Here is a 72,089-nt window from a genome sequence, read left to right on the forward strand (position 1 = left end):
AAAAGCTCAACTTATTGTGTGGTTGGGGCAACTTATGTTCATCAAGGACACAGAAGTTGCCCATCTTTTTCTTTCTCACTCATATAGTTTCCATAGATGCAGGCAAGTTATGTTCCCCTGGCACACATAAGTTGCCCAACCTTTTGAGCTTTAAAATTGTTCAAGCAAACAGGGATGTAGGCAACTTATGTTCCCCAAGTACACGAAAGTTGCCTCATCCTTTCGTAAGCATGTTCAACTAGTCAAGTGAGCGGGGGAGGTGGTTGGGAGGCAACTTATGTTCCCCTAGCCACACATATGTTTGCCTGCCACACACATAGTCTAGTGGGGAGGCAACTTGCGTTCTCCAGTCACACAAAAGTTGCCCAGCATTCATAAGCATTTCTAAGTAGCCAGCAAAGCCTGCTTGCTTTAAAACAAGGTTTTTATGCCACACACATCTCCCTAGTAATATTGTTGTACTGTAGTAAATGCAAGCATTTTTGCTACTCCTTGAAACCCTAAATCAGAAGAAAAAAAAGGAAACACATTTTTCAATGTGACACACACCTGTAGTCAAATTGCAATTGTGAAGATTTGTTAGGAATAGCTTCTCTTCTGGAGGGATCCCTTGGTGTGATCGAAGGTACTTTGTGAGTGATGGCTTGTCAATCACTGCATGATTGTGTTCAGCAATGAAGAAAATGACTTCCCACCGACCATCCTTTAGCTTCACAACCATCCTTGCCTTGCACCCTGTCTGCACTATTGTATCTCGTTTTCATTTCTTTCTTCTCTTCTTCTTTGCACACTGATCATCAATGAAGACTATATTATCATGTGCATCATGGTCATCTGCATATTCACAAATATCTGGAATCTCATCTAGGGTAGGGGCAACTTCTGCACCTCCATCGTCCACTTTTGGTTTCCTAAACTTGTTGCAAACAAACTGTTGCTTTTCCAGCTGGCTAGTAAAAGAAGATTTCCTCGAGGTGTTCATCTTGATTGAAAACCCAAGGCGGAGAGCATATGCATTGTAGTGTTCTTGGGCACCCTCAAGAGTATCGAACCTCATGCCTATGAAGGGTTCTTTCGGCTGGGACCAAGCTTCATCATCATTATCTATTCCCAAACCTTCTTGTGCAATAGTTGCCCCTATTTCACTAACTGTAGTCGTGTCATTAAAAGTGTCACTTTCTGCATGGATGGCTTCGTCAGGCTGGGCAGCAGCATGTTGGGCAATTGTGGGATTAGGAGATTCAGCTACAACTTCGTTATATTCTCCACCAGTTTGTACGGCAGCAGGTTGCATGCAGTACATGGGGTCTTGAACTCCCACGCCAACTGTTCTAGGCACTTCACGGTTTGTATCATCAGGCAACTCATTCAGGTCAATCACTTTCAAACCTGAAAAAGCAAGCAAAATATAGTGTTTTAAAGGCAAGTAACAGTAATTTTCAAGGCAAGTCTAGCTGCAAAAGCGTAACAAAAATACATGAGCAAATGATTGACTTTTTTCAGGTTACAAGAGTGAGACCATATCACATTTTTTTAATCTGAACTACATATTTTTTGCTTTTTTGTGTTTTTGTGACGCCCGGATAGTCACGCTACAGGAATCCTTCGCTAATGTTGCCACGTCACCATTATTACTGTTGCTAATCTCTCGTTAATTCAAAAACCGATTCAAATTCAAATTCAAAATCAAGTAAACAATAAAAGTTTTCAAATTTTAAAACTAAAATGTTCGGAGTGAACAAAATAATGCACAGGTAATTATTGTGGAGAAACCACAATTTTATAATATGTTAAAGGCTCTAGAGTAATTAAAATAGCAGTTGTGACAATTAATTAAATGCCTTTTATAATTAATAATAATGCAAACTATTTTTATTAGGTGTCAAACTTTTTGGGGCAGTAGAATAAATTATAACATTAATTTAGGAGTTGTATTTATATTTTATAAAACAGAAGTTAAAAGAATAAAATAGAAAAGAAAACAGAAAACAAAGCTAAAAAAACATAAAAATAGAAACACCCCCCCCCCACGCTGGGCCGAGCGGCCCAGCTGGCCTCCGCACCGGCCGGCCCACCAGGCCCAGCCGGCCCTCCTCTCTGGCCTACAAGGCCACCTCCCCGAACCCTAACCCCCACCCGATCCCCACTCTCCCCCACTCGCACCACTCGCTCTCTTCCCCTCCCCCCGATCCAGTTCTGGATCGGGATCGGGACAAACCCCCCCCCCCCCACCGACGCTCGAACCCCCCCGGATCCCGACCACCACCGCTCGTCCTCACCCCCCCCCCTCCTCGCCGGACGCCGTGGACGCGCGCCGTCCCGCCGCTGCCCGTCGCCAGACCTCGCCGTCCCCGTCTTCCACCTCGCCGGAACCTCGTCACCGCCGCCCGGAGGATCACCTCGCCGGAACCCCCCCCCCCCCGCTGGATCTGGATCGGCACCCGAGCCGATCCCCGGTGCCCGCGCTCGCCGTCGTTCACCGTCACCACGCCGGACCCCGTCGCCCGCCTCCTCGGCTACCACCTCGTCGTCCCGCTTCTCCGCCAACCACCTCGAGCCACTGCCTCCCCGTCCGGCTCACTGTGAGCCCGCGCCCTCCTCTTTCCTCTGTGCTCCGGCCTCCCCTCCCCTAGCTCGTTCGCCACTGTCACCGGCGCCCGTCGCCGCGCTCGACCTACAGTGGTCGCGCTCCCGCGCGCGCCCTCCCCATCGCCGTGCACGCCCGCGCCGTCTCCGGTCGCGCCCGATGCGCGCTCACCATGCCCCCGACCGCGCACAGGTCCCCGACGCCGGCCTGCGCGTGGCCCTGCCCGTCGACGCCCGCGGCGGGCCACCACCGCTGCCTGCCGGCCGAGTACCACCGGCGCCGTCACCTCTGTGCGTGCGTGCACAGCCGCGGCACGAGCCGGCTGTGTCACCGCCACATGGGACCGGCCCTAATTAGCTTAGGGGCTAATCCCCTTTAAAACAAAACCCCCTGGAGTATGACTACTGGGCCCCACCCTGTAAAATAAAATAAATATTAACAAAAAAATTAATAAACTTAATTAATTAATTAATTAACTAAATTAATTAAGTTAATTAATCCTAGTTAATTAACCTAATTAACTAATTAGTTTAATTAAACAGTAATTAGATTAGCTAAACATTAATTAGACTAAACAGTCAATGACGAACGGGACCCACCTGTCAGGTTGACCAAGTCAACCCTGTTGACTGCTGACGTCAGCATGACATCATGCTGACGTCATAAATTCATTTTCGAATTAAATAATTAATTAGTTAAATTTCAGAAATTAATAAAATCTTTAGAAAATTATATCTTTTAATCCGTAACTCGGATTAAAATATTTTCAACATGAAAGTTGATCAGAACGATGAGACGATTCCGGATACGCAGTCCGCTCGTCCGCCACACACCCCTAACCTATCGAACTCGCAACTTTTCCCCTCCGGTTCATCTGTCCGAAAACGCAAAACACCGGGAATACTTTTCCGGATGTTTTCCCCCCTTCACCGGTATCACCTACTACCGCGTTAGGGCACACCGAACACCGCGTATTGCCTTGTTATATTTTGTGATGCTTTGTTTGCTCTGTATTCATTATTTCTTCCCCCTCTTCTCTCCGGTAGACTACGAGACCGACGCTGTTGCTGACCAGTTCGACTACGGAGTTGACGACCCCTCTCTCTTGCCAGAGCAACCAGGCAAGCCCCCCCCCTTGATCACCAGATATCGCCTATTCTCCTCTATACTGCTTGCATTAGAGTAGTGTAGCATGTTACTGCTTTCCGTTAATCCTATTCTGATGCATAGCCTGACATTGTCGCTACATCTGTTGATACCTTACCTGCAATCCTAAATGCTTAGTATAGGATGCTAGTTTATCATCATTGGCCCTACATTCTTGTCAGTCTGCCTTGCTATACTATCGGGCCGTGATCACTTGGGAGGTGATCACGGGTATATACTATACATACATACATACTATACAGATGGTGACTAAAGTCGGGTCAGCTCATTGAGTACCCGCAAGTGATTCTGACGAGGGGGCTGAAAGGACAGGTGGCTCCATCCCGGTAGAGGTGGGCCTGGGTTCCCGACGGCCCTCGACTGTTACTTTGTGGCGGAGCGACAGGGCAGGTTGAGACCACCTAGGAGACAGGTGGGCCTGGCCCTGTTCGGCGTTCGCGGATACTTAACACGCTTAACGAGATCTTGGTATTTGATCTGAGTCGGCTACGAGCCTATACGCACTAACCATCTACGTGGGAGTAGTTATGGGTATCCCGACGTCGTGGTATCAGCCGAAGCACTTCAGACGTCAGCGACGGAGCGGCGCGCGCCGAATTGGACTGGAACGCCTACTAGGCTAGGTCTGCTTTCGGCCGCCCTCGCAACGTGCAGGTGTGCTATGGGCGATGGGCCCAGACCCCTGTGCGCTTAGGTTTAGACCGGCGTGCTGGCCTCTCTGTTGTGCCTAGGTGGGGCTGCGACGTGTTGATCTTCCGCGGCCGGGCATGACCCAGGAAAGTGTGTCCGGCCAAATGGGATCGAGCGTGTTGGGTATGTGGTGCACCCCTGCAGGGAAGTTAATCTATTCGAATAGCCGTGATCTTCGGTAACAGGACGACTTGGAGTTGTACCTTGACCTTATGACAACTAGAACCGGATACTTAATAAAACACACCCTTCCAAGTTCCACAGACAACCCGGTGATCGCTTTTCCGCAGGGCGACGAGGAGAGGATCGCCGGGTAGGATTATGCTATGCGATGCGACTGGAGATGCTACCTGGATATGCTACTTGGAGATGCTACTTGGAGGACTTCAATCTACTCTCTTCTACATGCTGCAAGACGGAGGCTGCCAGAAGCGTAGTCTTCGACAGGATTAGCTATCCCCCTCTTATTCTGGCATTCTGCAGTTCAGTCCACTGATATGGCCTCCTTACACATATACCCATGCATATGTAGTGTAGTTCCTTGCTTGCGAGTACTTTGGATGAGTACTCACGGTTGCTTTCTCCCCCCTTTTTCTCCCTTTCCTTTCTTTCTGGTTGTCGCAACCAGATGTTGGAGTCCAGGAGCCAGACGCCACCGTCGACGACGACCCCTACTACACCGGAGGTGCCTACTACTACGTGCAGCCCGCTAACGATGACCAGGAGTAGTTAGGAGGATCCCAGGCAGGAGGCCTGCGCCTCTTTCGATCTGTATCCCAGTTTGTGCTAGCCTTCTTAAGGCAAACTTGTTTAACTTATGTCTGTACTCAGATATTGTTGCTTCCGCTGACTTGTCTATGATCGAGCACTTGTATTCGAGCCCTCGAGGCCCCTGGCTTGTATTATGATGCTTGTATGACTTATTTTTGTTTTAGAGTTGTGTTGTGATATCTTCCCGTGAGTCCCTGATCTTGATCGTACACATTTGCGTGCATGATTAGTGTACGATTGAATCGGGGGCGTCACAAGTTGGTATCAGAGCCGACTGCCTGTAGGAATCCCCCTTCCACACTCCTTGGCCGAAGTCGAGTCTAGACATTGCAAAACTTTTACTAACATGGCTGTGTGCCCTTACGGGCCCACGTCGCCATTGGGTGGTACTAGGATCTTTTACTCCTCGACCTTTACTCTGGGACTCTGAATCTCTCTCTATTCGGGTTAAATGAAGTTTACTAAATCTAACATTAGGATCTCGTTATCACTTTCACCCGGAGAGCCCCTTATTACTAATGATCGTCTGCTGCACCAGAAGACCCTGAAGATACTCTCCGCTGTTAACCCGAGAACTTGTGTTCATCGCGTTTGCAATTCACCTTCCACCGCAAACCCTTATGGATAACTACTTGCATTTGTTATTCTTACATTCATCCCCAGTTGGTCTTGTTATTACAAGATAACCTGAAAACTCGTCGTTGTTTCGATAATCCTTTGAGCTTACTGCCTTGTTGTTCTTTGTCACCTGAATACCCCTACGGTTAATTATTGCAATTATCGAGTATCCGCTCACCCCCAGTTGTTCATGAGTTTCACAAAAGTCTTCGAAATATTATTCGATCTTCTGAAAATCCTTTGGAGCCTTTGGCTCTTGAAATTCTTGCTTGCTCGCATTATGGTTAATCCCATAAGTCTCGTAGTCTTATTGACATTCCTTGTCATTATCATTTTGGGTCTATTGACTCAATATGTTTGCGAATACACGCAATCATCATTGATCCTTATAAATTACTTTTTCGGTTGAGCTGCCATTCTTTTAACTGGAATTGGTTCTCGACCAATCGAATTGTCTTTGATTGTACCCTAAGGCTATTCAACTTATCCACCCCTAATCAGAGCATTGCTTCTGATCCCTTGATTTGGGAATCATAATTCCTTTGCATTTGACAATTGAGTTAGTCAATTGTTTCTATAATCCGGTGCACTTGCATTCCTTCTTCCTTTGATAGAGTATCGATACCCACACCAGCTCCGTTGTGGACCATCGGTTCCTTTGTTGGATTTTATGTCCTTCATAATTAATCACCTTGTGAGCTCTTTCCCCTGATACATAATGCCTTTGGTACATTGTATCCTCTGCTTGACCAACAATGCTCTACTTTCGAGCTTGTATTAATTACCCCGAAGTTTGTGGTATATGTTCGTAAGATGCCCGGATGGGTTGAACCTATGCCTTCCTTAATATGTGTGAACTCGGAAGATTTCACGAGTCATACTCATCTGGTATTTCACCAGGTAAAATTTCAACGCTATAACTTCATCGAAAGCGAGAAGTGAATGAAAGGGTATGCATTGGAGAAGTGGGAGTCGACCTTGAACTTTGTGTTCATGCCCATGGACGCGATGTATATCCTATCCTGGAAGCTTCTTGTAATAATAGCTACTTCCTTGATATAATATCCTTTGGTTTCGTTGAATTGATCCTTTGCAATCATGGTCCCGACCATATGTTCTTCCTTGATCCAATTCCCGGGCAAGTTTAAGCACTTGTCTTCTGTGGATCAATACCCCAGTCCAACCCTTACTTTGATCTACCGTCGAGTATTACCCCCCTGGTATCTCGAGATTATCACAAAACTTCATAACTTCTTATGAGTTCTCCATCGAGTGCTACCTTCCCACTGATTCCAATTTTTCACGGGCTCTGAGTTATTAAGCACTCATAGACACCGGTAACTGAACCGAGTCCGCACTATGATTCAACAACTCTTTAGTAAACTTCTATAAGTACGAGTTTGTACCCGATCACGCCATTCCTAGCCTGTTTGGCTATATCATTGTCGTGATGATTTTAATTGTGCTACCCGGTCCTTCTTCTCGGAGCACAATTTTCGACGATGAACTAACCTTACGTCGATCCTCATCGTCATACCATTTCGCCTTGAACAACAAGCTTGGTTTCGAGTTGTGTCGTACCCTTGGTTCCAATAACCTTTCACTTCATCATTACTTTGACTTGATGTCGTCGCCGATCGATTACATCTTCATGAACTCTCGCGACAAAGGTATCGTGATCATCAACATTCTGAGCTCATCCAGGATATCAATTGAATTCATGATGAGAAATACCATCCTTGCCCTCGATGAATTGTATTATCATCGACCACTTTATTGCCTTCCCACCAACACAAGCTTGTTCATGCTTGGTGTTATACCTTGAGTTCCTTGCTATCCAGCAATTGTTCTTCTTTACCTTGGAGTATTACCATCCTTTATGTCAAGAATGTTCTGAGAATTGTTCCACCTCTTGAGAATTCTTGACATAGAAATACTTCTCACCATCACCATTCTCTCTTGGTCCCCGTGTTAATTCCAACAAGTGAAGGGTGTTGTTTGGGTTCTTTCCTTCTAGCAACCCTATTTTTTTTGTTAATGGTTGAAAGTTCATTCTTAGGCTATTGATTATTGAATCACCATTCTGACATTGGTCGTGCAACCCAACCCACATTTCGGGCGCACCTTTCAACCAATGTTAATTGCGTATGTTTACCTCGAGCATACTTCCTTATATCATTTGATCTGACAAATGTTATCTCCTTGTTCACTTAATGGTGGAAATCCATCTTTTGGGAATCTCGGTGAATTGCCGTTGAGTTCACCAGACACCTCCTTGTCCTCTCCTTGGTTTAATGGTGAACTATTGCTTCAGGAACCCGCTCCCATAGTTCATTTCCTGAGAAGCTTGCAATGCCATTTCAACGATTTGTGTTGCGCCTTTTCTTCTCGGACATCCTGAGTCTCAGGTATCCTGACACCAATCGGATCTGAATCTCGGTCAGATATGATGGTTGGGACAACTTTCCAAGAGTTATGACGTTGATCCTTTGATGACCCGGTAACATGATGTCATGCCTAGCACCCCCCCCCCCCGGCTGGAGGACCTATCATTATAGATTCCTTTTCAGCAAGGTTATCCATTCATCCATGAGGAAATTGTAAGACTTATTCTACAAGTTATTCTTGATGGATCCTTCGTGTTTCCAAAGTCTGATCTTCACCTGAAGACCATGTCACTGCTATCTCGAAGCATGTCAATGGTACTCCGATTTTCAACAGGCACGTTTGAAGCACGATGCTATATTTTAATTATCAATTATCCTAACACCGTTGTATGAGTAATATCATGAGATTCCTCCCCCCTTACCTAAATGGTTTTCTACTTTATATCCTGTCATGGATATCTTGCTCTGCTTGTCCTGGGGAAGGATATACCCTCGAAATATGTGTTTAAACATATTTTCCTTTCCATTGTTCTGTTTAATCTGATGATCATATTTTCCTTCCATTGGTTTGTTTAAACCTTTTCTATGATCTATATGATATAAGCAGTAATAATCCACTGCTTGTGCAAACACCTCGATGTACAACTCTGTCGGTAAGACCTTGTTACTATTGTTGATGACATTCCGGTAACCACCGATGGACGGGAACCTTGCCTATTGGTCCGCCTCGTTTCAACGAGCAGGAAAATGGTTCTCTTCGTCCCTCGCCCTTGGTACCAACGTTGTTGCCGACATAGCTGACATGGTACTCCCTGACATGCCTTGCTATCATAACCGTGCAAGATGTCACCGCTCTTTTAACGTTTAACCCACATGGTGGGCCCATAACCCACAGTTCCACAGGATCAAAACCTGACTCTCCTGTACAGCCCTGTTACTAATGGTTATTTCCCACGCTTGGCTTCATATTTAATTCACGGGCCACCTTCCTAATGCTCTATTCTGGTATCAGACGCAATACTTACTCTCGTTGCTCTGAAACCCTTTCTCACTCCGGTTCAGACTTCGAGAAACTATCTATCTGCTTGAAACTTCTTATTGTACCTTCCAACTTTACTCTCGATGTGTTTTGTTTTGTTCAACTCGAGAGGTACTCATATGCTCATTCATGGGTTAATCCCAGATTATTACCCTTATAGCATTCTGTCGTTGCTGATCTGCCTCGATACCTATTCTTAAATACGATGAAGATCCCGAAGAAAGGATGCCGACTTCATCCTGATGACCTGAAGCAGAGGAATGAAGACATCAGTGTAATGGATTGATCTCTTCAAGAAGAGCAACCAAAGACGAGAAGATTCGTTAGGATTTCGTAACCAGACCTTTCCCCCTAGTCCCCCTCTTAAATCTCGGGACGAGATTTCTTGTAGTGGAGGAGAATTGTGACGCCCGGATAGTCACGCTACAGTAATCCTTCGCTAATGATGCCACGTCACCATTATTACTGTTGCTAATCTCTCGTTAATTCAAAAACCGATTCAAATTCAAATTCAAAATCAAGTAAACAATAAAAGTTTTCAAATTTTAAAACTAAAATGTTCGGAGTGAACAAAATAATGCACAGGTAATTATTGTGGAGAAACCACAATTTTATAATATGTTAAAGGCTCTAGAGTAATTAAAACAGCAGCTGTGACAATTAATTAAATGCCTTTTATAATTAATAATAATGCAAACTATTTTTATTAGGTGTCAAACTTTTTGGGGCAGTAGAATAAATTATAACATTAATTTAGGAGTTGTATTTATATTTTATAAAACAGAAGTTAAAAGAATAAAATAGAAAAGAAAACAGAAAACAAAGCTAAAAAAAACATAAAAATAGAAACACCCCCCCCCACGCTGGGCCGAGCGGCCCAGCTGGCCTCCGCACCGGCCGGCCCACCAGGCCCAGCCGGCCCTCCTCTCTGGCCTACAAGGCCACCTCCCCGAACCCTAACCCCCACCCGATCCCCACTCTCCCCCACTCGCACCACTCGCTCTCTCCCCCTCCCCCCGATCCAGTTCTGGATCGGGATCGGGACAAACCCCCCCCCCACCGACGCTCGAACCCCCCCGGATCCCGACCACCACCGCTCGTCCTCACCCCCCCCTCCTCGCCGGACGCCGTGGACGCGCGCCGTCCCGCCGCTGCCCGTCGCCAGACCTCGCCGTCCCCGTCTTCCACCTCGCCGGAACCTCGTCACCGCCGCCCGGAGGATCACCTCGCCGGAACCCCCCCCCCCCGCTGGATCTGGATCGGCACCCGAGCCGATCCCCGGTGCCCGCGCTCGCCGTCGTTCACCGTCACCACGCCGGACCCCGTCGCCCGCCTCCTCGGCTACCACCTCGTCGTCCCGCTTCTCGCCAACCACCTCGAGCCACTGCCTCCCCGTCCGGCTCACTGTGAGCCCCGCGCCCTCCTCTTTCCTCTGTGCTCCGGCCTCCCCTCCCCTAGCTCGTTCGCCACTGTCACCGGCGCCCGTCGCCGCGCTCGACCTACAGTGGTCGCGCTCCCGCGCGCGCCCTCCCCATCGCCGTGCACGCCCGCGCCGTCTCCGGTCGCGCCCGATGCGCGCTCACCATGCCCCCGACCGCGCACAGGTCCCCGACGCCGGCCTGCGCGTGGCCCTGCCCGTCGACGCCCGCGGCGGGCCACCACCGCTGCCTGCCGGCCGAGTACCGCCGGCGCCGTCACCTCTGTGCGTGCGTGCACAGCCGCGGCACGAGCCGGCTGTGTCACCGCCACATGGGACCGGCCCTAATTAGCTTAGGGGCTAATCCCCTTTAAAACAAAACCCCCTGGAGTATGACTACTGGGCCCCACCCTGTAAAATAAAATAAATATTAACAAAAAAATAATAAACTTAATTAATTAATTAATTAACTAAATTAATTAAGTTAATTAATCCTAGTTAATTAACCTAATTAACTAATTAGTTTAATTAAACAGTAATTAGATTAGCTAAACATTAATTAGACTAAACAGTCAATGACGAACGGGACCCACCTGTCAGGTTGACCACGTCAACCCTGTTGACTGCTGACGTCAGCATGACATCATGCTGACGTCATAAATTCATTTTCGAATTAAATAATTAATTAGTTAAATTTCAGAAATTAATAAAATCTTTAGAAAATTATATCTTTTAATCCGTAACTCGGATTAAAATATTTTCAACATGAAAGTTGATCAGAACGACGAGACGATTCCGGATACGCAGTCCGCTCGTCCGCCACACACCCCTAACCTATCGAACTCGCAACTTTTCCCCTCCGGTTCATCTGTCCGAAAACGCAAAACACCGGGAATACTTTTCCGGATGTTTTCCCCCCTTCACCGGTATCACCTACTACCGCGTTAGGGCACACCGAACACCGCGTATTGCCTTGTTATATTTTTTGATGCTTTGTTTGCTCTGTATTCATTATTTCTTCCCCCTCTTCTCTCCGGTAGACTACGAGACCGACGCTGCTGCTGACCAGTTCGACTACGGAGTTGACGACCCCTCTCTCTTGCCAGAGCAACCAGGCAAGCCCCCCCCCCTTGATCACCAGATATCGCCTATTCTCCTCTATACTGCTTGCATTAGAGTAGTGTAGCATGTTACTGCTTTCCGTTAATCCTATTCTGATGCATAGCCTGACATTGTCGCTACATCTGTTGATACCTTACCTGCAATCCTAAATGCTTAGTATAGGATGCTAGTTTATCATCATTGGCCCTACATTCTTGTCAGTCTGCCTTGCTATACTATCGGGCCGTGATCACTTGGGAGGTGATCACGGGTATATACTATACATACATACATACTATACAGATGGTGACTAAAGTCGGGTCAGCTCATTGAGTACCCGCAAGTGATTCTGACGAGGGGGCTGAAAGGACAGGTGGCTCCATCCCGGTAGAGGTGGGCCTGGGTTCCCGACGGCCCTCGACTGTTACTTTGTGGCGGAGCGACAGGGCAGGTTGAGACCACCTAGGAGACAGGTGGGCCTGGCCCTGTTCGGCGTTCGCGGATACTTAACACGCTTAACGAGATCTTGGTATTTGATCTGAGTCGGCTACGAGCCTATACGCACTAACCATCTACGTGGGAGTAGTTATGGGTATCCCGACGTCGTGGTATCAGCCGAAGCACTTCAGACGTCAGCGACGGAGCGGCGCGCGCCGGATTGGACTGGAACGCCTACTAGGGCTAGGTCTGCTTTCGGCCGCCCTCGCAACGTGCAGGTGTGCTATGGGCGATGGGCCCAGACCCCTGTGCGCTTAGGTTTAGACCGGCGTGCTGGCCTCTCTGTTGTGCCTAGGTGGGGCTGCGACGTGTTGATCTTCCGAGGCCGGGCATGACCCAGGAAAGTGTGTCCGGCCAAATGGGATCGAGCGTGTTGGGTTATGTGGTGCACCCCTGCAGGGAAGTTAATCTATTCGAATAGCCGTGATCTTCGGTAACAGGACGACTTGGAGTTGTACCTTGACCTTATGACAACTAGAACCGGATACTTAATAAAACACACCCTTCCAAGTTCCACAGACAACCCGGTGATCGCTTTTCCGCAGGGCGACGAGGAGAGGATCGCCGGGTAGGATTATGCTATGCGATGCGACTGGAGATGCGCTTGGAGATGCTACTTGGATATGCTACTTGGAGATGCTACTTGGAGGACTTCAATCTACTCTCTTCTACATGCTGCAAGACGGAGGCTGCCAGAAGCGTAGTCTTCGACAGGATTAGCTATCCCCCTCTTATTCTGGCATTCTGCAGTTCAGTCCACTGATATGGCCTCCTTACACATATACCCATGCATATGTAGTGTAGTTCCTTGCTTGCGAGTACTTTGGATGAGTACTCACGGTTGCTTTCTCCCCCCTTTTTCCCCTTTCCTTTCTTTCTGGTTGTCGCAACCAGATGTTGGAGTCCAGGAGCCAGACGCCACCGTCGACGACGACCCCTACTACACCGGAGGTGCCTACTACTACGTGCAGCCCGCTGATGACGACCAGGAGTAGTTAGGAGGATCCCAGGCAGGAGGCCTGCGCCTCTTTCGATCTGTATCCCAGTTTGTGCTAGCCTTCTTAAGGCAAACTTGTTTAACTTATGTCTGTACTCAGATATTGTTGCTTCCGCTGACTCGTCTATGATCGAGCACTTGTATTCGAGCCCTCGAGGCCCCTGGCTTGTATTATGATGCTTGTATGACTTATTTTAGTTTTAGAGTTGTGTTGTGATATCTTCCCGTGAGTCCCTGATCTTGATCGTACACATTTGCGTGCATGATTAGTGTACGATTGAATCGGGGGCATCACAGTTTTGCAGGAACATAAAGACTAAGGACGTGGCAGAGAAGTTGTAGCAGAACGGCGCAGAACATGAAGACTAAAAACGGTAGCAGAATTATGTCTCACTTTTACATAGGAGTTGCATTTTTTGTTTCTAGACTTTGATTCGTGTGTTCTAGACCTGATTAGGGAGGTTGTCCTTGAAGTGCTTTTTTGTCACTTCATAAAACTTTCTATCCCACTTCTATAATGGTTGTTACACTATATGCTTTTTTTTTCTTTCTGGAAACCATAGTTTTGTTATCAATGTTACAAAAAACAGCAGGTAAAGGAAGAAAGACGAATTCCAAGAAAAAGCAACTTACTAGGTATTTTTCTACTCCCTCCGTCCGAAAATACTTGTCATCAAAATGAACAAAAAGGGATGCATCTAGAACTAAAATACATCTAGATACATCCCCTTTTATTCATTTTGATGACAAGTATTTCCGGACGGAGGGAGTACTATCTCTCTCCCCTACATCTTTATTTTTTTGCAGTAGTGAACATGTTCTTCTTTTACATTTCAATTCAAAATGTACTCATTTTTACAGAACAATTTGCCTGTTTTTCATTCATGAAAATTAAGATGGTTGATAATTCATGGGGAAATAGGAGGGGGTGACTGGGTATGTTATTTTTGCCTGCAAAACTAAACCTGCTTACAAATCTATTCAGAGTTGCCCCCCCCCCCCCTATGTATGAAACTTGCCCAAGACTTGAAAATGTCAAAGTCTTGTTAGCTAAACACATTATCTGCTCGAAATTAACATTGTTTTTGCCTAGATTTGCAAACATCAATTTGCTGGTTTAGAAACTAGTGTAAATGCATACATCCCAACAAATCTTGTGTTGTTACGGGGGAAACCGAAGTTGCTTGCAGATATAATTTAACTTGCCAACCATGTGGATGCAACTTGTCTACAACCATGTGGGTGCAACTTGTCTACAATTGCCACCCATGTGGGGTGGAACAGAATCTGCTTCCATATCTGACTTGTTAACCCTGTGGATGGAAATTGTCTACAATTCTACGCATCCTCCTCTACTTTTTCCCTACGTTTTATCCTTTTTTTGCTGCAGCAATGAGGGAGGCCATGAGGGAAAGGACGAAGATGGACATACCAGCAGATGTAGGAGAGGGGCAGGGCTAACGGGGGAGGGGGTGGGGGGCAAGAGTTTTCTAGTAGGTGTTGTTGGATTTTTGGGGCTAGGTCAAACTTCAGCTATAGCCATGGAGTTGTGGATCCAGCAACAATGGCGTCCTTGGGGGCAAACGAGGGGGAGGAAGAAAGAGAAGCAGGGAGAAGGGTCCAGATGCATAGGGTAGGTATGATGCTACCTGAGGTTAGCGTAGGGTGGACGCTGGTTTGGGCAGCGGCGTCCAGCTGCGTTTCTGATTCGGTCCTTGATTTGGTGGGGACTGAATCTTTTCCGTTGCGGGGCGCACGCGGGGGGTTTCCTTTTACGTATGACAACTGACAGGGGGGTTTCCTTTTAAGGGTGTGTGCCCCCATCAACAATCTAGCCAACGGGTGCCAGCGAGTCGCGTCCATGCTTTAAACAGTAAAAGTAGACATCCAAACAGGCCAAATTGGCCTCCCCACAGCATGCATGGCCCACATGCAACCTACCAAACATGCCATTGGGTAATCTAATATAACTACTGTCATTTACAATAATATGAGTGACCACAAATTTCTATAGCTACAGAGACAAGTTATATTTGATCAAATGGCATTTTTTTATCTCTTTGAACAGATAAGTGACAGGCTATATTTCATCATCTCCTTGGGTAGCAAGAACTGTCAAAAATTCAGAAGAATGGCAAGCTAAAAATGTCATGCCGAAGTTTTGCTGCCCCTCACAATTGGTTGTTCACCTTCAAACTCTGATATCACGATGAGTGAATCCGTCATTTCAAGAGAAAGTGGCTGCAACTTGTTCGTAGGATTTATATGCTGCCATGGTTAAACAATAGATGAATTATGGTTGCCAATATTCCCAAAGTGAAAACTGAAAAGAGCGCCAGTCAACAAAAAGTAGATCTAAAGAAGCAAGATAGCTTCTGAATAGTGAAGTTAGAAAGAACCTTATGTTAGGATCTTATGTACTTAGAGAACACCATTTCCACATTATCTAACAAATAAAAAGAGAGTATTAACCTGCTTCTGGTCCTTAAAATAACCAATGGCAACTTCACGACGCAAAACTGCCCTTTCAGACAGCTCAGTGAATGATATTTTCTCTCCTTCCTTCATGTACAGTCCTACTTCCTACAGTGAGCACATGCAGCAGGACAGATGATTTACTGACCAGAAGCAGAGAATGCACAGGGATACTAATTACGATCATATTACCTTAATATAAATCTCATCTCCCTCAGCATCCAGAATATCCTTCCATACTTCATTCAGCTCACTACATTCCGCAACTACATTTCATTTTTATCATGAGATAGAGCCCTTTTTAGGAAAATAAAGAGACAACTACTCCCTCCGTCCCTAAATATAAGTCTTTGTAGAGATTTCACTATGGACCACATACGGAGCAAAATGAGTGAATCTATATTCTAAAATGCATCTAGATACATCCGTATGTGGTCCATAGTGAAATCTCTCCAAAGACTTATATTTAGGAACGGAGGGAGTAGTAAGTACACAACCAACCTTGTGCCGTCACAAGACTCATAACTTCCTCTGCTCCAATAAATGAAAGGGAGGGTCTTATTCTAGTTATCTGCATAAAATGCAGAGGTAGGAACTTATTTCCAAAATTTAAACACATTTGATGAACTGAGCAGTTGAGATATAATAAGATTCTTACTTGCTTTCCCAGCCCCGTGTCTACAATTTCTGATACAAGATGTTGAACCTATAGGACGCATTAAAGTAAGAATTTGTAAATTCGAGCAAATTGGCATTTCTTTTAGCATGGGAGTATTTATCAGATAACATGACTAACTGAACAAGGCCAGATTAAGTTTATGTCCAGGGGGCACGAAACAAAATAGCCTTGGAGAACGGTCTATTTTGTTGAGCCACTAGCAACGCAAAAGAGTAGTGATTTGTTGATTCAGGGTCAAGTTTTAGTCTTTCCAGACAGTTCACATTATCAATATGTTACATGCCCCACAAGAAATGCATAGCAGCGCTTTGATGAGAAACACGGATGTTCAGTTTCACATTTCTTAACATTGTTTGTAGTGAGAACTGACCTTAATGTCATTTTTGTGGCAAATATTTTCAGCAAGGAGAAGGGTATATGCCAATTGCTTATCAGCCTGTACAGTATCTGCAAAGCCACATACACAGATGAAACTTCTCCATATATAACAGGGAAATAGTACAGTAATTCAAAGGTGCATTAGAGAGCACGTGCTCCTGGACGCAGAAAACCTATTTTCCAAATGTCAAACGTTTCTGAAAACAATTACACATGTAGAAGTTTGAGCCCTTATTGTGCATGCAAATTTTCTGCAAAAGAATATCAGTTTTGCACCCGGTGTAAGGAAACAAGTTTAGTGTTGTACCTTTTTAGAGCTGAATTTGTTATTTTCAAAGCGCAAAAAGGTTCCTTTTCCATACAAATATACACGCATACGAATGACTCCCGATATATGTAACTTTTTTTTTGTAGAATTGCATGCACCAGCCAATTTTTTCATCCAAAGGTCCGAACCGAGAGAGATGGGAGATACGTGGGCAGTGAAAGCCGGGGCAGACCAGAATTATTTATAGCATTAATTGAGTTTTGAACCCTAAACCTCTTGGTTGGAAGTTGTACGCAACCGACCATTTCACACGTGGAACTGATGTAAGCCGCAATGGTTCTTATTAATAGGGTTTTGGCAGGGTCTTCAGATCGAGACCTGTTGGCTCTAACACCATATAGATTTGCATGCACCAGCCAATTCACTTAAAAGTCCAAATTGACGGAGAAGAGTAGGTACTTCAACACTTCCCACATGTCTAGGCTATGTCAGGTCTTAGACATGGAATTGATGTAGGCCACAAATATTTTTGTTAGACAGGTCTTAAATTCAGGACCTCTTGGCTCTAATACCTCGTATTGAATTGCATGCACCTCTCAGTTCACCCAAGAGTCCGAACTAATAGAGAAGGGCAGACATAGTTCAGAACCTGGCTACTGCATTTTTAAATAAACAATTGCAGCCCACTTTAGAGGGGCAGGGGGACTATAAGTACATTGCGCACTTTTCCCGTCAACTTGAGTTTTTTGGGTGAGCTGGCTGTGCATTCAATACTATATTTTGATGCAAAAAAATCGAATTTACTGTTCATCCCAGCTGCAGGTGCAGGTGCAGTTTGTAGTCATTTACTGATGCAAGAAATAGCATATTTCTGTTGTTGGCATGTTACTTGTACCTCCAATGAGCCAGTCTCTATCGGATATCACCACGACTGAAAGAGGAACATTTTTGTCACACTTGGCAGATTTCCTAATGTTAATAATCGCTTCCTTTAAAGTATCATAGTTCATAGGACATCCCACCTGTACGAAACATTATCACATAAAAATTAGGAAATAATAAGAGTAGGGCTAAGATCAAGTCCATGGACCATTCTGTCCGTGAGCTTCAAAGGTTACTGCATAAAAGAGAGAGAGGACCTTATGAGTAACTTTAATATTTTTAAGTTGGCTCTGCATAAGGGGGTTGACAACACTCGTCCGCTCTGTAATAGGGGTTTCTGACAATATTTCCTGCACATTAAGTGAATTTGTTATACAAGTTCCACCGTAAGCACTAGTATTAAAACTGAGAGCAGTATATTTATTTCTTGTACCCTCTGAGTCTACACATACCAATACACTACCAGGTCCAAGGTAATTATCATATTCTCGAATCATATCAGTAACTTTTGGCCTCCAACCAACAATAAGTATGCATTCCCTTGGTCCCAGTGTACATTCGCTGCTCTGCATAAAGCTAATTTGATGAACCCAGTAATTTGACAAGGGGAAATTTTCACCAATACATCATCACACTGAATTACCTTAGAGAATGATTTTGACGGCCGCTCTACAATGTTCTTTAGCCGCGTTTCCTTCAGCTCAGTAACCACACTAGAAGATCTTTGACCCTCTTTTGGTTCTGAGTAACTAACTGAACTATCTGTTCGTTCAGATATATTTAAAACTGAATACTGTGATTTTCTCCTCCCGCAGACAGGAGAAATAAGAAGCAACTGTGAAGGAACGAAATGAAGAGTGCATCAGGGAATCAACTAGGAAATTATAGGCCAAGCCTCTTGTCAAGACTGATGGTACAAATGCAAAATAATGTAACATCGACCCATCATAATGTTTCCTATAAATAATATAGTTCATGCTGCATTTTCCTTGTCTCCCAAAAATAATACTTCATGGAAAAGGTCCAAAGATATCTGTAACATGTTCATAACATCGCATATGCTTATATCAGTGTTAAGTAAGAACTAAAAGGATATGTAACATAAAGCAAGGGTGCAACAAAATATGGTAATGAACATATTTAACAGAAAATTGTAATAATTTTTTGAAGTGGCAAAATTTGAGTAGTTACTTTGACAAATGGCTTAGGAAAACCAGTTATGAAAAAAACTAACAACAGATTTTTCTTGTGGAATCTTAGACCTGGAGAAAAGGCTTTGATTGGTAGCCCCTAATATAGAAAACAAAAGCCAGAAAATACATACTTTATCTGTTTCTTTCAATACTTCATCATCACCTGGGTGGAAGTGAATCCCACCAGACCGAAAAATACCACAAACGACTGCCTGATGATGAGCATAAAGGGGAATCACAACAAAGAAGTGATGCAGACTGCTGAGTTTAGGCATTCACTTATTTGAAACAACATTACATCTTGGACTTTACGTCTCACGTCCTTAAACTTCATGCCTCCTACTTCAGGAATGCTGAAAATGTTGAAAACATTCTCTGCAGGATAAAACAAAACAAGTCACAAGACCAAGTAGGATAATGGTCCTATCATTTAGGCTAAAAACAAGGCTGATACAGGTAAACAATTAATGCAAGGCAAAAGCATGCATACGAACCAATAATGAGTTTTAGTCAGAAATGTGTACAGGTAGACTGCAACGAGTATGGATAGGGTAGGAATAGAGTTTGAGTCGGACTCATGTATCCTAGGCAAGTAGCATAAGGATGGGAGGGGGCACACATTGTAAATAAAATCATGAGAGGCTGTTCGGCGAGGGTGTCAGTCAGATCAGATTGCCGGATTTGCCAAGAGTGGATGACGACTTGGTGGCCAAGTCTGCAAGAGGAGGTGGTCAGACCAGTGGCTGGGACCGGTCTGACCAACCATCAATCCAGAACACTGGTGGAGGTCACGCATATGGGGGAGTGTCGATGATTAATTCACCGTTCATCTTACGATTGTGCTAGAGGTCATGAAAGACAAACGATAAGAGCCCAGAGTTAGCGTCCACCTTATCGTGTCCGATAGTTTAGCTCTATTCACCTATTACAAGCTGGACCTGTATTGCTATGGGCAAAACAGGCCAGAGTATACACATGATACATATGCAAATATACCCCCTATAGAAAGGAGGAACCACACAAATCTATGGTGGGTCTACAGCACTCAGTTTGGAAAGAAAATAGCTGTGTTGAGCTCGATTTTGTGCCTTCGTGAATAAATGTGCTATTTGAAGCTTGGAGGGCATGAACTGGTGAGTCCTTCTAAGCACATGTGATATAAGTCCAGAATTTGTTGAAAGATAGCAAAAGGCTGAAGCTTTTTTTTTTAGAAAAGGAGGTTAAACCCCCGGGCTCTGCATCAATCGATGCATGCAGCCATCTTTATTAATTACTCCACAAACGTCTGACAAGAACATACATCAATCCACCCGAAGCCACCACTCACACCTACAAACTCGATAATGTGGAGTGCTGTCACTCCCCATATCTAAAACCGGTGTCGTCGCCGATCCATCCACATAACGTATCGAGACCAACATCCGGTGCAGCCTACCTAAAGCACACACCACATGCACACGTTTTAGGAGCCGCCATCATCATTGGACCACTAACCTATCTTCAGGAGAGAGATCCGCATCATCCTTGCCAGTCCGGACATCCGTTGACGCCACCACGGCGCCTAACGGCGCCACCGCCCTGCGCTCATCTGTCCAAACGCGAAGACTCTAGAAGAACGGTCGTGCGTAGCACCTGCCAATCGGGCATGACTCAGCATAGCACCTGTCGGTCCGGTATGACTTGACAGCTCCACCGAAGCTCCACGCAAGACGAAGCCACTCCACCTCATGCCTCTGTCTTCTAGCGCTGCTCCACAAACGATGCTCCCAAGAGAGAAACGGCACCGTAGTACCGCTACCGTCTGATCTGGAAGACCAGATCCTAGGATTTCCCCCGAAGCAGCACGAGTGGGTCGACAACAGTTACACAACGATGCCTTCATCAAGGTAGCGGTGCAAAGCGCCGCCATCGCCTGCCAACGGCTCGGTTTTCACCAGCAACTATGTCTTCCTGACTCGTAGCCGGGACTAGATGACGAATCTCGAGATCCGACCACCCAGCCGCTGGCCGACCACCTTTGACAGAAGAGATGACCACCACCGTTGGCTGCACCGGCCAGAACAGATCTGACCGGAGGTGTCGCCGACGCAACCACCAGACCCTCCACGTTGTCGCCGCCGATCCAAAGGTAGATGGCGCCGCCGCCGCCGCCCGAACAGAGCTAGTCGCCGCCTCCGACACCGCCGCGTTGTAGCCATCGATCGGATCGGGCGTGCTTCCATACGAATCGGGGCCCCGCACAACCCCAGAGATGCGGGAGAGAGGTGATGTCCTCCGCCACCGCCGTCGGCCCCCGGGCTTAGGCCGGCGGCGTCCCTCGGCGGCGGCGGAGGGAGGAGAGGAGGGAGTGCGGGCTGGCGGTGGCTAGGTTTTTGGGTGCCGCCCGAGTCGCCCTAGCGGCGGACTACGCGGAGGCCCTTCGTTGGGTTCGTACGACAGTTGTAGCACTAGCAAAAGGTTGAAGCTGGTCTTGAGTCATTTAAATTTCGTTTGCTAGGAGATAGGAGTGTCAATTGTCAATGTTCCGGATCCGACAGTGCTATAGGAGGTGTATGATGGATAACTAATTTGTTCGAAGTGTAAAAGTGCATCTAATCCCCTTGGTGGATTTTGGTAATTAATGTTAACATATCTGAAGGAACTAATGTTTTAACTAGCTTATCTTAGTAAAGTTCCATTCGGTTGCAACAAAGGAGATGAAAGGTAACCCCACCAAATTTGCATGAAGACAAGTTTTGGCCAAGCCAAGGACTTAGTTTTTACATTTTAGTGATCCAAGATCACATTGAGTCATAGGTATGCCAATACTATCAAAAGGGGAATGTGGTGCCTAAGCTGAGTCTCTTGCCATATGTGCTTAAAGATCAAAGTCTAAAGTCCTCAAAAGACTTACATTTCTCCACTATATGTACCTAAGTTTCATTCCTTCAGAGCCTCTGAGCCACTATCCAGATATAGCCATTCTAAAACCCTAGTTGACCACTTGGAACCACCAAGATAGTTGACCACTTCTCTGTATCCTCTTCAAAATCTCTAAATGACCCTGCTTGGAAATTCTGAATGTGTTCTAGAGAGAGTGCCACATGCAAGGTAGTCCACTCGGAGCCATTTGAAAGTTTCCACGTTTAGCATTATTCAGAACTTCTGACCTGATCACTCCGCTTCCTTTGAGCTGTGTTAAAAGTGCATGACAGTGCGATTTCTGGTCCCTCCTATTTATACGCCCACCTATCCCATCAGTTCACTCGAAGCAAACTCCACCCCCATCATATTTTCTGAGAGAACACCACCTTCTTGTGTTGAGTTCAGAGCCTTTTACTCCATTCAACAAGCCAAGTCTTTGATCTCTAATCCCGTCCTTGTTTTCCACTCCTACCTCTCCAATCTAAAAGCCATATCTTGAGAGAGTTTGAGCGTGGAGGAGATTATCTTTTGTAGCACAAGAGCAAGGGATTCATCACCAACCTCAATCTTGTTATTTCTGGAGGGTCTGCACCTCCTAGACCGGCTAGGTGCTTGGTGTAAAATGTAATGTTTGGGAAACTGCACGACACCCAATACGGGTGTGGCAATCCCATATATATAAGGGTACACAAAGTGTACAAATACAATATACAGGGTATACACAGAAGCTACATATAGACGTTATCTAACACCCTCCCTCAATCTTAACTGTGACCTGAAGTACAAAGCAAGTTAAGATTGCGCCTACAACCTTCAAACTGAGGTTGTGGAAGTGGTTTCGTGAAGATGTCAGCAAGTTGATCTTTGGAGGAGATGAACTTCATATGAAGACGCTTCTGTTCAACACGTTTCTCGCAAAGTGATAGTCAACTTCGATGTGCTTGGTGCGAGCATGGATGGATTAGATGAAAGATAGGTTGCACCAATATTATCACACCAAAGAACCGGTGGCTGCTCTTGAGAGACTCCCAACTCTCTCAAGAGAGACTATACCCAAATGAGCTCAGCGGTCGCATTGGCAACCGCCTTATACTCTGCTTCAGTGCTACTCCGAGAGACTGTGGCCTGCTTGCGCACACTCCAGGCGATCAAGTTGTGACCAAAGAAGACAGCATAGCCCCCCGTTGATCACCGGTCATCCAGGCTCCCAGCCCAATCAGCATCAGAGAAAGCCGAGAGAGCACTCGAGGAGGTAGACCGAAGATGCAAACCATAGGAGACAGTATGAGAGAGATAACGCAGTATGCGCTTCATAGCTGACCAATGTGAAGTCCGAGGAGCATGAAGATACTGGCACACACGGTTTACCGCATACGAGATGTCCGGCCGTGTGATAGTCAAGTATTGCAACCCACCAACAATATTGCGGTACTCTGTAGCATCATCTAAAGGAAGCAAGGCACCATCCAAGGCTGATAACCAATCGGTCGCAGACATAGGAGTGGTAGCATGCTTGCATTGCAACATACCTGCACGTCGCAGCAAGTCCAAGGAATATTTATACTGAGTGAGAGTCAGGCCAGCAGGAGACCATGAAACCTCTAGACCAAGGAAGTAATGGAGAGCACCCAGATCCTTGACAGCAAAATGACCACTCAAAGCAGACAGCAGACGATCAGCAACAGTCACTGAGGAGCTGATAAGAATAATGTCATCAACATAAACCAGCAGGTACATAGTAACCTCAGGACGATGGAACATGCAACAGTGGATGGAGCAAACCCAAGACGTTGAAGAACCGAGCCAAGTCGGGCATACCATGCACGGGGAGCCTGCTTGAGTCAATAAAGCTGACGCAGAGACCACCCTTTGGCAACAGCCAAGGACAGAAGCCGATGAATGGTGGTAGGTTTGACAACTGGACTGAAGGTATCCTCATAATCAAGACCATATCGTTGTTTAAAACCTTTAGCCACCAGCCGTGCTTTGTATCGCTCAATAGATCCATCAGCATGCTTCTTTACCTTAAACACCCACTTGGAGTCAATGATGTTGACACCAGACACAAGAGGAACCAAGTGCCAAGTGTTATTCCTCTATAGTGCCTGAAACTCCTGCTCCATGGCACTGCGCCAATGAGGAATCCGAAGAGCCGCCTGAAAATGCCGAGGCTCAGCAGTGGGGTCAACATCTGTCTATGCCATACACGCCGCAATCCATGCAACTGTGCCGTCAGTACGCTCCTTCGGCCGAAAAATACCACTCTGACTGCGCGTACAAGCACGCAGAACAGTGGTAGGCGGCGGAGGTGGCGGCGGAGACGGGGTCGGCGAAGATGACGAAGCTGATGCAGACTGCTCCCCGGATGCAGAACCAGTCACACCAGGTGACAGGCCCGGCGAGGACGCCCGCTCGGCCGACACGAGCGGGGACACCGGCGCAGGCGAGGACGCCGGCGCAGGCGTAGCGTGGGCGAGGATGTCGGCTCGGCCGGCGCGTTGGGAAGCCCTGTAGTGCCTAGCTCGGCCAGCCCCGTCAGCAGGCCAGGTGACGGAGTGACGTCGCGAGCGGGCTCAGCGGACATCCGAGAGGACGCGGGCAGCTGCTCATCCAGAAGCTCGAGGCGTGCTCCGCGCCCAGTACCTGCACCATGGTTAGGTAGCAACAAGGGGGTATATGCAGCATTAACAAATTGATCAGCCAAAGGTAAAGCAGATTTCTCAGGTGCAATGAGAGTGGTGGAGGTGACCGGAAGTGCGGAAAAAGGAAAAACATTCTCATCAAACACCATATTACGTGAGATATAGACGCGGTTCGAGGGAACATGAAGACACTTGTACCCTTTACGAAGAGAACTACAACCGAGAAACACGCACTGTTTAGACCGAAACTCCAACTTGTGTTGGTTATACGGACGAAGATGTGGCCAACATGCACACCCAAAGACCTTGAGAAACGTATAATCAGGAACTTCATTCAGCAAGAGCTCAAGTGGTGTTTTCATCCGACGGAGTCGTGTAGGGAGTCTGTTAATGAGAAATCATGCGGTGGAAAACACATCACTCCAAAACTGGAAAGGAACGGAGGCATGGGCAAGCAAAGCAAGACTAGTCTCAACTATATGACGATGCTTACGCTCAGCTACACCGTTTTGCTGATGTGTAGAGGACATGACACATGATGTGTAATTCCAAACTTATTAAAGAATGCATTGAGGTTGTGGTACTCACCCCCCCCCCCCAATCGGATTGCACATGGATGATTTTATGACTGAGCAGACGCTCAACATGCACTTGGAATTGCAAGAAAACATTAAACACATCAGACTTACATTTAAGAAGATAAAGCCAAGTGAACCGACTGTAAGCATCAATGAAACTGACATAGTAATTATGACCACTAACAAAGGTTTGGGCAATGGCCCCATACATCCGAAAACACAAGTTCAAGTGGTTTATTGACTACATGACTTGACTCAGAAAAAGAAAGCTGATGACTCTTGCCTTGCTGACAGGCATCACAAACTGCATCAACATGTTTATTTGACACTACTAGAAGCTCATGACGATGAAGTACATGGCGAACGATGGGAGTGGCAGGATGACCAAGGCGCGCATGCCAATGTGATGGAGACACACGAACACCGCTGAAAGCACTAGGAGCTGGTGGCACAACAAGTGCATAGAGACCATCATTACGCAGTCGACCTCTAAGGAGTATGATGAGGACATCAATACCATTGTTACACCCACAGCCCCTACTGCTACATATACGGGACCAATTACTAGAGCTCGCGCACGCCAATTAAATTATCAGGTACTTTCGTTTCTTGGTAATGATTCTAATGTTCATGAGAATATGATGCTGCCTAAATTGGATACATTTGTTTTGCTTACAAATGAAGGGCCTAGCTTGGAGAAGGATGAACATTGGAGCAAGAACAAGCATGGAGATGATGCCATGCGCAAGGGGAACAAGAACGGAGTTACAAGTGATGATTTCAGGACTTTGAAGCCACCATAATGGGTGCATGAAGCCTTGGACGAAATATACAAGATGCCACTTCATAAATTTGTCCCGAGGCTATTATAGGTGCTGCGTCACCTTTTTATTGGGCCAGGCCCATGTAATTTCGAAATACATAAGTATAGGCTATTTTTGGAGTCCGTATGTGTGGGGAAACAAGAGATAGGGTTGATTTCGGACCCCTCCACCAAGGGCCACGAAATTCCCCCTCTCTTCCTCCATATATACAGCCCTTAGGGCACCGTTTAGACTTTGGGTTTTGTTTAGATTAAAAGTTCGCCATAGCTGCAACTTCGCGTACTTCGTTTGTGTTCAACGACCAGACAAAGGCGTCACAGAACCCCACCTTGATCAATAAAGCTTTCATCTTATATTCGCAATATCCAGATTGCAATCTCAGTTTCTTGCTTGTTCTTCGTTTGCTCGCAGGAAACAGACCCTCGTGGTCAGGTTGATCGTGCTCCGGCGTGGTCAATAACCTCTCGAAGTTGGTTTAGCGATTGCTAAGGCGCGACGCCTCGCACGTTCGTAGTCGGATCGTCAAAGTCGACTGCCACCAAAGCGATATCCATCATCTCATCGAAAGACGGGACACCTTTGCCTCTATCAAGTGGTATCAGATTTCCAGGTTGCTCGGTGAGATTTTACAGTTTTTCGTAGTTTAGATCGAGTCTGTTCTTCATACCTATAGTCCACGAAAAAGCAAAAGAAAAATTAGGGTTAGTTCATCCCATCCGAACCAATCTGAGCCTTGCATAATCTTTTCTGTATTTGCTTTGTTGAATTTGCGGTTGCATCGTCGTGTCCAGTTGCTGGTCTTAGCGTCTAGTCTTTTAGAGTTTCGAGTTCTGTTCACAGGTTGTCACGTCGCCGCTGCCATATATCACCACCGCATCATCATCGTCGCTGTTGCCATATACCACCACCACATATTCACCGCCAATCCGAATCCATATACGCCACCACATATCCGCCGCCATCACGCCAATCCGAGTTCACCTGCAACATATATCCGCCACCTGTCCGTGTTCCACCAGATTCATCTCCGCCACCAGTCCGAGTTCCACCATATTCATCTCCGCCACCAGTTCTAGTCCGAGTCCAGTAATTGTTGCATTGTTCTCGATTTCCAGATCACGCGATACTCCGAGTCGTGACAGAGAAGGACTCCCCAACTTCCGAGCCATCCGCAGAAGAAAAATAGTTCCAATTTCAAAAAAAAAAAACTAAGTCTGGAAAATTCTGGCTAGGCAGTTTTTAGACCATTTGTAGACTTTTTTGAAAAAAATTTGTTGCGGAGCAAAAAAAAAGAGAAAAAAAAGTGCAAAAAAAAAGAGAAAAAAAATTCAGAGTGTGCTCCTCCCTTGTTTATGTGCCGCGTCGTGATTTTGTTGGTGTTCTAGGCTCGCGTCTCTAGCACAGTCTAGCCTAGGACCAGCACAGTACCGTCGTTGAGCGTTTATTCAACTTTGCATCTCTGAATTGATTATTGCTGACCCTTTTTGCTACCATATTATAAGCCTTCCCAGCTCCACATACATCTACGTCGTGCGTTTGACTCTCCCTGGTAATCGCTCTATCCAAGCTTTGAGAGTTTTGACAACAACGGTTGCCGATCACCGCCTGTTGCTGGGTAAGAACTGGTAAGAATTTGAGTTTTGCTTGACGGATTTGTGACACCCACCACCACCACTTGTTCGTAGTCTGTAGGATCATATTCTTGTGTATTTCTATTGCTGCTAACCATGCCAGGATCACAAGCCGACGAGATTGACTGGGAGAATTTATCGAACAAGGAGCTTCATGATAAGTTTCAGCAAATGATGACTGAACAGGTGCAAGATGTGCTGAACAATTTTGAAGAGGCCATGGAGAAGCTCACTGGCCTTGAGAAGACATTCGAAACAAAGCTCGATAACAAGTTTAATGAATTGCTCGCGCGTCTTCCACCACCACCACCCGCTGCACCTAACGCACCTCTCCAACAACAACAACGACTACCTCCACGTCGCGAAATAGACCTCCGCCGAGCGAGCCGTGTTCCTCTTGCGTTTGGCCAAACTGTTGGTGCTGCTGTTGATACTTCTGTGGCTCCTGCTGCTGATGCGGAGGAGGATGATTATGTGGGAGATTATGAGGATGAGGTTGATCAAAATCCAAACTACGTGCAGCCACCAGCACCACCACCAGCAGGTCGACCTCAGGTATATATTCGTAATGGTAGGCCTGCACCACCACCTCAGGTACGAGATGATGTCCATATTCCTAAACTGAAATTGAATATTCCACCATTTGAGGGTAGGTATGTTCCTGATATATATCTTACTTGGGAGTTAGAAACTGAACAGCGATTTACATGTTTACAATATCCTGAGGAGAGACGAGTTGCTGCTGTTGTTTGTGCTTTCACTAGTTTTGCATGTGTATGGTGGTCTGAACATTGTAGATTATATCCTATTCCAACTACTTGGGCTGCTTTGAAAACTGCTATGCGTACGCGTTGGGTTCCACCATATTATCAACGTGAATTGCTTCAAAAATTGCAGCGTTTAAGACAAGGGAAAAATTCTGTAGAAGAATATTATCAGGAATTACAAACTGGCATGATTAGATGTGGTATTGTTGAGGAGAACGAAGCTATGCTTGCACGTTTTCTGGGTGGATTAAATAGAGAGATTCAGACCATTCTAGACTATAAGGAGTATACTAATATCACTCGTTTATTCCATCTTGCTTGTAAAGCTGAACGTGAAGTGCAGGATCGACAAGCATTGGGGCGAACTAACTTTTCTGCAGGCCGACCTTCATCATGGACACCACGTGCATCTTCTACTTCAACTGCACCAGCACCTCAGTCACGTGCCTCCTCCAGTCGTGATACAAGAAAACAGGCACAACCACCATTATCTGCCAAGAGCGCACCTGCTGGGCCTGCACAGAGTTCTTCTTCTTCCATGGCATCAACAGGGCACACAAGTGATATTATTTGTCGTCGTTGTAAGGGAGGAGGTCATTATGCGAGAGAATGCAAATCTCCGCGTGTGATGATTGCTACCGCGGATGGTGGATATGAGTCCGCTAGTGACTATGATGAGGAGACTTTGGCTCTTATTACACGTGAAGAACATGGTGGAGATGATTCTGATCATGAGACGCAATACATGGCTCCTGAAGACGCTGACAGGTATGAATGTTTAGTTGCTCAACGTGTTTTGAGTGTGCAGGTCACACAAGCTGAGCAAAATCAGAGGCACAATTTGTTCCATACCAAGGGAGTTGTGAAGGAACGTTCTGTGCGCGTCATCATAGACGGAGGGAGCTGCAACAACTTGGCTAGCATGGAGATGGTGGAGAAGCTTTCTCTCACCACAAGACCACATCCACATCCTTACTACATCCAATGGTTCAACAACAGCGGCAAGGTTAAGGTAACACGTACTGTTCGTGTGCATTTTAGTATCTCTACATATGCTGATTATGTTGATTGTGATGTGGTACCTATGCAAGCATGTTCCTTATTACTTGGTAGACCATGGCAATTTGATAAAAATTCTGTACACCATGGTAGAAACAATCACTATACTCTTGTTCATAAGGATAAAAATATTACTTTGCTTCCTATGACTCCTGATTCCATTTTGAAAGATGATATTAATAGAGCTAATAAAGCAAAACAGGAGAAGAATAAGAGTGAAAATCAGATTGTGGCAAAAGAATTTGAGCAACAAATGAAGCCTAATAATAAACCATCTAGTGTTGCTTCTGAAATTAAATTGAAAAGTGCATGTTTATTTGCCACCAAATCTGATATTGATGAGCTAGATTTCAGCAAATCTGTTTGCTATGCTTTTGTGTGCAAAGAGGCATTATTTTCATTCGAGGACGTGCCTTCCTCTTTGCCTCCTGCTGTCACTAACATTTTGCAGGAGTTCGCTGACGTTTTTCCACAAGACGTGTCACCGGGATTACCGCCTATTCGAGGGATTGAGCATCAAATTGACTTAATTCCCGGTGCTTCACTGCCAAACCGTGCACCATACCATACCAATCCAGAGGAGACGAAGGAGATTATGCGTCAAGTACAAGAGCTTCTCGACAAAGGTTATATACGCGAATCCCTTAGTCCTTGTGCTGTTCCTATTATTCTAGTGCCGAAAAAGGATGGTACATCACGTATGTGTGTTGATTGTAGAGGCATTAATAATATTACTATTCGTTATCGTCATCCTATTCCTAGGCTAGATGATATGCTTGATGAATTGAGTGGCTCTACAATATTCTCCAAAGTTGATTTGCGTAGTGGCTACCATCAAATTCGTATGAAATTGGGAGATGAATGGAAAACAACATTTAAAACTAAGTTTGGATTATATGAGTGGTTAGTCATGCCTTTTGGGTTAACTAATGCACCTAGTACTTTCATGAGATTAATGAACGAAGTTTTACGTGCTTTCATTGGACGATTTGTGGTAGTTTACTTTGATGACATATTGATTTATAGCAGATCTTTGGAAGAACATTTGGAACATTTACGTGCTGTTTTTATTGCTCTACGTGATGCACGTTTGTTTGGTAACCTTGGGAAGTGCACCTTTTGCACCGACCGAGTATCTTTTCTTGGCTATGTTGTTACTCCACAGGGAATTGAAGTTGATAAAGCCAAGATTGAAGCTATTGAGAGTTGGCCGCAGCCCAAAACGGTCACACAAGTGAGGAGTTTTCTTGGCCTCGCTGGATTCTATAGGCGTTTTGTGAGAGATTTCAGCACCATTGCTGCACCTCTCAATGAGCTTACAAAGAAAGATGTGCCTTTCTTTGGGGTACCGCACAGGAAGAAGCCTTCACGGTATTGAAAGATAAGTTGACACATGCTCCTTTACTCCAACTTCCTGATTTTAATAAGACTTTTGAGCTTGAATGTGATGCTAGTGGAATTGGATTAGGAGTTGTGTTATTACAAGATGGCAAACCTGTTGCATACTTTTCTGAAAAATTGAGTGGGCCTAGTCTGAATTATTCTACTTATGATAAAGAATTATATGCTCTTGTTCGGACTTTAGAAACATGGCAACATTATTTATGGCCCAAAGAATTTGTTATACATTCTGATCATGAATCTTTAAAACATATTAAAAGTCAAGCTAAACTGAATCGTAGACATGCTAAATGGGTTGAATTCATTGAGACTTTCCCTTATGTCATTAAACACAAGAAGGGAAAAGAAAATGTTATTGCTGATGCATTGTCTCGTCGCTATACTATGCTTTCACAACTTGACTTCAAAATATTTGGTTTGGAGACCATCAAAGATCAATATGTGCATGATGCTGATTTTAAAGATGTAATGCAGAATTGTAAAGAAGGAAGAATGTGGAACAAGTTTGTTGTTAACGATGGATTTGTGTTTCGTGCTAACAAGCTATGCATTCCAGCTAGCTCCGTTCGTCTTTTGTTGTTGCAGGAGGCGCATGGAGGAGGATTAATGGGACACTTTGGCATGAAGAAGACGAAGGACGTACTTGCTACACATTTCTTTTGGCCAAAGATGAGACGGGATGTTGAGCGTTTTATTGCTCGATGCACTACATGTCAAAAAGCTAAGTCACGACTCAATCCTCATGGTTTATATATGCCTTTGCCTGTACCTAGTGTTCCTTGGGAGGATATATCTATGGACTTTGTTTTAGGTTTACCTCGAACAAAGAAGGGGAGGGATAGCATATTTGTTGTCGTGGATAGATTCTCGAAAATGGCACACTTTATACCATGTCATAAAAGCGATGATGCTGTTAATGTTGCTGATTTGTTCTTTCGTGAAATTATTCGCTTGCATGGTGTGCCAAATACTATTGTTTCAGATCGTGATACTAAATTTCTTAGCCACTTTTGGAGATGTTTATGGGCTAAGTTGGGGACTAAACTGCTTTTTAGTACTACTTGTCACCCCCAAACTGATGGACAAACTGAAGTAGTCAATAGAACGTTGTCTACTATGCTTAGGCCTGTTTTGAAGAATAATAAGAAAATGTGGGAGGAATGCTTGCCTCATATTGAATTTGCTTATAATCGTTCATTGCATTCTACTACTAAGATGTGCCCTTTTGAAGTTGTGTATGGTTTCCTACCTCGTGCACCTATTGATTTGTTGCCTCTTCCATCTTCGGAGAAGGTTAATTTTGATGCTAAACAACGTGCTGAATTGATTTTAAAAATGCATGAGTTAACTAAGAAAAACATTGAGCGTATGAATGCTAAATATAAACTTGCTGGAGATAAGGGTAGAAAACATGTTGTGTTTGCACCTGGAGATCTTGTTTGGTTACATTTGCGTAAGGATAGATTTCCTGATTTGCGCAAATCAAAGCTAATGCCACGTGCTGATGGTCCCTTTAAGGTGTTAGAGAAAATAAATGATAATGCATATAAACTTGAGCTGCCTGCAGATTTTGGGGTTAGTCCCACTTTTAACATTGCAGATTTGAAGCCTTATTTGGGTGAGGAAGATGAGTTTCCGTCGAGGACGACTTCATTTCAAGAAGGGGAGGATGATGAGGACATCAATACCATTGTTACACCCACAGCCCCTACTGCTACATATACGGGACCAATTACTAGAGCTCGCGCACGCCAATTAAATTATCAGGTACTTTCGTTTCTTGGTAATGATTCTAATGTTCATGAGAATATGATGCTGCCTAAATTGGATACATTTGTTTTGCTTACAAATGAAGGGCCTAGCTTGGAGAAGGATGAACATTGGAGCAAGAACAAGCATGGAGATGATGCCATGCGCAAGGGGAACAAGAACGGAGTTACAAGTGATGATTTCAGGACTTTGAAGCCACCATAATGGGTGCATGAAGCCTTGGACAAAATATACAAGATGCCACTTCATAAATTTCGTCCCGAGGCTATTATAGGTGCTGCGTCACCTTTTTATTGGGCCAGGCCCATGTAATTTCGAAATACATAAGTATAGGCTATTTTTGGAGTCCGTATGTGTGGGGAAACAAGAGATAGGGTTGATTTCAGACCCCTCCACCAAGGGCCACGAAATTCCCCCTCTCTTCCTCCATATATACAGCCCTTAGGGCACCGTTTAGACTTTGGGTTTTGTTTAGATTAAAAGTTCGCCATAGCTGCAACTTCGCGTACTTCGTTTGTGTTCAACGACCAGACAAAGGCGTCACAGAACCCCACCTTGATCAATAAAGCTTTCATCTTATATTCGCAATATCCAGATTGCAATCTCAGTTTCTTGCTTGTTCTTCGTTTGCTCGCAGGAAACAGACCCTCGTGGTCAGGTTGATCGTGCTCCGGCGTGGTCAATAACCTCTCGGAGTTGGTTTAGCGATTGCTAAGGCGCGACGTCCTCGCACGTTCGTAGTCGGATCGTCAAAGTCGACTGCCACCAAAGCGATATCCATCATCTCATCGAAAGACGGGACACCTTTGCCTCTATCAAAGTACGTCCCTCGTGTCCCGGTCCTTAACAAAAAAATGAAAAGGATGAAATTCAGCAAGAACATTATTATCACGAGTAAGTTTAGGAACTGAAAGCAAACTACGTGAAACAGTGGGAACACAGAGGACATTAAGAAGACGTAATTGTGTGGATCGACGTGTAAGAAGTGATGCCTGACCAATATGCGAGATGTGCATACCTTCCCCATTAGCGGAGCGAACCTGATCATGTCCATGGTACGGCTCCTGTGTAGAGAGCTTGCCCATCTCACTCGTCAGGTGATTGGTACCTCCCGTATCCAGGTACCAAGATGCATCAACTGGATAGGAAGGAGTATGCCCCTGCTCATGACTCTCCAGGGCAGCCTGCTTCTCATTATCCTTGCCATTGTTCCCGATCCCCAAGAAATCTTACTTGAAGCGACGATGACATCGGGAGGCAAGGTGACCATCAAGTCCACATAGCTGGCAGGGGACCTGAGCACCACATGAAGGACAGCAGGCACAGACTCGACCTCCTGTCGAGGTAGTGGTGTTCCGCGAGTTAAGCGCGGTCGGCGAAGGTTTGCCACCAGTTGGTGGCTTGTAGGGCTTGCCCTTCCCACGTGTTGCAGCGTTGGCGGAAGGGAAACTCGACGTAAAGCGGCGAGCCTGGATGCGCTACTCCGTAGCAAGAAGACGTGCGTACAACTCACGCGGCTGAATGGGAGTGTCACGACCATTGATATTCTCCACCAAATTATCATAGTCGTCACTCAGTCCGTTGAGCACATAGGAGGTGAACTCCTCCGGACCAAGCGCCTTGCCAATGGAGGCAAGTGTGTCAGCCATACCCGTCACTTTGTTGAAGTAGTCGGTGACGGTGAGATCATGAAGCTTCACTTCCCCAAGCGCAATGCGGATGGCGTGAGCCCGCGCCTGAGACTGCGAAGCAAAACTGGTATGAAGAGCCGTCCACGCGTCCCGAGACGTAGCGGCGAAGATGACCAGTGAAGAGACCCCCTCCGTAAGAGAGGACTGGATGGCAGAGAGGATGGCCTGATCCTGAGCCATCCATGCATGATGTCCCGAATGATATGGCGGCGGGCACGGCAGAGTGCCATCAACAAATCCCTCCAAGTAGCAACTGCGGAGAAGTGGCAAGACCTGAGCACGCCATGATAGATAGTTATCCGTCATCAGCTTCACCGGGATGAGATGCGCAAAGTATAAGGGTGCATGAGATACACTATGATCCGAAGACGAAGGCGGCGCATAAAAGCCCGGGGGTGAAGGACCACTCGGTACCACAGATGAAGGCACCAGTTCCGTTGATGGCCCGCCGTAGGGCGCTCCGTACGAAGCAGGTGCGCCTTAAGACGACGCAGTCACCGAGGTTGGCGGATAGGCGTAGACCAACGAGGCAGAACGGCTGCAGCGCAGAGGAAGCTGGCCACGGGCTAGCCGGAGCGACGCCGTAGGAGCCGGACGGCGGGGCGGCGCCATAGTAGTCGGCTGCCAGCTGGGCACTCTGATCCGGCACGCGTTGGGAGCCGCCCAGCTGCATGCACGGGGTGTGCGGGACGCAGCCCAGATGCATGTGCTGCCCGCCCGGCTGCATGCACGAAATGTGCGGGACGCAGCCCAGATGCATGTGCTGCCCCCGCCCGGCTCCATGCGCGGTACGGCGTTCGGCTGGAAACCGCCTGACTGCAGATACGGAGGAGCGTCCGACTGCAGATGTGGTACGCCGCTATGGGGCCCGCCGAAGGACTGCTGATACGAAGCCGGCAGCAGGGCGGCAACAGCCATGGGGGCGCCGACGAGGGGAGCAGCGGCCGAGAGGCCAAAAACGGAGAGGCTGGGGCGGCCTGATCCGCGGCGGCCGGAACGGCAGCCGGAGCAGGCGGGATCAGGGCGGCGGCGGCGGGCATCGAGGCCATGATGCGATCGTGGCGGAGGCGGAAGCGAACGATAGTAACCCTAAACTGATACCATGTAAAACGTAATGTTTGGGAAACTGCACGACACCCAATATGGGTGTGGTTGTCTCATATATATAAGGATACACAAAGTGTACAAATACAATATACAAGGTATACACAAAAGCTACGTATAGATGTTATCTAACACTTGGAAGTCTTTAAGTTTTGAAGAAACCAAGAAGTTTGTACGGGCTTGGAGATAGCCTACATCGTAAGATTCACCCTGAGCAAAACTAGACCTTTGTGATCGTGTTCGTTGCTCCTTCGTGGATTCTTAGTGGATGATAGTGTGGAGGGATTTTACGTCGATCCTAACAGCAGTGCTACCGAGTAACACTGAAAAAGATAATTCCACGTACTTCCAAGAACCATAGATAGATATAGAGCGTCAACATAGGGTTGATAACACTGATAAAGATAATTCCACATAGAAGAAGGGCGTATAGAATCCCACTACCTCAGGAAAAAACCAAGAGGACACTAGCAATGAGGACAGTCGCATAACATGGATCATCATCAAGCCATTGAGCATAGGTGGTCAGTTGATCCTGGTATGACTCGAGGCCACTTGGTAATCGGAACCCGCCTAACCATACGCAAAGTGCGGCATCATCAGAAACCTTGGCAGCATCAATATCAACCTTGTCAACACCAGGTGTCGTAGTCTCCACAGGGACATAAAGGTGTGGCGGACAGGAGACCTCGCCAAAGAGGAAGCCCCAGAGACGAAGACCACACGTGTAGTTAACATCGTCAAAAAAACACCAGGTAAGGAGTATGGAAACAGAGGCCCATGACTACCAGGTAAGGGAGGGGGGCTGACAGGGAGATGTGGAGGTGGAGGGATGCGCCCGGGAGAAAACCAGAGCTGTGACAGGCGGCCTGCATGGAAATCAGCAAGCAGAGGCAGTGAACGATGGTGATGGAGAATAGCGACGTGGCACGGAAATATAGTCCTACTACAACAAAATTATCGCAGTTAGATGCATTTATTTGTTCATTTCTCTGTGACCTCTCGGTTGCTAAACCCTAAATATAATAGCAATAGCCATCTGCACCCTTCCCAAACTTATTGTATCCGAAAATGCATATCAGGAAGATAAGAGCAGTACTGCGAGAATTAAGCAAGTGTCTGTAGATTTTAAGAAGGCCCTTTTGCCTAGAGCACTGCACAAACAACTTAGAGGCAACCATCTCCACCGGTTGCACATTTAAGCCTGTGATTGATTTCAGAAGTTCGATAGTGGTCGAGTTAGAAGCCTACATTGATAAAACATGATGAATAAATAAATGCTTAAATGTTGATATATCAAAACTAGTATACATGGTGGATCTTGTATATACCTCAACAATGGTAGGAACCAATGCAATTCGTGGAAGAGACTGGAGAGCCAACAGAGAAAGAAATGCATCTGTATCCACTTCATATCTGATCATGTTCAACAAGATGAGCTTTACATAAATAAATAAATAAAACAAGTCATCAAACAACAACAGCAGTTCTGGTATGGTACATGTGCCCTATGGCAGTGGTCTTATCATGCAATATTGGCTATTAATTGCAGATAAGATGTTCAGTATTTGTGGGCTACTCCATCCATTCCAAAATAATTAAAGTTCTAGGTTCGCCTTAAGTCAAACTTGTTTCAGTTTGACCAAGTCTATACAACAACAACAAATTCTTTCAGTCCCAAACAAGTTGGGATAGGCGAGAGTTGAAACCCATAAGATATCAAGACCTAGTCATGGTTCGAGCACGTGGATAGCTAACTTCCATACACCCTGTCCATGGCTAAATCTTTGGTGATATTTCAGTCCTTCATATCTCTCTTTACAGACTCCTCCCATGTCAAGTTTGGTCTACCCCGACCTCTCTTGACATTATCAGCACGCCTTAACTGTCCGCTATGCATTGGCACTTCTAGAGACCTGCGCTATATATGCCCAAACCATCTCAGGCGATGTTGGACAAGCTTCTCTCAATCGGTGCCACCCTAACTCTATCGCGTATATCATCATTCTGGACCTGATCCTTTCTTGTGTGGCCACATATCCATCTCAACATGCGCATCTCTGCTACACCCATTTCAGTTGGCCGACATTCAGCTCCATACAACATCGCAGGTTGAATCGCCGTCCTATAGAATCTGCCTTTTAGCTTTTGTGGCACTCTCTTATCACAGAACGCCAGAAGCTTTGCGCCACTTCATCCATCCAGCTTTGATTCAATGGCTTACATCTTCATCGATATCACCATCCTTCTGCAGCATTGACACCAAATATCGGAAGGTCTCCTTCTGAGGTACCACCTGCCCATCACGACTAACTTCCTCCTCCTCCTGCATAGTAGTACTAAAATCGCACCTCATGTACTCATTTTTAGTTCTACTAAGCCTAAAACCTTTTGATTCTAAAGTCTGTCTCCACAGCTTATCGGCAAAGAGCATACACCATGGGATATCTCCTTGTATATCCCTTGTGATCTCATCCATCACCAAAGCAAAACGATAAGGGCTCAAAGCTGACCCTTGGTGCAGCCCTGCTTTAATAGAGAAGTCATCAGTGCCACCATCACTTGTTCGAATCCCAACATTATCATACATGTCCTTGATGAGGCGAATGTACCTTGTTGGGACTTTGTGTTTCTCCAAGGCCCACCACATGACATTCCGCCGTATCTTATCGTGGCCTTCTCCAAGTCAATGAACACCATATGCAGGTCCTTCTTTTGCTCCCTGTATCTCTCCATAAGTTGTCGCACCAAGAAAATGGCTTCCGTGGTCAACCAAGTCTATATAAAAATACATTAACATCTAGAACGCCAAATTAGTCTCATGAGATTCTTTATAAAATATATTAACATCTAGAACAACCTCCCAAAGCCAAAGGCACATGGGAGATTCATCCTCCGTTTGCATGAGAGGGAACTGAAGTAGGGTGCGTGTGGCGTGGAGCGCAGTCATTAGGCTCGGCTCCTTGAAGTCCAGCCTGTTGAGTACAAGGATTATTAGGAAGTATAGGATAGACTAGGATTTGGTCCTGCCTTGTCTTGTACTCCAAGTTGATCTTTGTACTCCTGTATATATGCCCACGAGGCTCAAGCAATACATCAAACAATTCCACCAAATCCCTCTCTCCCTTCTTATCAGCCTAATCGATCCTAAACCCTAGCCGCCGCCGCTTCCACACCCGCGCGCCGCCCCCGGGGGCGGTCGGCCTCCATGACCGCCGCCGGGGGCCGTGCCGCCCGTACCTAGGGTTCGTCCGCCGGTCGTGTTGAACGGCTGCCCTAGAGTCTTTTTCCCGATCCTTTGATCCGGGTTTTCTCTCTCTCGCCGGTCGTTTTGATCAGCGTTCTTTTTTTTTGGGTTTTCCGATCTATGCTTGATCGGTTTGCGTCGCCCGCCGCCGCCGTCGACACCCCACGCCTCTACTCCGACACCGTCGTGACCGGTCGGCTACTTCACCGACCCGGCGGCCTCGCGCGATAGGCGGCCCCTCAAGGTCGTCGTCCGCGCGCCGACCTGCCCGTCGCCTTGCGCCGGCCGTCACCGCCCTTCTCCGACCGGGACACCTGCATCGCCCCGACACAGCGGCCTCACGCCATGCGACAGCCAATCATAGCCGCCCTTTGCGCTCCGGCCCGCCCATCGATCCACGTCACCGCCTCCGCCGCGTCTGCACGGCGGCCCGGCGGTCTACCTCGCCGGCCTCGTCCTCAGCTGGGTCGGGACGGCTGCGTCAGGCTCGTCGGATGCCTCAACTCAGGCGCCGCTGCTCCCTTGGTCGCTCGGGCCTCGCTGCCCGGGCGCCGGCGCTGCTTTGGCATCCCGGGTGCCGGTGCTGACACGCTCGTCCGCACGACGTCCCACACCGTCCGTCATCTCCGGCATCATCTCGGACTCCGTTGCCACCACGCCTCCACCGAGCTGCGTCCCTGACTTCGCGCACGATTGGCTTGATCACCCGCTCGCCGCCGCGATCCGTCCCATCTACGCCGCGCGACCAACCTGGCCCGTCGGTTGCGCGCGCCTCCGCAGGTCACGTGAAGATTGTCCCCGAGTTCAGCGCGCCCCTCCGCCGATCGAGCAACGGGCTGCCGCTGCGTCGCCCCGTCGGGCCGCAGCGCCGCCGCCCTGTGGTTCTCCTCGCGGCTGCATCGACTTGTGCATCGCCGCTGCGTCGCCCCTACGGGTCGTAGTGTTGCGATACGTGGTCCCAGCCGCCGCCCCCGAGGCCGTTCCCGCGGTTGCACCGACCCGCGCTCTGCCGCTGCACCGCCCCTTCGGGCCGTAGCGCCGCGGCCCACGGTTCCCGCCGCCGCCCCGAGGTCTTCCCGCCGTCGCCCCGACCTGCCCGCAGCCACTGCGTCGCCCCTTCGGGCCGTAGCGCCGCGGCCCGCGGTCCACTCCGCCGTCATCGCGCGTCGACCTCCCATGGTATGCGCCGCGCCGTCTTCCTTGGCGTGGGAACGCCACCGTCCGCAACAGTCTTCGTCACGCTGTCAGGTTCTTCGCCTACTTCGAGCACCGCCGCCGCACTCCTAACCTAGCCGCCGCCGCCGCCGCCGTCAGGCCGCCGCCGCCGCTCTTCTTTGGCCGCCGCCGCCGCTACCTCCGTAGCTGCCGCCGCCGCCCGTCCACCCCCTTCGTCTTCGTCCAGCACCAGCCCGTCGCCAGCGTCGCCGTCATCTACCCCGACCGCTTCATCTACTCCGACAACCGCGGGCAACATTGGCCCCGGGCCGATTGGCACCGCAACCTGGCATACAGCTCGTGCAGGTCCCAAGCTACGCATGCCCAGTGCTAGCAACACCGCCACGTGCCTTCGTCCACGACGTGTCCCCGGGCCTGGCAAGCCTGGTGCGGCACTTCGTCAACTTCGTCTTCGTCTGTCTACGCATGCCCGGTGCTGGCAACACCGACGCATGCCTTCGTCTACGATGTGTCCCCGGGGTTGGCAACCCCGGCGCGACGCGTCGTCAACATCATCTACTTCCTGGCACACCACTACTTCGACACTACTGCGCTCATGACTAACTCGGCGCCCCCTTGCGCCCGCGGCTCCACGGCGACTTCCTCAACACTGGCCACCCTGACTCGACATCGACCACGGCATTCTTCGCACGGCTACCTCGACCACGGCTCCACCACCCACGCTCTCGGCTACATCGACAAACGGCACAAAGGGCTACCGCCTGCTTGAGCAACCTCGTCGGTTTCCACTCCAGCCACGACTCCATGATGCATCGACCGGTACGACTGGGGGGGGGGGGTCCGTCGGCTTGTCTTCGGATTCTTCTTCAGTCTCACCGTCTGCATCGCTACCATTGTGACTGCGGGGGGGTGTAGGGATTATTAGGAAGTATAGGATAGACTAGGATTTGGTCCTGCCTTGTCTTGTACTCCAAGTTGATCTTTGTACTCCTATATATATGCCCACGAGGCTCAAGCAATACATCAAACAATTCCACCAAATCCCTCTCTCCCTTCTAACACAGCAGACGGCAGGCCGGTCGACAAGCGTGGGCGGGCCCTTGGCCACCGGCTGAGGTGGCGCCCTTTGAATGGAACTCACGGGTCGTGCCACGATGTTCTCCCACGCTGTGAGGGTTCGAAAGCGCCATAGGTGATGATTGCTGAGAGTCGGCCGTGGCATGCTCCCCGGACACTGCCACCTCCCTTGGCGAGGATTCATCTGTGGCGCGGTCACCTTCCTCCACGCGGGAGGGCTTGAGCGTGCCAACGAAGAGGCCCGTGTTTTCGACTGTGTTCCATGCTTGGGCATGGTTAATGAAGTGCTAAAGAAAACTGAAGCCTTAGCCCCCAACTTCGCGTGCCAGATGTCGACATGTGATCGCCGAGATCAAGGATTAGGCTAACCCCCTTTTAGTCGTTTGGAGTTCGGACAGGAACTAAAACACTTAAGCAAACTTCACGTCAGAGACACGGGTTTTTTACCCATATTCAAGTCACCGTGGGGTGTAATACCCTATGTCCTGCTCTAGTTCTTGATTTGCTTATGTGAGTGATTACAAGCTACTGCTCGGGATAGCTCTATTGTTCTTCTCCAAGCTCTAGTCTTCTATTGAGCTCGTAGCGAGAGCTAATGTCATCAAAAGTCCTCCTCCACTATGGCCTCGGTCCTCCCCTTATATAGGCCTGGGGGGTACCACAAAAGCCTCTACAGACATCCTTATATGTTGAACCGTTTGAGGGTATAAAACTACATGTCCCACATGGGCTCGGCGGACAGTTGCAACGTAGTGGACGATAGGCCGAGGCGGTTCCTTGAGCAAAATGTCCATCCTGCCGTTGATAGCTCACTGGGGTCCCTGGGGCAGTAGCACAACGTTGTTGTAGATACATCGCTGCGGTGGCGTCGAAGTCAAAAAAGTAGTGCGCATGTCACGTATTTGATGAACATCAGGAGGTATCATCTTGGGACGAGACGAGCCGTCGTACTGTAGACTCATGATGAGTATCTACGAAGTGTAGACCGTCGTAGGCATGCAGGCCTACGATCGGTCGACCCAAGAAAAACTCTTAAGTGAACCTCTCAAACCTGTTTTTAGTACCTTGCTACTGGTGGACCTCCTGGATAGCCCACCGAAGCATGGTTGGTGCTCGGGAAGTACTGGCATTCGGGGATGGACCTTGATCACCGGCCTTCCCTTGGTCGGCCCCGGGTTCAACCCGTGGCGACTTGCGTACTTGGGGCTCTGCTGCTAGGACAAGATCGGGCTTGCGCTTCTTGGCCTTCTCAGAAGAGCCGGAATGATCGGCACCTCCATCTTTTGGCTGATCGAAGCACGTGCGGTGGAAAGCCTGGCCCTCGGCGGCCTTGGTGCACTTGTCCGCTAGAGCGAAAAGTTCGGCCACAGTTTGAATTTTGTGGGTGCCGTACTTCTGGAACATCTTCTCATCATGCTCCCTATGGCGAAAGGCTAAGATGACGGCATGTGGAGAGACCTTCGAGATAGTGTTGTGTGTTAAGCTTCATGCACTAGCCAACGCAACCAAAAATCCGAATTGATGGAAAGGGCTAGGCAATCCACATATACACTTCAACACCCCCTCTCACGTGTGACACGGCAAGTCAACACGTGGATAGACTCAGAGGTATGGCTCAAAGAGGCCTATACGTGGACACAAAGGGCGCAACAATAATTTTTTGATAAATTGCGAAAGTCGGGACTTGAACTCAAGACCTTAGGCCCTGATACCATGTTAAGCTTCATGCACTAGCCAACGCAACCAGAAGTCCGAACTGATGGAAAGGGCTAGGCAATCCACATATACAATTCAACATTGCAAACCTGGCTGAAGCATTGAATGTGCTGCCTCAGCGACTTGCTCTTCTGCTTAATAGCTTGGAGGTCGATCTCCGTGTCAGGGCGTACAAACGTGCCCTGGAAGTTGGCCATGAACTGATGACAAAGCTCTTCCCACGAGGTGATCGAGCCTTGGGGCAAGTTCATGAACAAGGATCGAGTGGACCCTTCCAGGCCCATGGGGTGGCCATAACCATCTCGTCACCACCGGCTGCTTGGACAACGATGGTATAGACATGGAGGAACTCCGTTGGATGGAAAGAATCGTCGTACTTCTGTGGCAGGTCGGGTCGGAACTTCTCCAGCCAGATGACCGCCGGAGCTCGGAGGTGAAGGCATGACAACCTGCTACGTAGGGCAAGAAGTCGATGTCGATGGCCAGTGATACGTGCAAATGATCCACTATCGATCTCGATGAAGCCCGGTCCTCGCCAGCCTCAAGATCACGCCGGCTCTTCCACCGTCGGTCGAGCGTGATGCGTGCGTCCTCGTCCTTTCTCTTGCAGACTTTTTGGAGATCATTGGCGTCAACTGGAGCAGAGGTGACGAGGCGTAATCTTGAATGGTGAACCCTCGCCTCGCCACGTGGAAGGCTCGGCGGCCACGACAATGGCAAGCCTATCATGGGGCCTAAGCGAGTGGGCAGATTTCGACGAAGCCGGACGCTTGTGGCTATCCGGCAATGGTGGGAAACATCCATGAAACCGACAACCTCCCGAAGCCAAAGGCTCATGAGAGATTCTTCGTCCGTTTGCACGGGAGCGAACTGAAGTAGGGTGTGTGTGGTGTGGGGCGGAGTCTTTAGGCTCGGCTCCTCGAAATCCAACCGACGACAGGCCGATCGACGAGCGTGGGTGGACCCTTGGCCTGCGGCTGACGCGACGCCCTTTGACTTGGACTCATGGGTCGTGCCATGATGTTCTCCCACGCTGTGAGGGTTTGAAAGCGTCGGAGGCGGTGATTGCTGAGAGCCGGCCGCGTCATGCTCCCTGGACATCGCCGCCTCCCTTGGTGCGGATTCATCCATAGCACAGTCACCTTCCTCCACACGGGGGGCCTTGAGCGTGCCGGCAAAGAGGCCCTTGTTTTGACTGTGCTCCGCGTTTGGACATGGCTGATGAGGAGGTGAAGAAAACTAAAGCCTTAGCCCCCTACCTGGCGCGACAGACGCCGACATGTGATCGTCAAGATTAGGGATTAAGGCTAACCCCCTTTAGTTGTTCGGCCAGAGGCTAAAACACTTCAGCAAACTTCACGTCAGAGACACGGGTTTTTTACCCAGGTTCAAGCCACCGCGAGGTGTAATACCCTATGTCCTACTCTATTTCTTGATCAGCTTATATGAGTGGCTACAAGCTACTGCTCAGGGCAATCTATTGCCCGGGATAGCTCTATTGTTCTTCTCCTAGCTCTAGTCTTCTATTGAGCTCGCAGAGAGAACTAATCCTTATATGTTATATAGGCCTCCATCTTCCCCTGCCATTGACAGCTCACTGGGTTTGTAAATGGCACAAGGTTGTTGTAGATACATCGCCCGCAGTGGAGTTAAAAGTCAAAAAGATAGGGCGCTTGTCACATCCCTAATGGGCACCAGGCATTATTGTCTTGGGACAAGACGAATCGTCATGTTGTAGACTCATGATGAGTATCTACAAAATGTAGACCACCATAGGCATGCAGGCCTACATTAATTACGTTGGTCGACCCAAGAAAAACTCCGTGAGCCTCTCAAACCTGTTTTTACTGCCTCGCCAGTGATGGGCCTCCTGGATGGCCCACTGAAGCGCAGTTGGTGCTCGGGGAGTACTTGTGTTCGGGGATGGACCCTGATCACCTCGTCGAGCTCCATGAATAGTTGTTGGCCGAGATTGAAGCTTTCATGCTCGAGGAATCCCAAGCACCATTCCTTGTGTCTTCTCGTGCTATGCCAGGCACATCTTTAGAGGGCCGGGGGGGGGGGGGGGGGGCGCTCTCTTGTATCGCTCACATTGCTATTTTAGATCTTCACACATTTTTCTATAAAGTTGGTCAAGCTTAGACAAGTTTGACTTAGAACACACCCAATACTTTAATTATTTTGGAATGGAGGGAGTGTATTTTAGGAATAAGATTTGATTGGTTAGATACTAGCTGATACTATAAAAGGACAACCATCTTGAACATCGAGAATTAGGCAAACACTAATCATAAATTATAGTGCCTCCCTCTCTTCTCAACCTGGCAGGGCGTCATGGCCAGACGTGTAGGGGCGAATGCCTACATTTGATCCTCAGACAATACCAAATCAGGCACATATGTGTTTTCAAATAAGTGTTGGTACTCAGAAATAATATATCAAAATGTATGGCATCGATGTTCAATAGGAAAATACATGAATTTTCTTTAAAGAGTTCGTCTTGGCATGTTTTCTGATAATAGCCACGGCTTCTTTTCAAGTTATTATCTCAAACCATTGAAATAAAAAGTTTCAATTGTCCTATCCAACACTAGAACAATGGATTCACATGTACACAGGAGTTTGATGGCCCACAAAAATAGCATGCACTAGTACATAAAAATACAACAACCCTCCCTTCTCCCAAATTATTTCCAGTGCAGCAAACATAAAGGAAGGCATATGCCTATATGGTTGTATACATACCGTTCATTTTTTGATGGTAAGATGATTATAGACTTTGCTTTGTTTGCTGCTGCTCTCTCGAATGATTTTGTCAAGCTAAGGCTACAACTGAAAGTTTAAGTGAAGTCAGTTTTCACATATCAACTGGAACATCTGTTCCAAGGGTAAAAAACTGAAAACAAGCTGCATGCATTCAGAAAGCATCACAAGAAGAATTGCATAACGTTTTACCTCTTGGTGAATACATCAACATGATTTAAATCTTTAGATATGGTATCTCCAAGCTTCTCAATATGCTTTCTGGGAAGTTCCGAGAGAAGGAGAATTCTCTGCTTCCTTCACATTGTTCAAAGAAAGTAAGCTGTATAAAATTGTGTAAATACATATTGCCAAAATGCTATGTTATCCTTCAGTTACCTTGCTGTAGCAGTACCTAGGCGAATTGCTGATTCCTGAAACTTATTCAACTGATTCAATATGGACGTCAGATGACTATTGACTCCACAGATAACGATATGATCCTCCTCAAGGACCTGCAACTGGGCTCCTTCTCTTACCTTATGCATTTGGGTCTGTAAAACCAGGTGACAGATAAAGACTTGCTCTATGTAAAGAATTTTCACCTCAGGTTTGTAGAATACTGAAAAAAAAACTCACTCTAAATTGTTCTGTCATCGCGCTTAACAAACGAGAATAGAACAATATACCCCAGATAGCAAGAAAGAACCCAATAAGACGCTCAATACGTGTCCTTTGCTGTGAAAACAAGCAAAAGAATGTATCAAAAAGAGTCCTCTCAAAGGGAAATATCTACAGAATGGTTTGTCAAAGATATTACCTAAGAAAAGATAGTATTGAATAACTAAGTGCACATATTGTTCTGAACCCAGAAAGCAACTAGCACTTACTTTCAGATGAGTAGATGATGAACATAGACATGCCCAAGCTTCCCATAAGCAGTCCTCCAGAGGCTGTTCTTTCTTCCTAAAATAGAAACCAGTATATTTCATTTATGTTAGTACTGACTAGTGAAGATGTAGGATATCCTCTCTGACAAATAGAGAAGAATAAATCAGAAAATTCAAGCCCTTACAAATAAGAAAGTTACAGACCTGAACTTATGAAATAGCAATCCTCCAACGAACACAATAGAAAAGCACGTGACGAGCAAAGTGATAATAGACCTTTGAAGATATAGTGAAGACAAAGTACCAGGTTAATTCACCATGAGCAAGAAACTTCAGTTATTATGCGTAACTTAGGATGAACTTTTGGAATGCGCAGAAAGGTGGCAGCCTGGCAAGTGTAGTAGTACGATCAAAGAGGCATTGCACATTACCAAATATACATGTCTAGCTAGTAAAAACTAGATATATTCACTTACAAGGCAATGTTTCGGTCAAGCTGTGTATTGAATAGATAGTACAAGCGTGAAATACTCCATCTGACATCAGGCGGTGGTGGAAGAGTCACATCTAGCTTAAGAGGCACAGGTGTTCTAATAGGATCAGATATGCAAGCAAATGGCAAACTTGTAATATTTTGTGATATCCTGGGGAATGATTTCATCATAAACTGCATCTGGCCTATAACAACTCTGTGTAGAAGGCAGAATGTGATGCTTACTATATTCACCATGTTGTTTCCCTGCAAAGTTGAACAGGCATGGGATATTCAGGAAACAGAAGGTACATTGATAGTATATTTGTTGCAAAGTGTAATGACCCATTGTGAAAACCTGCTTATCAGGAGTTGTAATAGAGTTTGGAAGCATCATGTAACATAATGCATTTCATGGCATGATCTCATCATATAATTTCAAAGCCAAAACCCTAAAAAACTTTGCATTAGTCTCAAATCTGCCCCAAGTGAATGTTGTGCATGAGTAGTCATCAAACCTCTGAGCTAGTAGTTTTGCTAGCTCACAGTTGTCATAACCAACCCCTGCTTTTAACCCCCAAACTTCTGGATTAGTTTTGGTATTTCAATCAAGTGCTTTTGTTCAAATTCAAAAAATTGGAAGAACTGTAATCTAATTGTCCGGTGATGATTCCCTTGATAAAAATTCATGAAAAATAATATCTAGGGATAATAAGATGCCCATAACCTCCAGTAAAATATTCATGACTTGTGGAGCCATATTTCACCTACTTGCAGTTCAAACCCAAATTGGGGCAAAATTGGGTTTGAATCAATATGGCAGTCAAATACCCATTTGAAAATCCTGGAAAATTTTCATAGTAGTGTAAAGTGCTATACTAGACCTTTTGTGCAATTGGAGGGGATAATGACAAGAAGAATAATAAAAAGAGAAATAGTCAGCCAAACCCTAACTGGGCCAAATTCGGCCCAGGTGGCCTTTCTCTTGCCTCTTTCCCTAGCTGTCTGGTGGGCCCGCTAGTAAGGCTGCTCGCCAGTGCACGAGCCATACCTCGTCTTTTTCCTCCCTTTTACTTCCACTTCTTACTGCCTCCACACAGATTCCCTCAATCCTCTCGCCCTACGTGCAACATCCCGGGATAGTACCCTAAATAGGAATTGATTTTTTTTATTTTTGCATCATGTCAGCATGCTTTAATTTGAAATGAGGTTGATTAAAACCTCAACATTATTAAAATTGCCAACCCTAATTAAATCCAATTAAATAAATTGCATAGATCTTTTATCTATTTATAAACTGAGGGATTTCACATGGTGAATTCTCTTGAAAACACTATCAATATTCTTCCAATGGTATTAGGAAGCTATAATAAATATCTTCAATAATTTACATTGATATTTTATTTATTAATAATTAACTTGACCCTTCTCCCTTTCGATCTTTTGGTGTGAGATAGACTCTCATACTTTGCACATAGCCTTTATGTCACATCTAGAGGCTCCCCAATTTATCTCACTATTTGATCCCTCTTCCATCACCTACCCCCAATTCAAAACCCATTTATGTGTTATTAAATAATGCATATATTTTCCTTGTCAAAAATTACTGAAATGTTTATGGTGACTTGGAAATATTCCAGCAAGGTCCACAACAAGTTTCAGAATTTTCTAAATTGTTTTGGGGCCTCAATTAATTCCTATACTCTGCTTTTTCTATTTTATGGGAAAAGAAAAGAGAAGAGAATTGGGAGAGGCAGCAGCACAACACAGCCCAGTGACCCACCCAGCCCATCTCTTCTCTCTCCCTTCGGCCTCTCTTCCAACCGCCAGGAAGCCCACCTCCCCACCTAACCCGCTAAAGCCCAGCCTAGACCACCTGCCTTGTGCTTGTCGTCTTCCTCCCGGGAGAGACATCCCCTTCCGCTCCGACTTCGGCCACGAGCGCCGGTGGCCTGCACCTCATATAAAAACCAGGCAAAAGGTAATTGAGAATCATATAATAGGGGGAAAACAGCATGGCCCCAGAACACTTAACCTCGGCTATACACTGAAACAAAAGCTCATTGTCAAAGAGGCTGAGTTGCCAACAAATCCGAATATAACTGATCTATCGCCTTTGATGACTTGTTGACAGCCTCCTCAACCCAATCTTCCATCTCCTGCTCTAGACATCGGCGCTCGCCCGCGCCAGTCCATGAAAGGTGGATGAAGGTGAGTTTGACTACGAACTCGAGGATGCTGGGAACGATCTCTTTTCGGGGAATCACTCCGGTCAAGAGGCCCTCTTCCTTCCTTTTTCTGAATCTGGGAGAGAGGCCTTTGCATCACAAGTAGTGATTTTGCTGGCAAGAGCTCTCTTATCATCGTCCACCATAAAAAACCTTTCCCCTCCAACCCTAACCTTAGCCTCTCCCCTCTCTTCCGCGGTGCCGGTGAGCCCCTCCCCTATTATTTCCTTCTTCCCCAAGCCAACCGAGCATAGCCAACAACACGAGCTCGTCGCCGGAGTGGCCACCGTCCTACTCCGTCCTCGCGGCCATGTCCAGGGGATACGCCACAACCCCTTCTTCCTCTTCACCAACCAGATCAAGCCCGGACGCAAGAGGACGAGCGCTTCGTCCTCTTCTTCCCCTTCGGGTAACGCTGACTTGCCGCCAATTTCGCCACCACCGGGCGTCCTCCGCCCCATTCGACTACGCCAACATCCCCGCGGTGAGCTGCCACATCTTTCCTCTCACTTCCCCTTCCCGGTTTCATCCACCTGCACCACTTCCACGAGCACCGCCGTCGGCGGCCGCACTGCATGGTCGCCGGCGTCGTTCTGGTGACCATCTGCTCTTGTCGGTTGCGCCATCCGCCTCGCAATCAATTGTAGCCCACTCCCAGACATCCACTCACTAGTTAGCAAGCTCCCGCACCACGCATCACACACACCCGAGGGCACCTGCCGCTGCACCTCGCTGCCGACGACGTTCCCATCGTCGTCCGATTGCATGTGTTGCACCGGTAGACGCGGCTCGCTTCGCTTGTTCGATCGCGCGCATCGAAATCGCTGGCCACGTCCATCCGCCACTCTGTAGGTCACCGTCGTTCAAATCCGACGCGCCACCGCAACCTAAGTCACCGACTCATAGGCCCTGTCCTTGCACCGGTCAGCTCTCTCTCTCTCTCGCTCGTTCGCTCTGCACACACACACACCTCCAGCCGATCCGGTCCATTCGCTGCGCATCCGACCGTGAGGGTCCAGGGTCCAACGCTGACCACGCACATGTGGCAGTTAGGCCCCACCCGTCAGCAAATGCAGCTAGTTATAGCCTCGGTAGCACCTGCCACATAGCCAGAACCTACCATATGGACCCCCGGTCCCACCCGTCAGCGTCCCCAGCTAGCCACCGTGCACCCACACCTCCGACCGTGGGCCCCTTCCTCCCACCAATCAGCCACCGTGGCTAGGTCTAGCCCCGGTGAGGAAACCCCCACACCCACGCTACTGTGTCAACGCCTCGTCAACCTCCCCTTGGTCCCACTAGTCAGTTGTTGTGGCTAGCTAGGCTCCAGTGCATTTAGTTTCTAGGTGTTATACCTTGAATTCTTTTGAATTATAAATTCTAGAAATGACCTAAACTTCTATAATTCATATCTTTTAATCCATAGCTCCAAATTAAACATATTATATATGAATCTTGATAAGAAAAATGTATAGATCATGAATTGTCATTTGCATCCATGTTAGGGCATTTTAAATTGTTGCATCCATGTTAGAGCACTTTAAATTGTTGCATCCATTTAATTAGCATTAATGCATTATTTTAAATGCCTAATTAATAACTAAATCATCTATCTTAGCTTAACATGATTCAATATGCCATTTTGATCAGCATGGTGAAAAGATCAGTAATATGTCATTTTCATGCATGTTGCATCAACTATTGGAGTTAGGCTTAATCCATAATTAGCCTTTCTTTATATGAGGTAATTGGAAATGCTTTATATAAAAAATTTCCACTCCATGTAATATGTGTAGATAGATTTATTGCAATCCATCTCCATCTTATGCCATGTACACCCATGTTCACCACAAATGTAATGCTAAGTATAATCAGCATTCAACCATCATCCTTAATTGTTGCATTAATTGAACATGTGTTATCCATTACATGTTAATTCCATTGAACCTTGATTCATGTTGCATTAGGGTAATGTTGCTTATCATCCATGTCATGTCATGAATTGCATTCCATGAGCATGTTGTATCTTTGTCGTAGTTATAAGATGCATCCATTGATTGCTTTCCATTGTTTTGCTTCTTCGCGGATAGGATCCGGAGATGACATTGGATACGAGAAAGGTCTGCAAATGTACCAAGTATGGATTCCAGGCAAGCTTTCCAGTGTTTAGCCGCGCTTGTCGTGGTCATGCTTAGGGTTTTGCCCGAGTCATATTGTAGCTCTTATCTTACGTTGTTGGTGGGTAGTATTAACTTGGCTCTAATACAATCATTTATTGTTATAAAGTTTAATTATGCAATGTTGTGGAATTTGATGGTAAGTTAGGGAGGTAACGGTGGGAGGCCAGGCTTTATGTCTCGGTGCTTTGTTCCACTCGAGCCGACCTAGAAATTTAGTTCCCATTATCTTGATCCAAGATGAGCATGCTAGACTTTCGTTGGGAGGGGGGAATATGGGCCCCTCTCACGACCTACTATCCGAGACCACAAACTTGTCCAAGGACCAGAAATTCAGGCTTTCCATTTGGCATACGCATGTTGCATGTTTATATTATTGTTACGATGATGATTATGATGGATGGATGGTATGCCAACGTATACATGTAAAACAGCCGCATCGGTGAGCGGTCACCTTTGTGGGGCTCTAGCCGACCTCACCATGTACACAATGGTTGAGTCCGACTCGGAGCTAGGGCCGAACTGTCGATTTAGGTTAAACTTAGTTAGGTGGTTCCTTGGACTTGTTTGCAACGTCAAGGAAGTGTTTAAGGGCTATTGATCTGCCAGCATACAATTGAGGTGTGATTTTCGCGGAATATGTGTTTTGGCACACGACTTTAAGAGTGGTAGTCACGTTACGGTTTAACAGCGGTATACCCTGCAGGGTTAAATTTATTTGAATAGTCGTGTCTGCAGTTATGGATGACTTGGACATTACATACTTGACCATAGCACAACTTCAGCTAATAATTGCTAAAACTTACCCACCCTTAATCTTGATAGCTGATAAATAAAACTTGATAAATAAAACTTGCCAACCGGGTGAGTGCCTTGGGGTTCTTCTTCATGGGCGGCACGAAGGGGAATACAAGGTTGGGTTATGTTTGACAATAGGACTAGATGACTCATATGTGATCTCTTTCCTTATGCGATCTCTTTCCGTATCTCTAGTAGACGCAAGTTGTAGCTATTGAAGTGTATATGTGGATTTCCTAGGCCTTTCCATCAGTTCGGACTTTTGGTTGCGTTGGCTAGTGCATGAAGCTTAAGATGGTATCAGAGTCTAAGGTCTTGAGTTCAACTCCTGGCTTTTGCAATTTATAAAAAAATTGTTGTTGCCCCCTTTGTGTCCACATATAGCCTCTTGAGACATACCTCTGAGTGTATCCACGTGTTGACTTCCTGTGTCACACGTGAGAGGGGGTGTTGAAGTGTATATGTGGATTGCCTAGCCCTTTCCATCAGTTCGTACTTTTGGTTGGTTGGCTAGTGCATGAGGCTTACTATTCCCTCAGTCGTCTTTCGCAGGCTGTGTTGGTTGATCTACTTGGTTTTGGCCCTCGCCCTCATGATTTACTTCCGCTGCTATCACATCTAGTCTAGTTTGCTATATTTTCCACTGCGTCCACCAAATCCGTTGATATTTTGTGTTTCTCATGCCATGCGAGTCCACCAAACTTTTGTCCGTCGGCCTTTCTCTAGTCCTGATCCTTTCAATACAACTTTTGTGGCCTACTTGCCCTTGTTGTTTTCTATAGGATTTGCTGGACTCTTTTTGCATTGTTGATCTACACCCATTGTGCCTTGGCCGCCGAGCTTCTTTTGCCGTCGGTTGTCATGGGCCATGATTTTTTGCACAATGCTTTATTCCTTGATGTGCCATCTTATGTTGATAACCCATCATCTCGTGATACTTCAATTGTATCTTGAAGTGATGCAATGTCTTTCTTTGATGTGCCATCTCTTTGTTATCCCCCTTTGGTTTTGACGCGACAGGTTTTGACGACTCTTCATGCTACGACGGCACTCTCTAGACATGGATTTGAATTATCATTTTTTCTAGTGTTACACTTCTTCAAATACAATGCTATTGCATACTCTTTCCAGGGGTGTGAGGAAGTATTAGTATTGGTCTAGGAGTCCTTATTACACTATGTTTTCTTTCCTTGTACCCCAAGTCATGTGTAATCTCTACCTCTCTACCTAATAATAAAGCAAACAGTGTTTCTGGTCGTCCGTCATCTAAATTACCCCCGAAGTTGTGAATAATTACCCACCATGCCACCAGTAAGTAGAAAAAAACGTTTCGTTTCTTATATTTATTTTGCCGCGGTAAGCTTAGGTCAATAGGCCGGAATCCCATCCAGTAAAACAATCATGCATGTAGCCCAGTGGTTGGGGCCTTTGGCTACCACGCTGGAGATCGCGGGTTCGAACCCCCGTTAAACCTTTTTTTTTCTTTTTTTAAAAGATCAAATACTTTTAAAAATATTCATACCTTTTAAATCCTAACTCCAAATCTAACATGTCATATATGAAAATCCATCAGAAAAATGTGTAGATTCCAAATATGCTATTATCATGCACGTTAATAATTTTTAAAATTAGTGCCAAGCCCAACAAAACATTGGTTCCATTGATCTTTATTTTAGATAGCAGTGGAATGTGGGTTAATGATTCACCTCAATCTCGGAAGAGCTCTGAGCCTTCCTTCATGCAGGGAATGAAAGGAGTGAAATGGATGGGGTAGTCGTCTTATGGTCTGCAGTGAACCTTCCAGCTTGTAACTAATAGTGTTTGCCTTTTCTCTTCTGTTTCGGTCACTTTACAATGGCCTATATACTCTGTAACCTGTCTGTTTCCCTCTTAACGAATGAAAAGCGGTGCCTGTTGCATTTCATCAAAAATAAACAAGCAACCACTTGAGAATTATTTATAACGGCACCGTTTCAACAGTAATTTCCTTGCCCAAAACTTGGTAATTTGTCTTCTTCGGATTATTTATGGGAACGGTTTGCGACGGATGGCTACCTTGCATAGGTTCTGGATCAAGTAAATAATTAATTTACTCTAATTATGTCAATAAACTAGACTTTTTGCCCAAAAATTCTGTCTACTTTGAATTATTTATAGGGAAGAGAGGTCTGCAACGGTTGGCTACCTTGCATAGGTTCTGGAACAAACAAAATAGTTAATTACTTTAATTATGTCAATAAACTAGACTGTTTGTGGCTCACGGTTTAACGCAATGTTCCTTTCACAAGGTGTGACGCTATGGCATATTAACTTGGAGGTAGCATCTAAATGGACCTGACTTTGTTCCTTGAGGTGAGCATATATTGTTCATCTGCTCATGTCAATTGTAGAAGTTCCTTGATTCACCATAGATGTAGTGAGGTACATTTGTTATATTTGCAAGTGTATACCATGACCACTGGTCGGCGAAACAAGGACGATAAGCAACAATAGCGTGCTATTAGCGAGACATTACTCAGAATGCTATAACGTTCTATTAGCGGTGCCATAACACGTGTTTTTTTGTTTGAAGTGAACGATACATATGGGTACCTATGTTCAAATATTAGGGCACGCACATATTATTGGGTCATGTTTATTGCACTATGTCCTATGATATTGTTTTTCTCCCGTTGCAACACACGGGCATTTTTGCTAGTATATATATATGCCCCATGGACTATGTAATAGAGACAAGTTGCTTTCATAACACAAATAATCATAGAATCATTTAGATGCTCTCACAAGCAATCAATGGCTCCATGCACTCACATTGTCCACATAAGCGAAAAATCACATGTCCCCTCCATGATCCATCTATCGTTAAAATTATGTACTGAACTCATAGAAATAACATGGTATGCCCCTGGAACCTTAACAAGACTACAGGCAGTGGCGGATACAAGCGCCAGGCCCCCAGGGCCCAGGCCTGGGGCCTGAGGCCCAAACCCAGTGCAGACTGTAGCAGTTACTGTGCACACTGCTACAGTGCACAAAGGCGACCCGGGGCGGCCCGCTGGGCTGGCTCCGCCCTTGACTAAGCCCATATGCCCATGCATGGGCATATGGATTTTTTCAGACTAAGCCCATATGCCCATGCATCAGGTCAGGTGATCAAACAACTGAATAGTACGCCAGTGAAACAATAAAAAAAATCACCTTAACAGGAAAATATAGGTGATTTTCTGCCCCCGACGTGGTTGACGTGTTCACATTAGGCTCGGTCTCCTTTTCACATGTCCTCTTTGCTGATCTGAACACTCTTGCTCCTCCTATGATAAGGTAAAGCTTAAACAGAGAACACGTACATAATCGATAACGATCTATCATAAAAACCAAATTCGTCACAAACTTTCACTACTACACGGATGGGGGGGCACCCCCAACCCCCCGCTAACTCATACTCCCTCCGTTTTTATTTAGTCCGCGTATTAGCTTTGGTAAAAGTCAAGCTTTATAAACTTTGACCAAGTTTATAAAAAAAATATTACATAAGCAATAGCAAATCAATAAAATTAGATTTATTATTGAATGTACTTTCACATCATATAGATTTGTTATGATAAATGTTTATATTATTTTTTATAAATTTGGTCAAACTTTATGAAATTTGACTTCAATCAACTCTAATATGCAGAGTAAATAAAAACGGAGGGAGTATATTCTATTTGGCCCCCCGAAGCAACTTTGTCAAGCTCCGCCACTGCTATTACCGAAAAGGGTTTCCCCCCGCTTTGTATTCCAAAGCACCAACACCGATTACAGAGCAGACGCTGGGGCGAGCAGCACAACAAGCCAAAGGAAAAGAAAAAGAAACAATGCCAACACCGGCAGCTCGACAGACGCGAATGACCTACAACCGCTGCGCCCTCCGAAATCTACCCACCCCGATCCTAGGTTCCGATCCTCCGTGTATCAAGCAGCACCTCCAGGAAGGAAACGACGCCGACGACGCTGCTGCCAGGACGTATCCTAGGGTTTCCCCCGGCACACGGAGGGTAGAGGGGAATGAAGACCACCGGCACCCTCCAGGGAGGAATGGTGGCACCCGCAGGCGTCACCACACCGGAGCCGGAAGATCCGGCAAGGATTTCTCCCAACTCCAAACCCCACCGCCCAACCGGATCGAAGCCAACCAACCAGCTCGCCGTCCACCAGCATGTGCCACCGCGGTCGCAACGCCACCCACGCCGCCTCACTGAGATCGCCACCACGAGGCCAAGAGAACGAGGAGGAGGCGTTGGACGATGGGAGCAGCAGCGCGTAGCCGCGTGGGAGGGAACCACCTCCTCCGCCGTCGTGCAGGAGGCTCGAGCCTCCGGCACCGTCGTGCAGGAGGCTCGAGCCTCCGCAACGTCGCGGTCACCGTTCGGACGTAGCAGCAGGGCATACCAGGCCACCCCTGGCCCGGCCAGGCCCGAATCGGGCCCGCCAAGCCCCGCCGGCCACGCTGCAGCAGGGCAGCGCCAGCACCCCAACGCCCATCGCCGCTCCCCCGCCTCCTGGGAGCCACGCCGTCGACCCGCCCCGCCGTCGGCCCGCCCAGACCCAGATGGGGCCCGAAGGGCCTAGATCTGGGCCGAGCGGGCGCCGCCGCGCCACCCCGCCGCCAACGGCGACGCCGCCGTCCAGCCGATCTCCCGCGCCGCGCCAGGAAGCCCCGCCGCCGCCTAGGGAACACCCCCCGGCGCCCTCCGCCCCGCGCCGGAGAGCAACCGAGAGGGGACTGGCCGGGGGGCGCCGCCACCAGCGTCGCCCGGGCCAGGCCCAGCGGCGAACGCCGGCGACGGCGGCAGGGAGGGGGGAATGAAGGGGAGCTGGCGGAGGAGGAGCCGGGGCGCGGCCGCGGGCGACGCGGTCGCGAGAGCCCGAGGGCTTTCTCTTGGTTTATGGAGGATCCCGCCACTGCTATTACAACTCTCTGCCTAGAGTTGTAGACAACTACTCCCTCTAAGACGTTTTGAACACTACTACTTTAGTGATCTAAAACTACTTATAGTACTCCCTCCGTTCCTAAATACTTGTCTTTTTAGAGATTTCAACAAGTGATACATACGGCGCAAAATGAGTGAATCTACATTTTAAAATATGTCTACATACATCTGTATGTTGAGTCCATTTGAAATGCCTAGAAAGACAAGTATTTGGGAACGGAGGGAGTATTAGTTTACAGAGGTAGTAACTGGCTAAGTATCGAAGGAAGAGTTTGCTGCGTTTAGTACCACGAACCTTGTTTGATGCCGCTGGGAAGATGGCTAGCCGAGCAGACAACCCTGATCCCGTCACCGCGTCTGACGCGGAACCGCCCGGGGAACACGCAAACCCTAGAGTGCACGAGCAGGAATTAGGATGTGGATAAGAGCAGCGATAGATCAAATCATCGCCGCGTTCAAGGCCGCAGCATGCGTGCAACATAATGTAATCAACAGTACAGGGTGCACCTAAGAAGGGCCCGAGGCGGCCAGGGGCGGAGAGCGGACGCCGGCGGCGAAGACGCGGTGGCGGCGGCGTCAAGCTGCGACCTCATCTCGGCAGCAATCGGCGGCGGGCGGAAGAACCGAAGCCGCGAGAGGGGAGCGCGCGAGAGTGGAGTGGTTGACTTGACACTGCCCGGATGCGGGATGGCTTACAAGGAAGATACTTTTCTCCAAAGAGTCAAAAGGAAAAGAGAAACGTTTACGATCGGTGAGCCGGCGGAACGCTCGGCCGGTCGCTAGCGACGCGCGTCGCTGGTTCCACCACCGTCTTTTCAGCCACTAACACATGGCCTCACACCCACCGCATAAATCTTATCTCTTCCTTCTCTCAAATCCCTCTTTCTCTTTCCTTCGTTCCCCATGCTCACGCGAGAGGCGCTAGCCATTCTTTTTCTCCATTACTGAGTACTCACGCCCAACCTTCACGACCGATGAACCACCTCCCCACCCCTCTTTCCTGCTATGGCCACCCCCTGCGACGCAAAGCCTCCTCTCCTTCCTGAACTCTGTCGTGGCGGAGTCGACGGGGTGCTGCTACGACCCCGAGGGAACGGCCGTGTTTCTGTGGTGAAATTGCTGGAACCGGGCGCGAGCAAGCTGGAGCCACAGTCGCGGGATGCTGCAACGGTGCTCGACCGACCCGGCACTGGGAGCTGCTGAAAAGCTTCAACCGTGGTGAAATTTGTTGAAACCGGCCGCGGGAAAAGCTGGAACCGCGGCCACGAGATGCTGCAACGGTGCTCTACTCCGCCGGTGAGGAGATGCAGAAAAGCTACAACCACCAAGCGGCGGTGCTGGAATCGTGGTGTAGAAAAGCTGCAACCCCCAAGTCAAACAGTGGCAACGGCAAGGCTTTTCTTTTCTTTTGCTGCTGCCGGCGGCGAGGCGTTTTTGCTTGAGCCGGCACCTCAAATGCACCCCGGTATTTTTGTTACATCCGGCATCGATTTTTGCTACATGTGGCATTGATTTTTGCTACATTCGGCATCGATTTTTGCTGGAACCAGTTAACTATCAGATACGACCGTCAGCGCGGCGGGGCTGCATCTAACGACATAATTTGCTACATCAGGCGTCGACTTTTGCTGGAACCAGCACCTGCGTTGGAGGGGCACGCGACGCCACCAGACTTGCTGGAACCGGCCGTCGGAAAACAGCGACGGAGGCGAGGGTGAGGTCCAGCTGACCTCCGAGATGCTACAACCATTCGTCGAATAGCTGCGACCGGCCGTCAGAAAGCTGCAATGGGGGCATCGGGTTTTGGTTTGCTTGGAACCAGTGCGAGAGCAGGGGGTGGAGCTGGAAACCGGCGTCTCGGGAGCTGCTGGGATCGTCGTCTCGGTGCGTTTTGCGAAACGGCAGCGAACACCGGATCCAGAGGCATCGCGTCATGCTGGAATCGGGGGCAACGCCCATACTGCAAGCAGCCAGCGAGCATCGCGAGCGCGGCGACGAGGTGGACGAGCCAGCGGTGCTTCAAGGTCGCCGGTGCGTGTCCATGGCGGGGCCGGCTGCGCTCGCAGTTGGTCAACCCCCACACTCATGCCGCATCGAGCGCGTTGACGTGATTTGTTTTTCCTGCAAGCGGTACGAAACAAGGACGAGGGTGGGACTCATCTGACGGAAAAAGTCCATTTTAAACCCTAAACTCGTAAAGGTTTGGCGAAATGAACCCGAAATCCTGGTCGATTGCACCCTGAACTATGCAATCCCCGTCTAAATCGAACCTTGACATCATTTGAGACATAAAAGCGCTGACATGGCAGGGATTTGTCTGGCTCGCGGGCCAAGCAGCAGCGATGTTGACCACAGCGCGCACTGGGCCGGCCCATCATACTCTTTTTTCTGTACGTTTTTTTGCAAAACATTTCAAAAAACATGCGCCGTGACGTTTCGAACCCAGCATCTCACAGGTAGTGTACGAGCGCCCTAACCAACCGGGACAACATCCGCTTCGTGATAGTTTATTTTTTTATTGTGTTTTTAATAACGATCATTTTGTTGTGCTAGATTACAGCTTGTTTGCTTTTTTGGCCATTTTTCTTCTTTTTTAATTTCGTGAACTTTTCTTGAGTTTATGAATTTTTTTCGTTTCTGTGAACTTTTTTTCGAATCTTTTGAATTCATGAACTTTTTTAAAATAATGATTTTTTTTCTAAATTTGATGAACTTTTCAAGTCGACTAACATTTTTCAAATTTGATGAACTTTTTCTAACTTTGATGCAAATTTATCCAAATTTGTGAACTTTCCTACAAAACGTAGGGTGCAAAAACTGTCCTTACCAACCACGCCACCTCTCCTCTTCTGAATAATTTATTCCAATTTCTTAGTTTTTTTCGTTTTTATCTAATGCGTGAATTTTTTTACAAAACTCGTGGACTTTTTTGTGAATCCGTGGACTTTTTTCAAATACACGAACTCTTTTCATTTTTACAACTTCTTTCAAAATTCTGAGAACTTTTCTTTTGAAAATTTGTGAACTTCTTTTGAAAACATTTGAATTTTTTCTAAATCCATGAAATTTTTATAAAAAAACCGCGGCCTTTTTCCTTTTGAAAAATTGGTTTACGAGGTTTTTTTTTCGTTTGGTATTCCCTACTAAGATGTCCACGAATTTAACAAAAAACTAAAAACGAAAATATAAATAAAAAGATTAGAAAAAGAACTGAAAAAGAAAGAAGAAAAAGAGGAAACAGGGAGGAAGTGATCAATGTTGTGCTTTCCTGGTGGTTACTGCCGTCGACTAACGGCAGCAGGTCACGGGTTCCAGTCACCCTACGTTCTCTTTTTTTGCAGTTTTAAAAAATAAAAAAACTGCGCGTTTTAAAACAAGGAAAAGGAAAACTAAAGCGGGCCGGCCCAAGGGGAACAGTGCGGCGAAATGGCACCAATCCCGGCCATCCTGTGACACGTCGTTGATCCTGGTTTGCCAAACGACTCCAGGGTTCAGTTTAGACCGGGATTGCATAGTTCAGGGTGCAATCGACCGGGATTTCAACTTGAAGGTTTGTTTTGCCGAACCTCTACAAATTCAGGGTTTAAAATGGACTTTTTCCCTCATCTGACGGCTCGGGAATAACGTATCCAAGGGCTGCGCGGCGACTGGCCGAATTTGGGCCGGTCGACCGACGCCTATCAGTGTCCGAAAAGAAAACGAGTGCCTTCCAAGAGAAAATGTTTGGCGAGCGATAGAACGGCTGCACGCTAACGGCTAGTCGGAGGATAAGGTGACTAGAGCTCCTATTCTAGGCACCTATATCTCGCTTACATCGACTCGTACCATAAGGACGCAGAGTAACTGGTCTCGAGCTCATATGCTCTTGATATCCTGGGCGTTAGCTAATGCATAGGGATATGGGCCAATTCTTTATACAGTTCGTTTTGAAGTGCTGGTAATTGCGCACTGTGCGGGAATACGTATGTGTGTCAGGATGAGAGGTGGGCCAGCTGCTTGGCGGCCGTCTCCGGATGACGGGCTGAGCCGTGGCCCAGAATCGTATTTGTCTGTCTGATCCGTGGCTCAGATATCGCTTTCCGTCAAGGGCGGCAGCCTCGAAACGAATGCAGACCCACGCTATTCTTCCCCAACGTGGCCGCCATTTTCGGTATCTGATGAGGGAGAGAGGGAGGAAGTTGGAGAACAGGCGACCAACGCTAATGGAGTTCCCTATGCAGCCAATCAGAAGGTATGAGTGCGTTTTTTTGCAAACTTTGCGTGCGATTTGAAGGGCGGAGCTCAGAGGGTTGGGGTTTATTTGCTTTCTGTGCCATAGATCCACGCTGATTGAGGAGGTAGGAGAGAGTCTGCTGCCGGAAGGTTCACCGGCGGACGGTGGTGGAGGTGCTGTTTCTGGTCGACACGAGTGTAAGCGGCAATGGGCGGATATGTGTGGCATCTCTGCACCGGCGGCGATGAGCGAAGATGGGCGAATCTGCAGTATGGCAGCAGTGTGAAGGGACAACTCGCTTCCATATTCTGAGCTCTCTACGGGGAAGATGAATCCTCAGACTCCGTGTTGGAGTAATAGGTTAGGGGAACTAAATTTAAAATTTGATCTATGCTATGAAGAATTTCAGTAAACATATTTTCAGTCTGTTTGTGGCCGTGCAGTGTTTGCTAAATTTTTGGTATGGCAGTAATCCATAGTATGATATGCATTAGTGTGAGGACTTATGTTTAAAGCGGTTAATCTAATCTAATTAGGCTTTATGTGAGTTAGTCGTTTGAACTGCAACTAGATGGCAGATTATCAATTTGGTTGATACAAATCATATATAATCCCTTTCAGGTTGAGAATTGGTGCAGCTGCTCCTAGCAGGACACCCCAAACCGCATTGTTTGTGTAAAACCCAGCTGAAAATGTTACTCTGGTGTTGGGTACTACTTTAACTTGCTGGGTGAAGCATATGAGGTGAGCCTTGATCAAGTTCCTTGATTTCTGTCTGATCTGTGGCTTGGAAAGGTCGCTTTCCGTCAAAGGGCGGTAGGCGTGGATTGAATACAGGGCGAGTTCTTCCCTGACGCAGACATCATTTTGGAAGTTCAGAAGCATGGGAGGGAGGGAGTGGAAGAACAGGCGACCAACGGCGATGGCTTTCCTGATGTTCCGGCAGTTAAGCTTTTGTGATTTGTCTCTCCTAGATCCACTCTGATTGAGGAGGTAAGCAACTGCACCAACCAGATCACCGAGATCAGATATGATAAGATGAGATGTACATGCACTGGGGTTAGATGTAGATAGATCATAGATCCATGGTCCTGTCAGCTCTTCACCAAATGCATGCACTGCTGTAGCAGTAGTATTTGGTGGAATTCATGTGCATTGTTACTTGTTTTCTGGGAAAAGAAGAATGAGAAATAGTGCATACCTGTTGTATCCCCTTTTTGTGTGTATAAATGTTGTCCAATTTTCAGAGGATATCTGCAGTTTGGTGCCAGCTGGCTAGCTTTGTTCATAGGCTTTTATTTGTTCAGTACAGGAATGGTAGCTACTTCCGCTAGCTGTTTGGTTTCAATTTAGTTTGCACCGCCAGATGAATCTACTAATTGGTGAGTAAAAACAAATAAGAAAAACATGGGACTCATCTTAATTAGGAGACACATATCATCTAGAGATGTCCTACCAGCTCCAAGTGTGTTGCGCTCTAATTGAACTCATGGTTAGGTATTGCTAACTGACCATCGAGTCCTTCTTTGTTTGTCACTGCAGATTCCAAAACTGTGAAATAGGAAGATAGATTTCTCCGGTGCTCTCTAACTTTAGCAAATTTACTATAGGCGCACATATTGTACTGTTTCACAAATATGCCATGCCATGCTACAGTGTTTTATGATCTCTATCATTCACATGGAAATCTGTTTACTATGCATTCACACCATATATAAGTACAAATCATGTTGCATTGGCTGGTTAACCCCTCGATCTGTTTGTCCCTGCCTGCATTTTCTCACATTGTTCGTGTATGATGAAGGCACCAAATAAGATACTTACAATAGTTTGTCAAAATACAGCTCTGTATAGTAGAGATAGCACCACCAGCTAAACGCGTTCTTCATAGGGAGCTCTCATCTGAATCTTTTCATTTTATTTGATGCATTCTGGACCCTATAGTGGAATGAGGCTAGAGGTGACATGTCATTTTAGAATAAATCAATTTTGATTGATAGTTGACACTGTAGTTTATGTTCTATTTGCAGTGGATTTCGAGATACGAGCCATGATAGTGTACATTATTGTTGACTTACTGTACACTCTAGCATGCTCCTATTATAGTTTTAGAAAGCTATGATATTTACTTTCTAATTATGTTACCCATTTCTTGTTAGTTTTCATCAAGTTTTCTATCTTCACTAACATGTTTTATTTAATTTCAGTCAGTTATTAAGAAAGCCCAAAGAATATCGTTGTGAAGATTCCGGCGGAGATGATAATTCTAACAAGTTGTGAAGCTGGTGCTGAAGAAATGTCGCCGTGAAGCTCATCCTTTTGTTGTGTTTGTCAATGGTTACTGGGACACCTTGTGTGAGGTCAAACTAATCTTCGACTTGAAACTTGGGCACCTTGCACTCTGTTTCTCAACTTACGACTGTCGAGCAATGCTTAATGCTACTCATCTCTTTAATTATGAACTATACTATTTACCGTATGTCTAATGTAATGTTAAATATAGAGCAGTGCAGCCTTTTCTGAGCACGCATATGATTCTGCAGCTATATGAGGTTGTCAGCGTGAGTAGGCAGCTTAAATACATACCCCCTCAGATTTGCGTTTGAGTTTGCCTGAATCAGATGGGGGCGGCGGCTGGCGAGAATCTTGCGTGGAGCGTGGGAGGTGGGGTACTAAATGGGCCGAGTCAGACGGTCGTCGTTAGAGTACGACGTCTGAGCCGTGGACCAGAACATGTCGACGCGTCTGAGCCTTCACATGTCCGTCGGCGGGCGTCACATTAATTAGGATAGGTGCTGTGGGCCAGGGACTGAAATAAGAACGAATATACTAGTTGAAATACACTGCCAGATACATGGGCAAGTGCGAATCTGGAGGCAAATGAGCGATGGGTATAGCGAGTGCATCTGAGCTCGAGCTCAGAATAGCACTTTCGGTACCATAAGGCTTGACTAAGGGCGTGTTTGTTATCCGCACTGGTTTTGCCTGCATGCATGTATATTTCAGTTGAGCCTGATTATCGAAAAAGGCTTTCGCCTCGTTTATAAATAAAGCAACCACCGAAAAGAAACAGTCTAAAAACACCTACACGTTTTTTGGTTGCCTGCATACATGGGAGCTTCTATTTGCCGCTCTCTGTGGCAGAATATCGACCGCACGCACAGGCGGGTCTCTTGACTAGGCCGGCCCATGTGGCTAGCGAAGAATGAAAACTGTAAACAACAACAACAACAACAACAACAACAAAGCCTTTAGTCCCAAACAAGTTGGGGTAGGCTAGAGGTGAAACCTATAAGATCTCGCAACCAACTCATGGCTCTGGCACATGGATAGCAAGCTTCCACGCACCCCTGTCCATAACTAGCTCTTTGTCGATACTCCAATCCTTCAGGTCTCTCTTAACGGACTCCTCCCATGTGAAAATCGGTCGATCCCGCCCTCTCTTGACATTCTCCGCACGCTTTAGCCGTCCGCTATGCACTGGAGCTTCCGGAGGCCTGCGCTGAATATGCCCAAACCATCTCAAACGATGTTGGACAAGCTTCTCCTCAATTGGTGCTACCCCAACTCTATCTCGTATATCATCATTCCGGACTCGATCCTTCCTCGTGTGGCCACACATCCATCTCAACATACGCATCTCCGCCACACCTAACTGTTGAACATGTCGCCTTTTAGTCGGCCAACACTCCGTGCCATACAACATTGCGGGTCGAACTGTCGTCCTGTAGAACTTGCCTTTTAGCTTTTGTGGCACTCTCTTGTCACAGAGAATGCCAGAAGCTTGGCGCCACTTCATCCATCCGGCTTTGACTCGATGGTTCACATCTTCATCAATACCCCCATCCTCCTGCAACATTGACCCCAAATACCGAAAGGTGTCCTTCCGAGGTACCACCTGGCCATCAAGGCTAACCTCCTCCTCCACACAGCTAGTAGTACTGAAACCGCACATCATGTACTCGGTTTTAGTTCTACTAAGCCTAAACCCTTTCGATTCCAAGGTTTGTCTCCATAACTCTAACTTCCTATTTACCCCCGTCCGACTATCGTCAACTAGCACCACATCATCCGCAAAGAGCATACACCATGGGATATCTCCTTGTATACCCCTTGTGACCTCATCCATCACCAATGCAAAAAGATAAGGGCTCAAAGCTGACCCCTGATGCAGTCCTATCTTAATCGGGAAGTCATCGGTGTCGACATCACTTGTTCGAACACTTGTCACAACATTATTGTACATGTCCTTGATGAGGGTAATGTACTTTGCTGGGACTTTGTGTTTCTCCAAGGCCCACCACATGACATTCCGCGATATCTTATCATAGGCCTTCTTCAAGTCAATGAACACCATATGCAAGTCCTTCTTATTCTCCCTATATCTCTCCATAAGTTGTCGTACCAAGAAAATGGCTTCCATGGTCGACCTCCCAGGCATGAAACCAAACTGATTTTTGGTCATGCTTGTCATTCTTCTTAAGCGGTGCTCAATGACTCTCTCCCATAGCTTCATTGTATGGCTCATCAGCTTAATTCCACGGTAATTAGTACAACTCTGAACATCCCCCTTGTTCTTGAAGATTGGTACTAATATACTCTGTCTCCATTCTTCTGGCATCTTGTTTGCCCGAAAAATGAGGTTGAAAAGCTTAGTTAGCCATACTATCGCTATGTCCCTGAGACCTTTCCACACCTCAATGGGGATACAATCAGAGCCCATCGCCTTGCCTCCTTTCATCCTTTTTAAAGCCTCCTTCACCTCAGACTCCTGGATGCGCCGCACAAAACGCATGCTGGTCTCATCAAAGGAGTCATTCAGTTCAATGGTAGAACTCTCATTCTTCCCATTGAACAGCTTGTCGAAGTACTCCCGCCATCTATGCTTAATCTCTTCGTCCTTCACCAAGAGTTGGCCTGCTCCGTCCTTGATGCATTTGACTTGGCCAATATCCCTCGTCTTCCTCTCCCGGATGTTAGCCATCTTATAGATGTCCCTTTCACCTTCCTTCGTGCCTAACCGTTGGTAGAGGTCCTCATATGCCCGACCCCTTGCTTCACCAACAGCTCGCTTTGCGGCCTTCTTCGCCATCTTGTACTTCTCTATGTTGTCTGCACTCCTATCCAGGTATAGGCGTCTGAAGCAATCTTTCTTCTCTTTAAGCGCCTTCTGGACATCATCATTCCACCACCAGGTATCCTTATCTTCGCTTCTCCTTCCCCTGGACACTCCAAACTCCTCCGAGGCCACCTTACGAATGCAAGTCGCCATCTTCATCCACACATTGTCCGCATCCCCTCCTTCCTCCCAAGGGCCCTCCTTAAATACCCTCTCCTTGAACACTTGAGCTACCTCCCCCTTGAGCTTCCACCACTTCGTTCTAGCGACCTTGGCATGCTTATCCCGCTGGACACGAATCCGAAAGCGGAAGTCAACAACCACCAACTTATGCTGGGGTACAACACTCTCCCCAGGTATCACCTTACAGTCTAGGCACGCACGCCTATCTTCTCTTCTCGAGAGGATGAAATCAATCTGGCTAGAGTGTTGGCCACTACTAAAAGTCACCAGATGTGATTCTCTCTTTCTAAAGAGGGTGTTAGCTACAATCATGTTGTAGGCTAGAGCAAAGCTTAAGACATCTTCTCCTTCTTGATTCCTGATGCCATAGCCAAAGCCCCCATGCGCCCCTTCAAAACCTGTGTTAGATGTACCCACGTGGCCATTGAGGTCTCCTCCTATGAAGAGCTTCTCACCAATCCGTACACTCCTAACCATGTCTTCCAAGCCTTCCCAGAACTCCCTCTTGGTGTTCTCATTGTGGCCTACTTGCGGGGCATATGCGCTGATAACATTGAGAACCAAGTCCTCAGCTACCAGCTTGACCAGGATAATCCGGTCCCCACGTCTCCTGACATCTACCACTCCATACTTGAGGCTCTTGTTGATCAAGATGCCTACGCCATTTCTGTTTGCAGCCGTCCCCGTGTACCACAGTTTGAAGCCGGTATCCTCCACTTTCTTCGCCTTCTGTCCTCTCCATTTGGTTTCTTGGACGCAAAGGATATCAACACCTCTGCTCACTGCTGCATCAACTAGCTCCCGAAGCTTCCCTGCCAGAGACCCTACGTTCCAGCTACCTAAGCGAATCCTCCTAGGCTCGGCTAGCTTCCTTACCCTTCGCACTCGTCGAGTCAAATGCAAAGACCCTTGCTCATTTTCCACTACATCCGGGCGCCGATGTAGCGCGCCACTAAGGATGCAACGACCCGATCCTCGCTCACTTGCCACCGTATCCGGATCAAGAATGAAAACTGTAGGGCTCGAAAAAAAAAGAATGTGTTACGCTTCACAATAAATACGGCAACCACTTGAGCTAGCGAGCTACCTGATTTATCATGCAGCACAAATAATTAAGAACGAAACCAAGCGCAGATGCGAGCGTTTTTAAATTTTTGAATGCAAAACATTATTTTGAAAAAATGTGGATGTCGTATAAAACTGCAGACACTTTTAGAAATTGCGAATAGAATTTGGAAAAACTCAAACGTTTCCAGAAATGCAAAGAATATTTGTAACAGGAACATCTTTTAAACTCCCCCAAAAAATTGAAAACATGAATATTTTTTTCAAAAACTGGAACATTTTTTAAATTCCACGACAGCTTTTAAACTCCCAAAAAAAATTGAAACATGAACATTTTTTTAAAATGTGTGAATATTTTTTGAAACTCCCGAACAAAACTTGAAACACGAACATTTTTTTGAAATTTGCAAACAATTTTTTAAACTACAGAACAAAATTTGGAAACACAGACATTTTATTAAAATTTGCACAAAAGAATTAAACGGGAACATTTTTTAAACTCTCGAACAAAATTTTAAAACGTGAATATTTTTATAAAATTTGTGAACAATTGTTGAAATACTGAACAAATTTTGAGAAGTTATGAAAGTTTGAACAGATACATAAATTAAAGAAACGAAAACGAAAAAAAGAAAAGAAACAAAAATAGAAAAATGAAAAAGAAAAAAGAAACCAAAAAATGAGTCCAAAAAATGAAGGTTCCCAAAACCAGCAGAAACCACGTCTGGAACCTTCCAGAAGGTTCCCAAAACCATATGCGATCTACTTCTTAGCTATCTTATAGATGGGTCTGGCCTAGTCTTTCGCGGTTAGATGCACGGACCGTCAAATAGGAAATTCCCCTACATACCCTCTAGCGTGGATGGGCCGAGACGAAAGGCATGCTGTTTGGTTGCCGACTTGTTTAGATGGAAACACAAGCCGCACAAGCCATGATGTTTGGTTACATCACATGCAACACATGTTCTCTCATGCTCACTCGTTGATCACACCAAGTTCGAGAACATCATGGAAGTGTGATCAAAATTCATGAGCATCGAGGACATGCACAAGGAGGCAGACGTTGTGGTAAAGAAGGCCACAAGGAGGAGTTGAAGACGTTGATTCCTGACCCAGTGAAAGGCGCTATGTCAGTGGACATATTGTGTTGGGCCATGGATCAGGCCGACTCCAGCGATGCCAATTAGAGAGCAAGACGGGCCAATTACAGTGGGTACATGGCTTGTCAAGACTAGCTGGCTGCCTCCATGTCCCCGGTCGCCCTCTGTGACGCCGACTGCCATCGTTCTGGAGCTGGAGGAAGAACAAGAAATCATGGAGGTGGTGGGTAGGGCGCCAAGCCACCGTACCATGTCATCGTTCTGGACGACGTCAAGGATGAGGAGACGGTGCATTCTATGGGCAAGCCGGAGGAAACTACAAGGCCAAGGGCCCCTGCCACTTTGAGCGCCTCCAGGGTCGCCGCAGCTAGGATTTAGCACAACAGTGTAAGATTTACCCCGAATCCCCATTCCCTTGTACTCAATCTGATCAAACCCCTAAAATCAATCGGTACTTGCTACTCATCAAGATGTGTTGGTAAATCCTATGTCGATTTACCCTGATTCCTCATTCCCCTAGAATGCAGATAGCACAAACCGAATCTAAACACGGACCGAATACGAAAATCATAAGCAAGGAGGTGAAAATAGGGCTTACCGCCATTGCCGAAGTGTTGCGGGTGATGTTGGTGATGCCGGTGATGGATGCCGGTGGTCACCTTGTTGTTCTCTGATCCGCTGATTGCCGCCGCTGCTACTTGTCAGCTGCTTTGGGATTTTCCCCGAAGAGGAAGGGTGAAGCTATATAGTAGCTGATAAGTATTCCCCTCAGCGAGAACCAAGGTTATCAAACCAATAGGAGAATCGCGAAAATCCTAGTGAGTAGTGCCTGCACACATAAGAGCAAGTACTTGCACCTAATGTGGGCAAAAGGGTTGACAATCCCCTTGAACTCGTTACTTGCAATGATTAAATCTGGTAGTGGTAGATATATCAATTGCAAAGTAAAATAAAAAGATAATAAATTGCAGCAAGGTATTTTTGGTTTTTATAATATGATAAAAGTAGACCCATGGGCCATAGTTTTCACTAGAGGCTTCTCTCTCTCTCTCTATCTATCTATCTATCTATCTATCTATCTATCTATCTATCTATCTATCTATCTATCTCTCTCTAGAATAAATAGCATACGGTGAGTAGAAAAATTACTATTGTGCAATTGATAGAAAAGAGCATAGTTGATGTTATTCACGGCAATGATCATGTATACATGCATTATGTCTATGACAAGGAGATCGACTCATGTCTGGATCTAATACTATTGCTCCACTTAGAGAGCGCTTATATGCTTGCCTCTCTACGTATTAAGTTCATAACAAACAGAGTAATGCATGAAGTATGATAACATAATGTAGATAGAATAAAACCAAGCAATATGATTGAACCCCCCCCCCCCTCATTTTACCCTTAATGGCAACAATACAAATACGTGCCTCACTACCCTTTCTATCACGAGGTGATGACACCGCAAGATTGACCCCATTAGAAAGCACTTCTCCACTAAAGATAAATGAATCTAGTTGGACAAACCAAATAGGTAGATCAGAGAAAAATACAAAGCTATAACAATCATCCATAATAAATTTCAAAAAATACTCAATCATCCATAATAAATCATCCATAATAAATTTCAATGAATAATCGATCATAAACCCACAATTCATTGGATCCCAACAAACATACTGCAAAAGAAGATTACATCGGATAGAACTCCATGGAGATTATGGAGAACTTTATATTAAAGATCAGAGAGAAAGAAGAAGCCATCTAGCTACTAGCTATGGACCCGTAGCTCTGTGGTGAACTACTCACACATCATTGGAGGTGCAGCAAGGATGATGTAGAAGCCCTCCATGATCGATCCTATCTCCGACAGAGTACCGAAAAAGGCCTCCAGATGGGATCACAAAAGAACAGAAGCTTGTGGTGGTGGACAAAGTGTTTTGGGTGTCTCTATGTTGGTTTTGGGAATATTTGAGAATTGATGGAGTTGGAATTAGGTTAAACGAAGCCGTGTGGGACCCACGAGCTCGGCGGCGCGCCCATGGGGCGCGTCGTGTGAGCTTTTTGCTCTCCCTTAGATCTTCTGGCCTCCTCCGGAAACATTCCAGGGTCCCTCTTGGTCCAAAAAAACACCGTAAAGTTTCATCGTGCTTGGGCTTCGTTTGCTAGTGATTTTCTGAAAAGCCAAAAACAAGCAAAAAATAGCAACTGGCACTAGGCACTGAGTTAATAGGTTAGTTCCCAAAAATGATATATAAGTATCTAAGATTGGTAATATAATGGCATGAAACAATCAAAAATTGTAGATACATTGGAGACGTATGAGCATCTACAAGCTTAATTTCTGCTCGTCCTTGAGTAGGTAAATGATAAAAACAGAATTTTTTATTTTGAATGCTACCTACCATGTTTATCATGTAATCTCTTTACGATATAAATACTGAGAAACGATGAAGTGATTGATATCAACATAATAATATCCATGAATAACATAATCATTACTTTTTAAAAATATACGATGCTCAATGAATGTTATCCTTACTCATTTAATCATGTAAGCATGGCATGACTCCGCCTTCACCGCATAAGTATAAATCATGAGCACTGAGGTGTCGAACCAATCAATTGTACATACTTTTTAACGCACTTAAGCATTTTTACTCCACTAAATACATGCGTGTGAGCCATGGATATTAGCAATAGGGTGGAATAGATTTCCGTGGCAGAGATATATAGGAGAAGTCAAAAAGGAAGAAAGGCTCACATCAAATCGGTGGATCATTAGATAATGGAGAGGCCTTACAACCGATCTCAATGCGAGGAGTAGGTTGCCCTGCAATGTATGCACTAGGGCTATACGTGTATGAAATCTCAAACTGAAACTAAGTGGGTGCGTATCCAACTTGCTTGCTCATGAAGACCTCGGGCATTTGAGGAAGCCTATCATCGGAATATACAAGCCAAGTTCTATAATAAAAAATTCCCACTAGTATATTAAAGTGATAACCCATGAACTCTTATATGAAGAACATGGTCCTACTCTAAAGCACAAGTGTGGTAAAGGATAGTAGCATTGCCCCTTCTCTCTTTTTCTCTCATTTTTTTGTTTCTCTCTCTCTCTCTCTTGTTTGGATCTTTTGGCCTCTTTTCTTAATTAAGTCCGAAAACTCATCTCGACTGTGAGTGTCCATCATCCATTTCCTCATTGGGGCAATGCTCTAATAATGATGAGCATCACACTTTTAGTTACTTACAACTCGATATACTGAAACAATATGACTCTATATGGATGCCTCTGGTAATGTACCAGGATGTGCAATGATCTAGCGTAACATGTATAACAATGATGAACAGTGACTTTGCAACAAATATCATGTCATCTCTATATGATC

The 72,089-nt window shown here is 46.6% G+C and overlaps 1 protein-coding gene across 1 annotated transcript; it reads right to left on the reverse strand.

Annotated features, from left to right (window-relative positions):
• Positions 1-15,229: 15,229 nt before the first annotated feature.
• Positions 15,230-57,806, reverse strand: LOC123117557 (putative ion channel POLLUX-like 2). Its single transcript, XM_044538289.1, has 24 exons — positions 57,522-57,806; positions 57,310-57,404; positions 55,240-55,352; positions 46,843-47,105; positions 46,571-46,642; positions 46,367-46,442; positions 46,116-46,214; positions 45,876-46,030; positions 45,690-45,794; positions 45,480-45,566; positions 36,850-36,934; positions 36,618-36,765; positions 19,446-19,522; positions 19,279-19,359; positions 18,598-18,789; positions 18,407-18,520; positions 18,212-18,304; positions 17,968-18,094; positions 16,797-16,873; positions 16,406-16,453; positions 16,249-16,318; positions 15,940-16,013; positions 15,745-15,855; positions 15,230-15,540 (listed from the first exon to the last, which is right to left on the reverse strand). Exons 1-24 carry the CDS (start codon positions 57,605-57,607, stop codon positions 15,421-15,423), a joined length of 2,568 nt encoding a protein of 855 aa, XP_044394224.1. The 5' UTR covers positions 57,608-57,806; the 3' UTR covers positions 15,230-15,420.
• Between the last annotated feature and the right edge of the window lie 14,283 nt (positions 57,807-72,089).

Source organism: Triticum aestivum, chromosome 1B, assembly GCF_018294505.1.
Source record: "Triticum aestivum cultivar Chinese Spring chromosome 1B, IWGSC CS RefSeq v2.1, whole genome shotgun sequence".
Lineage (NCBI taxonomy): Eukaryota > Viridiplantae > Streptophyta > Magnoliopsida > Poales > Poaceae > Triticum > Triticum aestivum.

Bases quoted from the DNA above. Each gene is read 5' to 3' on its own strand.
- LOC123117557 (XM_044538289.1), bottom strand. From the start codon at position 57,607: ATGAGGTCGCAGCTTGACGCCGCCGCCACCGCGTCTTCGCCGCCGGCG. The intron at 45,795-45,875 runs GTAACTGAAGGA...AACAATGTGAAG, and splicing joins CTAGGTACTGCTACAGCAAG to GAAGCAGAGAATTCTCCTTC. The intron at 18,790-19,278 runs GTATGTATTTTC...GTTCCTTCACAG, and splicing joins TATTGAAAGAAACAGATAAA to TTGCTTCTTATTTCTCCTGT.